Raw genomic sequence first — 72,089 nt, 5'->3', positions numbered from 1 at the left:
CTTTGATTATTCAAACAGATAAAAATGCCAGCATTTAGTATGCAGACAAGAAAAGTTACATTTGCTGTTCAGGCATTTGAAAGTTAATTGTTTCTTAAAATTTTTGAACAAGGCATTTTAAGTTGTTAGTTCTCCTTTATTGGGGTAGGTAGCAGAGCAGTACCATGAGAGGAGTAGAACAGGAAGAAGACAGAATTGAGAACTTTCAAAGTTTTGGCCAAAGCGAGGGGGGATGGGGGCATCATTTGAGCTCCCCGCCTCAGGTGCCAAAATGTTGTGGGCCGGCCCTGGTCCTCGCAGACAAATTTACAGATGATGTCTGAAACTTGGGGCCAAGTCGTGATTTGATGCCAAAGGAGAGCAGTGTAGAAAGTTCCATGATTTCTCCCTATGGATCTTATGATTGTAACAAAAACTGTCCCATTTGTACCCTGCTCTTCATTGCACAGGAAACAACCTCTTGAGGGCTACATAGAGACCAGACCACGAAGGACTGGTACAAAGGTAAAATGCCATTAAAATTTGAGTAAGAACCCCTTGAATAGGACCCTAGCTTTGTGGATCTCAAAAATGGTAAAACTGTTTGTTTTCTAGTATGAAGAAAATTTGGCTGAGAGATTTGTAAAAAGCCATGTCCTAAAGGTTCATCTACCATCTCACAAAATGGCACAGCAGATTTTGGGTGCCTAATGGGGGGTGTCTAATATGTAAATGAAGGGAATGAGTTGAACAGTACAGACTTCTAACAATTACAACTTGGCTTAACCTAGCCCGATGTAACTGAATTGCCAATGGCTCAGCACTTAAAGGGGTCAAGACATTTCTCTGCAGATATGATTAGGTGTTTTAACTCGAACAATTTTCAGCACACTGAAGTGGCTCTTTTAGCACACTAGAAATTCAGCCTGATCTTTGGATGTGCGTGGAGCCTTGTCTAAGATCAGGCTAAGGCATCCAGACTGGAACATTTGTGAATCTTATAGAAAGCCAGATTTTGTAAGGCACTCAGTTCTGTATTTCCTATTCTATCAGCCATACTCACGAGTTGAAATATCATTGAAAGACACTAAAAGAATCACTTGACAACGTGAGGGTGCCTTCCCCAAACTTGAACTTGGTGGAATAACAAGGTGCTAATTTTCAGACTATCAGATGGACTAGGTTTGCATGGAAACATGTATGAGCAATTGCATGACTACTTTTCATAAGCAGTCACTGAAACTGTGCAAACTATATATTGTGACAAAGTTCCTCCTCTATCTTGGTGGGTCCTGCGCTTATTGGCGGATTTTCTTGCCTCAGAGATTCACCATGTGGGTTGGGGAACAGCCCAGAGACCTTCCCCTCTGGAAGAACCCACAGTCCAGGTCAATTGGGAGGTTTGGGGGGAACCCGGGCCCGCCCTCTACTCCGGGTTCCAGCCCAGGGCCCTGTGGACTGCAGCTGTCTATACTGCCTCCTGTAACAGCTGCATGACAGCTACAACTCCCTGGGCTACTTCCCCATGGCCTCCTCCAAACACCTTCCTTATTCTCACCACAGGACCTTCCTCCTGGTGTCTGATAACGCTTGTGCTCCTCAGTCCTCCAGCAGCACACCCTCTCACTCTCAGCTCCTTGCGCCTCTTGCTCCCAGCTCCTCACACTCGCACCACCAACTGAAGTGAGCTCCTTTTAAAACCCAGGTGCCCTGATTAGCCTGCCTTAATTGATTCTAGCAGCTTCTTCTTAATTGGCTCCAGGTGTCCTAATTAGCCTGCCTGCCTTAACTGGTTCTAGCAGGTTCCTGATTACTCTAGTGCAGCCCCTGCTCTGGTCACTCAGGGAACAGAAAACTACTCATCCAGTGACCAGTAGGGACTGTAAGGTGGATAGAAAGCTGGCTAGATCATCGGGCTCAACGGGTAGTGATCAATGGCTCCATGTCTAGTTGGCAGCCAGTTTCAAGCGGAGTGCCCCAAGGGTCGGTCCTGGGGCCGGTTTTGTTTAATATCTTTATTAATGATCTGGAGGATGGTGTGGACTGCACTCTCAGCAAGTTTGCCGATGACACTAAACTAGGAGGCGTGGTAGATACACTAGAGGGTAGGGATCGGATACAGAGGGACCTAGACAAAGTAGAGGATTGGGCCAAAAGAAACCTGATGAGGTTCAACAAGGACAAGTGCAGAGTCCTGCACTTAGGACGGAAGAATCCCATGCACAGCTACAGACTAGGGACCGAATGGCTAGGTAGCAGTTCTGCAGAAAAGGACCTAGGGGTCACAGTGGATGAGAAGTTGGATATGAGTCAACAGTATGCTCTTGTTGCCAAGAAGGCTAACGGCATTTTGGGGTGTATAAGTAGGGGCATTGCCAGCAGATCGAGGGACGTGATCATTCCCCTTTATTCGACATTGGTGAGGCCTCATCTGGAGTACTGTGTCCAGTTTTGGGCCCCACACTACAAGAAGGATGTGGAAAAATTGGAAAGAGTCCAGCGGAGGGCAACAAAAATGATTAGGGGTCTGGAGCGCATGACTTATGAGGAGAGGCTGAGGGAACTGGGATTGTTTAGTCTCCAGAAGAGAAGAATGAGGGGGGATTTGATAGCAGCCTTCAACTACCTGAAGGGGGGTTCCAAAGAGGATGGAACTCGGCTGTTCTCAATGGTGGCAGATGACAGAACAAGGAGCAATTGTCTCAAGTTGCAGTGGGGGAGGTCTAGGTTGGATATTAGGAAACAATATTTCACTAGGAGGGTGGTGAAGCACTGGAATGCGTTACCTAGGGAGGTGGTGGAGTCTCCTTCCTTGGAGGTTTTTAAGGCCCGGCTTGACAAAGCCCTGGCTGGGATGATTTAGTTGGGAATTGGTCCTGCTTTGAGCAGGGGGTTGGACTAGATGACCTCCTGAGGTCCCTTCCAACCCTGATATTCTATGATTCTATTATTCTATATTTGCCCTCTACCAGACTCCTGTACCCCACTGGTCTGGGTCTGTCACAATATCTATGTACATGTATTTAGCCTCCAATTTACCACTGGAGCCCACACAATGCCCACCGGTCGCAGTTACTACTGCTCATAATATATAGGTATAAAGCCACACACCCCAGAAAAGCTCCAACAGGTCTGAAATACAGCAGCCCATCTGCTTAGCAACACACGTCACCACCAACCTGTCTCAAAGGTGTTCTGTTCTCGGCGTTGGTTCCCCAGTTCTAGATCTCTGTTCTGATGTGTAAAGCACTCCATAGGGGTGACCCTTGCTATTTGAGTTGTCATCTCTCCCCCCCCCCCCACACACACACACACAACCGCACCTCCCACAATAACTAAGATACAGTCCAACAAGGAACCATTGAACAGTGAGGGAAGCTTGTGAGTGCCTGAGACAGAATCTTCGGAGGAGCTGGACCTAGACTATGGAAGTCATGCTGGTCAGAAATGAGAATGACCATGGGCCTCACCACAGTCAGAACTAAATGCAAAACTCACTTCTTTGATTAAGCTTTCCCTCACTAATTTATTCACCCACAACACATCCACTCTCACACACAAACATAAACAAACTACGAAAACCCATACATTAATCTAGCTGTGTTTTTCCTACCAGCTGGAAAGCGAGACTGGGGAAAATTATTTTTTTCCTATTTTAAATACATGGGAAACACAGAGATGCTATGGAGTTGGGGTGCTATATAAGTACTGAAATAGACCTTATGTTGTTGGGGTGCTGTATAAGTACCTAAATCAGTGGTTCTCAAACTGGGGCCGCCGCTTGTTTAGGGAAAGCCCCTGGCAGGCCGGGCTGGTTTGTTTACCTGCCAGGTCCGCAGGTTCGGCCGATCGCAGCTCCCACTGGCCGCGGTTCGCCGCTCCAGGCCAATGGGGGCTGCAGGAAGCGGCGCGGGACAAGGGATTTGCTGGCCGCCGCTTCCTACAGCCCCCATTGGCTTGGAGCGGTGATCCACGGCCAGTGGGAGCCATGATTGGCCGAACCTGCGGACCCGGCAGGTAAACAAACCGGCCCGGCCCGGCCCGCCAGGGCCTTTCCCTGAACAAGCGGTGGCCCCAGTTTGAGAACCACTGACCTAAATGGATATTTGGAGGAAGGAGTTTACTGAAGACAGGGATATATGAACAAGAAACTCAGCTGCTTTACATGGGAGGAGCTGCTGGTTCAGTTCAATGGCTGCTGAAGTTGCAGATGACTCTCCCAGAGTCAGCAGTGATTTTCTTTCCTTAATTAATCAATTGCACAAGTAACTGAGGTCCATTAGGAAGGCAGATGACTGTCTACAGACAATGATTATTGGCCTTTGGATTGTCCAAAAAAATTTCAGCAGGATAAATAAATGTGAGGTTTAATGAGATCATTTAGCTTAACAAAAAACAAACAAAAAAGGGACCAGAAAAGGCATATAATAAACCACTACATCTGCATCATGAACTTGGAACAAACAACAGGCCCCAGTTTTAGATGTTGTCTGCACTTGGACAAATACATAGTGGAGCACTGATATCATCTACAAGTTAATACATTTAGCACCACAAGACTCATGCCTTAATAATAAAATAGCAGGACTGATGGCCTGAGACTGTGTTCAGGTTCAGTAACGCAGGCTGTCATCATTGTTGTTATTATTAATAATAAGTTACATTTCTATAGCACCCTTGACTCTAAGGAGTATCAAAATCTATTTAGAAATAATGTATGGTGTGTGTGAAGACATAACTAGCTCAAGGTCTTTATACGTATTTTACAAAAGACCTCAAGACCAGATTTTCAAGTGCTCAGCACACCCAATTGGGACTAGGTTTTCAAAAGATCTCAGCTTCCATTTAGGCACCTAACTAAGAGCCAGATTTTCAAAGCATTCTGCACAGAAGCTCTCATTACCATATTTATGGGCTGATTTTGTGAAGAGTTTTGTATATTAGTTGCTTAACTATTGAAAATCTGGCCATTGTTGTGAGTACTGAATATTTTCGACAACTGCCCATAGTGTGCTCTGTGCTGTACGTTTATGTATGTATGTCATTCATTCACTTTAGTGACAAGAAGAGGTGAAAACATTGATCTCATCTGAAAGATAGAATAATCCGTAGCAAATGACCTGCCCTCAGGTCCTTGTTACTATTGTACACTGATTTACATTTACAGATTTTCTTTTGTGTTTTCCCCCTGAATTTCTTTCCATTTTCAATGCTTGAAATGAAGGGTGCTTGATGTCCCCAACAAGGGGTGCAAGCAGTGACCCTTGGGTGTCTCCAATCTCCACCCTTTCCCTCCCCACCGCTCCCGACACACAAAGGTCTTTGCTGATTACTCTGATGACTTTTTAGATAGATGACGCTTGAAGACATGAAACGCATGCAAAACTGATTCTGAACACAAGTGACTCTATATAAGTAGTTCATAGCTGAAGCATGGGATTATATGAAGAAGACAAAGAGATCCCTCGTCTCCTGGGCCATAGCTTCTTTGAAGGCCTAACTACCAGAACAGAGCCATTTCATCAATATGGATTGCCCAGATTTAGGCCTAACTGCTTCCTGTTGTGAAGAACCCACGTCAGACATTCCAGAGGAAAATCTGCACAATCTGATGAAATTGGAGTGGAGAGTGGTGGAGTGTGACCCCATTCAACAAGCACAGGATCTGGGATAAAGTCAGTCCATGTCACAACCTGCAAAGTGTATTCATGCCACTCGTAATTACTGAAAGGTCTAGGATGAAATTCTTCCCCATGAAGTGGGTCAGCACAAGGCACAGGGACCACTTAAGTGCTACTTAAATCTTGCAAATTCTCACCAACATTGGCAATTCCTTCTTTAGTGAGATCATTCTACAGCCTGCCCTGAAATGTTCAACAGTCCAGACCATGCTCAAAAACCATCATTTGATGTTAACAATCTCACCAAGGAAAGCCCAGTCTCCAAATGCTCCTTCAGGAATATTTGACCTTTGTCAATATTTTAGAATTCCCTTCCAATCAGAGTTCATGCTCAAAACATTGCATGGAGGTGGTGCTGGTTGCAGTGACGGACAAAGCTTAGGTGTTCATGCTAATACTGCTTTGATGATTTGGGGAGAGGGGTTGCCTTTGATATAAAGACTATGTAGCTGACCCATCTATGAGACCTTGCAGATGTGGACAGAATTGTACTAACCTGGCCTTACTCATTCTTCTCTGATAGTCCCAAGAAAGTTCTTTCAAGGTGTTGCTCCTCTTTCCCAAGGACTCTTGCATCTAGAGTTTTTCTGGGCTCAATCCATCCTTCTCTCTTAATTCAACTTGTTTATGTAAAGCTGCAAGGTGGAGCTGATGTGGTGCTATAGTCTAGAATTCCATCAATAAGCCGATGGCACCCAAATCAACAACCTTTTTGTATCTAGTACAGAAGGTCATAGTATCTAAGGAAATTGTAACCTGGGTGGCTCAAGTCAACCCAGGATATGATGGAGGTAATATTAGTAGAAGGAGAAAAGCATTGGTAGGAGTTATGACCTCATCCTCTACGATGAGGATATCTACGAAGGATATCTGCCCGCTGGTTTTCATGGCATAATTCAGCCTCCAGGTCATGTTGAATGAGGAACCTACCCATGATGTTCCATGCTTTTGTCACCTCCTGGCTAGACTAATGCACTGTGTTCTACCCAGGGTAGGCCATGAAGGCCATGCAGCTGGTACATCATGAAGATACCTACCTCCTTCTAAGCATGACATGAAGAAAATACTTCTTCCCCATAGACCATCAGAGACTGCCTCTCCCACTATGGAGTGAGAATAGAGCTGTCGTAGATAGTGGAGGTGAAGTGTTCTCGGTGGAGGGCTCACATCTATGGAATTCCTTACCGCAGGAGGTCAGGATGAGCCTGATTCTTGTCACTTATAGTGCATTTTGCAAGATCTGTCTGCTTGCTTTGGACTTCCCCCCATTATGGAGGGCTAGCAACAGGGCCGGCTCCAGGCACCAGCTTCTCAAGCAGGTGCTTGGGGCGGCGGCTCCGGAGAGGGGCGGCACGTCCAGGTATTCTGCGGCAATTCGGCGGACGGTCCCTCACTCCGCCTGGGAGCGAAGGACCTCCTGTCGAATTGCCGCCGCAGATCGCGATCGCGGCTTTTTTTTTGTTTTGTTTTGTTTTGTTTTGGCTGCTTGGGGCGGCCAAAACCCTGGAGCCGGCCCTGGCTAGCAACATTCTCCTGATTGACAACCCAACAGGCAACCCTTCTGGTCTTTTTGGAGAGTCCAAGTCTTACTTGGATAGAACTGAACTGAATCTTCTTTCCATTCCCAGCATTTAAATAGAGAGAGGACAGATCAATGGCTAAACAAGTGGCCAGATGGACGATAGATGGACAAAGGGATGTATGTCGGTGACATGAGCATCAGTGACTTCTCCTGTAGCAAGGATGGAAAGAAAAATAGTGCCCAATATATTAGCCATTCTGTGGGACTCATCCTGTTCACTGCATTAATAATAACTCTACATTATCCTGTGGATACTTGTTTGTTTGCATTCTTACTAGAATAGTGTGTGCTCTGCAACTCTGCTCCAGTATGTCGAGTAATTTTTTTTTTTTTTGGCTATCTCAGTCTTTGAGCTCTGCAGAGGACCAGTTGAGGTGTTTCTCCCCCGCCCCTTCCTCTAAGGAAATTCATGCCATGCAGGGGTGAGATATGGAATATGCAGATAAAGTAGCCCAAAAGCTGGTATGAAGGCGGCTCAGTGAGAAGTGCAATTTGCATTGTAAAGGAGCCTCATAAATATGCAGCCTATTAATAACTGCCTTCATTGTGACAAATGTCACCAGGCTGATTTGAGTCACTTTGGAGGTGGAACGGATAACAATTATGTGGCACCTGAGAGGAAGACTCTCTCAACAAATGGATTCTCATTTTTGTTTCTGTAGTGCAATTTAAATATCCAAGTCCAGGTTGTCAAGTCTTTAGAACTAAAATTATTTCTGTGGGACATTTGCATCTCACCAGCCAACCAGCCCCATTACCGTTCGTGAAAGCAAAACTTGAAAGAACAGGGGCGTAAACAGCAATGGAGAAGATTAAAGCCCTTGGCATTTCAGGCACCTCTGAAGCTAGGCTCTGAGCTATGGCTGAGGGGCAGTTTGCCTAGATTGTCTGCCTGTGAATGAGTGACACTCGAATGAAAGTTACTGCATGTTACTTGATGTTAGTTGTGGAACAGGGAAATCACTCTTATTGTCAATGACCGCCTAATTTAGGAGATTTGCAAAGCCCTCCACTAAGCTCCATCCTTGCATGGGCTCAGAAGGCACAAGTCAAGGACCAGCAATGATTACAGTCATCAGTACTTCAACAAGGATTCTGGCAATTGTTCCACCCTGCAGACTCTGTGTACTCTATACGGCTAGTTGGCTACAGAAGTGTTCCTTTGGAAACAGCAGAAAGAGAAGAGTGATCCAAGAGAACCAGTCTCAGCTCCATAATTGTGGGGGGTGAAACTTTTACATACTTTGGGTGAAATCCTGACCTCACTGAAATCAATGGTCCAGCTCCCAACTACAGCCTGCAGGTCCAGGGACCAAGAGCACTGGTATACTGCACATAGGCCACCAGACAGTCAGTCCCTACAGGTGGCATAGAGGTGAATTGCTACACATCCCACTATGAGAGTATCAGGTCTTCACTGCTATCCAGTCCCTACAACCTCTTGAAAGGTTTAAGACAGTGTTTCCCAAACTTGGGACGCCGCTTGTGTAGGGAAAGCCCCTGGTGGGCCGGGCCGGTTTGTTTACCTGCCGCGTCCGCAGGTCCGGCCGATCGCGGCTCCCACTGGCTGCGGTTCGCTGCTCCAGGCCAATGGGAGCTGCTGGAAGCGGCGCGGGCCGAGGGACATACTGGCCGCTGCTTCCAGCAGCTCCCATTGGCCTGGAGCAGCGAACCGCAGCCAGTGGGAGCCACGATCGGCCGGACCTGCGGACGCGGCAGGTAAACAAACCGGCCCGGCCCACCAGGGGCTTTCCCTACACAAGCGGCGTCCCAAGTTTGGGAAACACTGGTTTAAGAGATGGCAACTGCAAAGTTATCAACACCTTCATATTTTTTGTTTTGGTACCGCCGATGCAAATAACAATTACACAATCTGACAAGGAGAAAATGGAATTGTGGCGTGTTAGCCTCAATCACTAAACTAAATACTTGCAGCCTGTCTTTTACTATAGTGTAATGATACCACCTGGCCAGATAGCAGTGAGGTAGGCCATTATGGGCTTTTCTGCACTTTCAATTTAAATTACAGTTGCTGTGATTTAAGATGCTATCTCCCTGAAAGGTCCATGCTTTCCTTGTGAGTAATAATTATTCTTGGCTAATAGCGTAAATTGCGAGGCTGGTAATTAGTAGTTTTATGACATTGTAATTTTGCTTCATATTATCTGAGACTTGGATATTTTGTTCACTGCTTAATAACCTTGATCAGGGATGAATCGTTGGTTTTAAAGGACAGCTAGTCTGTAAATCTCATCATCACGCCTCTCTCTGCTGTGTGCTTGAGCTTTCGTTCAAAGAGCGTGTTCTAGTCCAGGGATCAGCAACCTTTGGCACTCGGCTCGCCAGGGAAAGCCCCTGGTGGGCTGGGCTGATTTGTTTACTGCTGCATCCGCAGGTTCGGCCGAGCGCGGCTCCCACTGGCCAATGGTGGCTGCTGGAAGCGGCACGGGCCGAGGGATGTGCTGGCCGCCACTTTCCGCAGCCCCCATTGGCCTGGAACGGCGAACCGCGGCCAGTGGGAGCCACAATCAGCCGAACCTCCGGACCCTGCAGGTAAACAAACCGGCCCGGCCCACCAGCGGATTTCCCTGACGGGCTGCATGCCAAAGGTTGCCAATCCCTGAGGTAGACCAAGCATTATGATTATGTTTATACTCTCTATTGGTTTCTGCAGAGCTGACTGTGATGTCAAAAATTCCACACAATGATTTTACTCTGGGATCAAAGTAGAAGGACAATGAGAAGTTGTAGCTTCAAAAACGCTGTTTTGAACACCAGATATCATGGATTTACTGCAGTGAAGATTTCAAAAAGTACTTAGTCTGTACCCCTTTTGTCCTTGAATTCTTTCTCTGTGGAAACCCCAGCTACAAAGTTCATCCCAGGTAAATTTTCCCTCCACAGTAGATAACCGAAGGTTGCAATGACCTTGGCAATGATTCAGAGGTAAACTCCACTTCAGCATGAACTCTTCTTGATCAATTTCTCCGCTGTGTTAGACACAAAGGGGCTTTGATTTGCCATCAGGCAGGAATCTATTTTCTCACTTCATTTCTATTTATCTTGAACAAACGTTAAATTGACAGTAAAGGACCAAACCTGTATGAGCAGGTGGGCTAGACTAGATGACCTAATTAGATCTTTTCTATCTCTTTTTTCTATGATTTTTGAAACATTATTCTGCACAGGATAGTGGGCTTATGTCTAGGGGACTGAGTGGCTCAGAGAACTAGTAACAGAATATAGAAACTTTCCCTTAGTAATCATTGGATTGAATGTGGCTGAGATCAGTAGTGCTTGAAATCTGTTCCTATCTGAAGGCTGGTTGGTGACTTCAGCATGGTTCCTAGAGGACAGGTAGGCATTAAGTGGTCCAAGCTCAACAACTGGGCTCAACAGGGTCCCAGCACAACAATGCCACTCACTGACCGTCTCAGTAGAGATGGCACTGAAGAACCATAGAGCACCAGATGGTCGTCTTGAGTGGAGGTGACTGACACACATTGGTAGGGCAGTGCGGGGGAAGCTTGTGCTGCTTCTGCCAGGGCTACCTTTTGCTTTCGGGATGCGTAGATGGTGTTACACGTCGATATGTCAGAATGATGTTTCACACCAGAGGCCTTATCTCCTGGGAGTGTCTGGAGTTCTTGAGCAACTGTGAACATTCAGGGATGGAACCTGGGGACCCTCTCCACACCTGAATGGATCAAGATGGAGTATGTTGGGACCTGTAATGTCTGCAAGTCACATCACCATATTATTGAGCAGAGCGGGCGCTGAGACAGAGTGAGCAGGGGTAGTATGGGCTGATTAGAATGAGGCACTGAAGGGGAGCAGGCTTCTAAATTAGTCATTGAGGAGCCCAGGTAAAGAAAACCCAATAAATAAATAGCTGGAAAACTTTGAGCAGGCCCCTTGGCTATGGCTGAGGAGCAAGGAGACAGCTCAGGATGGCAGGGAGGTGTGCTGGGCTCACCTGTGCATCCCCAATCCTGGGTTGGCTGTATGCAAGGGATTACGTTTATTAGGCACTAGGAAACCTTTCAGGGGAAGGGATAAGCTGTCACCAAAGTGGAAGCAAACTGCTAGCACAGAGACTAGACAAGGTTTTGGTCAATTATTTACATGGTAGCCAGGAAGAAACCAACATGTGCCAAGGACACCTGCTGAGGATTTCGATTATACAGAGATGGCAAAAGATAGGACAGAAATTACAGCTGAACCGGAGGAAGGACAGGCTGAGATCAGAGGTAAATTCTAGAAAGGTAACAGGGTCAGACTAAAAGGCTAAATACAAACATGTAAAAAAAAAAACCCTATAAATGTCTGTCTATCTATTGTCAGTGTTTGCAGAGTGCCCAATATTGTAGTATCTATGCACTTTTATTATTATTATTATTTTATTATTTATTTGTATTCTAGCAATATGTGGAGGTGTCAACTGAAATGTATGCTAAACACTATACATGCACATAGCAAGAGAAAATCCATGCCCTAAGAGACAAGACAGGCAAAGAGAGCCTTATTATTTCCTTTTCATAGAAGGGAAACTGAGGCACGGATAAATTAAGTGACTCGTCTAAGGTTACACAGGGAGTCTGTGCCAGACAGGGAACTGCATTCAGATCTGTTTGTATATGGCCAAAATAAGCTTGCCAAAAGGTTGCCCTGTTTCTTGGTGATATATCGATATTTGTATAGACATAACCATGTCCTGTCCGTACATTGTTGGTTGTTGTGGAGCAGTTTATTGATAATGGGGTTGTGAGAGGGAAAGGTGCTGCTAGGAAGTTTTCAAAGGTTTTCTATTCCGTTTGTTGTGAACTTGGAATAAAAAGCATGAAAGTGCTAAATTCAGCACTTGAAGATTTTGAAAAGCCAAGTGCAAGATTCATTTCTCAGCGTGAAGCAGAAGATTTCAAAGTTAAGAAAGAGCTCCCTCTGGAGAAATATTATCAGCTCTTTCTGAATTCACACAGGCCCCTTTGAACCTGCTCCAGTAGCTGTCCTGCCTGAGGCGGTTTGTCATAGAGAACAGTTGACGCCTCATGAAAAATATTGGGCAATTTCATCCCTGGCATAACTCCCTTCACTTTACTGGAGTTATACTATGGAGGAATGTGGCCAATTCTGTTTGGATATTGTGTATTGACTGGATGTCTGCTTCACTCCTTTGTTGTGAAACAAAAATATTTCCAGGAAAACCCAGTCTTTTGAATCTCAAAAAGAGACAGTCAGTATAAAATTCATCTGTTGGCATCAGCACTTAAATACCCAGATGACAGGTACCTTATAGATAGACCGAGAGACAGAGTGGTTTAAAAATCTCCCTCCTTCTACTAGATTATTCAAACAAAGAATTTTTAAAACCAAATTTACTTTGCACCATGCATGCTGGTTATTTCCTCTTTGCATTTAACAGGGCTTTATCAGTAAAATTAGACTGGTTGGTTTCACTTTTGTTTCTAGTCCATTTCCCTTTATAGTCATTGCAGGAAGTAGCCTAATACCTTTGTTTGGGGTTGCAACAGTAGGGGAGGAGCTGTGGAAGGTGGGCCTGATCCAGAGCCAATTAAAGCTAATAGAAATATTTTTTTTATTTCAGTAGATGTAGGATTGGGCCCTGTTCGAATAAAAATCCTGCTTACATTGAAATTTGTTTTAAAGATAATGTCAAAGATTTCCATGTCAGTTGAGTTTCATTTTTTTAAAAAGACCATTTTTGTGACAAGATTTAAATATGGGGCCAAAAGTTAGTGAATGTTAAACCTGTAGCCATCACACTCATATAAGACAGGGGCTCTCAAACTTCATTGCACCGCCACTCGCTTCGGACAACAAAAATTACTACATGACCCCAGGAGGGGGAACCAAAGCCTAAGCCCTGCCACCCTGGGCTGGGGCAGGGGCAAAGCCCAGGGCTTCAGCCCCAGGCCTGGGGCCTGTAACCTGAGCCCCGCCACCCAGGGCTGATGCCTTCAGTCTTCAGCTTTGGTCCCGGGTGGTGGGGCTCGGGCTTTGGCCCCGGGCCCCAGCAAGTCTAACGCCAGTCCTGGCAACCCCATTAAAACAGGGTCACGACCCACTTTGGGGTCCCGACCCACAATTTGAGACCCGCTGTTCTAACGCATTGGTATGTGTGTTACAGCTCCTACTCTGGGCCCAGTCTGCAGGGTATATGTATCTGTTACAGCCTTTAGCTAGCAACGAGTGGCTCTTTAGCTCAAATTGGAGCAGCTTCTGTTTCTTGTTGGTTTGTGTTTTTAAAGCTCTGGAGGTCCCCACTTTAATCCCCGGTATGTTGGCCAAGACAGGGAAAGTCACAATAACAAGACTGTGTTGTCGCAGGCAGAAGATTAGGAGCAGCTCAGGTTACACGGGGTTGTGTGGTTGTGAAACTCCTGTTTTGTTGTTTTTTCATGTAACTCTCCTTTCTAAGGGGAGAGGAGAAATGCAGGTGGTAGATGAAAGGGTCATAGAAAAGCATTGTGTTTAGAAACAGCTCTATCTCTTTAAACCTCAGTCATAGTCAAGAACAATGATTGCGTGGCAGCTTCCTACTCAACATTGCTACTGACTTGACCCAAGGGAACTTAGAGCCATACTTGCTGAGCTGACAGAGCTGTGAAAGCACATTCAATTCTTGTGCCTCGCCCAAACAACCCATGGGGTTGTCTTTGCAAATGGAATTTGTTATTGTGTTTGGATTGTTGCTCAGAGTTGCAGATCAGCTTGCTGCATTTACAAGCTCAACTTTGATAGGGATCTCCAGTGGTTACTGAACCAATGGAGACACCTTGGCTGAAGAGGGAAAATTATGTGGGCACTGAAAGAAAAATCACCCCTCGAAAGCCAAAAATTCCTTAGGCAGATCCTGTGCCTCCCACAGGAAAACCTAGGAGAAGGCAAGATGGAGAAAGCTCTGTGAGATTCTCCTGTGGACTTCCCAGGAAATTCTTCCATCAGGGTAGAGGTGGGCCCAGCACGGAAGAAGCAGGATATTCACCTAATCAAATATCACTGATCCCTTGAGCTGTGGGTGGTTCTCAGGGTTCCTGACCAGGGTTATCTACTAGGAGTCCCTGAGCTTCTGAGCTGCTCCTGCCCAATGAGGTCTCTTCCCAGGTCCCAGTCACCATAGCTCCTGCAGCTGGGGGCAACATGGCTTACACAGTGGGGATTACCTCATGGAGCTCTCCCTTAAGGGGACGTTCAAAAGCATGGAGGAAATCTGCTCAGGAGTTAATACTGTCATTGGCAATTTCACCATGAGACCAAGGGCATGCCGGGGGTTCAGAGACAGGGCAAGCGGTATAGGGAGGATGAGATCCATAGGGCATGATCTGGCCTCCTGGGCTGCTGAGTCCTTCTGCTTCGGTTATGCCACTTAGTATGGCTGCAAGTCCCATTATTTCCCTCCCACAACCCACTTCTCTGTGCGCATGCACCCACCCACACATCCTTTGTGGCGGGTGGGAGAGTGTCACTCCTCCTGCCAAAATGAGTGTTTGAGGGTGAGTTACAAAGGAAAAATGGAACCAGAAGAGGAAAAGAGATGAACCAGTTAAAGAGAATAATCATAGAGAAATGGACAAAAATCCTCCTACTAGTTTCCTCTGCAAGTCCAGGAGGCAGCATAGGAACAGCAGCATTAACACCACCGGTAGGTTACCCTTCTCAGCCTGTTCCCTCCGAATTCCATCCTTCCACATTAAATGATATTGGCATATTTCTGACTTTTTCTTCTGTTTGTACAGTGCCTAGCACAATGAGTTCCTGTCCCATGACTAGAGGTCCTGGGAGCTACCACAATACATAGAAGAAGAAGACGACTTTTCTCTGGTTTCAGAGTAGCAGCCGTGTTAGTCTGTATCCGCAAAAATAACAGGAGTACTTGTGGCACCTTAGAGACTAACAAATTTATTATAGCATAAGATTTCGTGGGCTACAACCCACTTCTTCGGACTTTTCTCTGATCTTTGTTCGTAGGCCAGCAGAAGTCTATTTTGTGTGTATGTGCTGCCATCTAGTGGTAACAAAAAGACAAATTATTTCAGAGGCAAGATGGGGAAGAATTTGAGAGAAAATCAGCAGAGACAAAATGGAATTAAAGTCTGTTATAGTTTAGCCCAGGGGTCGGCAACGTTTGGCACGCGGCTCGCACCCTGGCGGGCCGGGCCAGTTTATTTACCTGCTGACGTGGTAGGTTCGGCCGATCGCGGCCCCCACTGGCCGCAGTTCGCCGTCCCGGGCCAATGGGGGCGGCGGGAAGCCGCGGCCAGCACATCCCTCGCCTGCGCCGCTTCCCGCCGCCCCCATCGGCCCCCATTGGCGAACCGCGGCGAGTGGGGACCGCGATCGGCCGAACCTGCCACGTCAGCAGGTAAATAAACTGGCCCGGCCCGCCAGGGTGCTTACCCTGGCGAGCCGCGTGCCAAACATTGCTGACCCCTGGTTTAGCCCATGTGTATATGTGTGTACAAATATATATGGCCTTTATTTACTATAACAGGCCAAGCAGGTGCTACAGAATAAACTGTTCTCCAGTTGAATTATAACTTTTGAGATGTAAGTAGTAGTTGGTTAATTTTTACACTGTGCTTTAAAAATGTAAACTGCTATATAAATATTATTATCATAATGTGCTGTAAATCCACTCAGTGGATTGAAGGTGGCAGAAAAAATGCTTCTGTTGCAAATCACTTGATCAGTTCTTCTGTGATAGACACCTGCTCACTAGGAACTGCACTGAGAAATACAAACTAATTCCCTATAGACCTCTGAACAGCCCTCACATGACAAGGATTTTTACTGCTACCAAATTGGGCTCAGTTTCAGCCAACAACTTCAAAATCAAGGACTCTGTCTCCTATTGCCAATTCTCTGAGCCAATCATTCTCCCTTTCCAGCTTTTTAAACAGAAAGAAACTCAAAATTGCAAAATTTGGAAGCTGGTCTCAACTTTGAAATTTCCATAGTAGAGGGGTGTTAAAATCCGAGGCCACTAATAAAAAAGGGACTGCTTCCCAATAATCTTGATCCAGATTTAGTTTCCAGTTTCAAACCACCTCACAGTTAAGGTATATGGTTTAGACCAGGGGTCGGCAACGTTTGGCACGCGGCTTGCCAGGGTAAGCACCCTAGGGGAAAATGCTCGCTTTGGTTCACCTCATAGAACTGCAGTCCACCGGGAGGCTGAGGCACCTGGGTAAGTCTCAGATTAGGAAAGTTGTCTTACCAATGGAGCCGGAGTGACCTCTTTGTTTCATTAATTCCAGTTTCAAGGTGTTATGTTTCTTTGTCCTTGAATGTTTCTCTGATTCGCTTTAGGTTGTTGCACCTGTTCTGTAGCTAAAGAACTTGAGCACTCAGTGTAGCATCTTTCAGCAACACTAAATTCATTAGCACCACATCAGAGATGGTTCAAAGTCAAACCCTGGATCCAAGCCCCTCTGAACTTCACTGAAGTCTATGTCCAGAACTGAACTTTGTGTGGCAGGCCTGGCACTCCATCCTATATAGTAGATATAGCTCAAATCTATGCTTGAGCCCCACTTATTTTTCAGACTTCCTGCTCTGATCTCCATGTGGATGATATCTCCATGCTGCCTTGTGCATAATCGTTGTCCCATGTAGCACATGTTCTTTTAATTCGATTGTAAGCTCCTTAGGGCAAGTACCTCTACAGTTATGGGGCTCTGTGATGAATAATAAATTTACATGGCTTCAGTGTTTGTGTACACATATATACTATGTGTTAGTCTGTCTACAACTCTGTGTCCTCCTGTATGTCAATCTGGCCTCCTTTTTTGCACAGAAAGCCATTAATTGAGTCTGAAAATGTCACTTAGATGTCTACATACCTGATTTGCAAGCACAGTTGAATATTTAGATATCTGCATGTCCTAAACCATGTCTACATATAATTACAGGTGGAAAATATGGATGACTCCATGGCAATATTGAGGTGTGTGTGTTAGCTTTGTTTTAGATCGGTGGTTGTGACGTTAGCTGATTAAAATATGACCATGTAGATCATTGTTGCTACCACTGTTATATAATTGCAATAAATCTTGTACAAAGTGGGTCAAGTAAGGTGTCAATTGAAAAGTTATGATTTGTTGAATATGATTATGCTATTTATATGCATGTATTGTTTTTATATTTGAAGTTATGAGTATTGGCTCTGTACCTGTATTTCAAATGTTTGCTCCTGGGTAGCACCCACAAGGTATTTAGCCTACACATCTTGAAGGTACTATTCAAGTTAAATGGCTCATCAAGGAACACTTAACTCGCAATGGACCATGGGATAGCTACACTTAATAAACTTTCCTGTGAACATTCCATCTGGAATATAGGTAATGTCTTCTGCTGTGACTAAGCGAAATCAGGCATGGACATGTGACTTGCCCATGTGACCCCAAACACCATCTTGCTACCTGTACTTTTCCACAGTGAGAACAATGGGTTTCCCTTCACCTGAGAGAAGCTATAAAAGGCCCTGAAAATATCTCCATTTTGCCTCTTTCCTGCTCAAACCTCTGGACTATGGACTTACACTAATAGGAGCATTCTAACCAAGGCACTGAGGACATTCCAGTGATTTGGAAGCAACCAGAGACTTGACTTAAGCCAGCAGTTTATTCCATCACTGCTACAAGCCTGATCCAAGAACTTTGCAACTGTGGTACATATCTGATTCCTTTAACCAATTTTAACTCTCATCATTCTTACTTTCTTTCTTTCTTTCTTTCTTTCTTGCTTTCTTTCTTTCTTTAAATAAACCTTTAGATTTTAGATACTAAAGGATTGGCAACAGTGTGATTATTGGGTAAGATCTGAGTTGTATATTGACCTGGGTATGTGGCTGGCTTATAAAGAGAAATGTTCATTTATGAGGTATTTTCTTACAAGAAAACACAATTTAGCTGTGTCTGGAGGTCATTGTTTTTGTTGGGTGCCCTCTCCATCGGTTGCTTTCAAAACGAGAGGTTTTCTGTACAGTACATTAGAAAGTATGAGGCCTGACAAAAGAGTGGTAGGAATGAGACTTAATCAAGTTGGGATTGGCAGGGAGGATACAGGTATCCTACATCAAATGAAGACCCTTATTTTTGAGGTGAAAGGTCAGCAGCTACAGCCCCAGTAGAAGAAGGCGAGCTATACATTGATGCATGGACACAGCAAGAATTGTTTTATTTCTTCCAGATTTTAATGTGACAGAACAAAAACAAAGTCCATTGCAATGACTCCATTTTCCAGTGACAGTCAGACACGGATCAAACCAAAAAAATTTAAAAAAGAAAGAAAAGAAACCAAGGAAATGGAATTGGCCATTTCACACATACAGAGTCAGCTGAGAGAACATCTACATGAAACATTCCATTAAATGTACCACACTGGATATTATTTACAGAGAAACACAAGTTTAGACAGCTCTAAACGGCCTGGGACGGCGAACTGCGGCCAGTGGGAGCTGCGATCAGCTGAACCTGCGGACACTGCAGGTTAACAAACTGGCCAGGGGCTTTCCCTGATGGGCCACGTGCCAAAGGTTGCCGATCCCTGCAGTAGGGTGAGGATAAAATCACTGGATGATTGGGTGCAGCTTTACAGGGAGCTAATTGGGCTGCAGGTGAACAAAAAACAGGATGTGTTGAGGGTGTATTTAGGGATTTGACAGATCTCTGTAATAAGAACAAGCTGGGCTTTATTCCCCCATGCTACAGTCTTTGTTATATCCCTAGCACTGTATCATCCCTTCTCAGACTATTGTGATATTAGCTATCAGATGCAGGGTGTGTCTAAGCTCTCACGTTAGAACTGGGCTGGTGAACTCCTCGTCCAAAGTTCACAGACAAGGACTGTACTATCCATCAAGATGCATCCTGTGCACCTCTGAGTGATTGATTCATAGACATTAGAGATGCAACCGGCATATTATATCAGCTAGCTCAGGGGTCGGCAACGTTCGGCACACGGCTTGCCAAGATAAGCACCCTGGCGGGCCGGGCCAGTTTTATTTACCTGCTGACGCGGCAGGTTCGGCCATCCCGGGCCAATGGGGGCGGCGAGAAGCGGCGCGGGCGACCGATGTGCTGGGCGCGGCTTCTCGCCGCCCCCATTGGCCCGGGACGGCGAACCGCGGCCAGTGGGGGCCACGATCGGCCGAACCTGCCGCGTCAGCAGGTAAATAAAACTGGCCCGGCCCGCCAGGGTGCTTACCCTGGCGAGCCGTGTGCCAAACGTTGCCGACCCCTGATCTAGCTGATGCCCCTGGCTATTGTAAGCCTGATACCCACTGTCTACTGCTTAGTACTTTGTCCCCACAAACCTCTGGAATCCAAACTTCCACCATGCAGACTCTGGGGAAGATTAATCCCCGGAAGAAGAAAGGCTTCTAAAGTTTCAGTGACCATCTCCTACTTCCCCTTTTCTAATAACTGAAGATCTCAGTTTCTGCCTCCTGAGAAGCGAATTGATGGGTTTTTCAACATAAACACCATGGCTACAGTCGTACAAAGTCAGTGCAGAACACAATCGGGTCAGGTTAGTACTTTTGAATGTCCCACCACTACACACTTATCTGACTAACAATGCTTAGTAAAATTAATAAAGATGACCTCTACATCACAGAGTCATGAAACACAATTGCCCAGAACATGAAACATTTTCCCCAAGTACACCGGGACAAATGGAGTGAGTCACCCTGATAGTGGTTTAATCACAAGAAAGTCTGTGATCTCTTCAGTGCTGAAGTACATATTTAAGGTCAGGCTTGACAAAGCCCTGTCTGGGATGATTTAGTTGGTGTTGGTCCTGCTTTGACCAGGGGGTTGGACTAGATGACCTCCTGAGGTCCCTTCCAATCCTGATATTCTATGATTCTATGATACCTCCAGCAGTGGGAAAGGATAGGATGTTTTTTAGGGAACACTGCTTTCTGGGACACAATCCTCAGCAGCAGCGAAGGGGTTAAGGAGGTGCCCGTGTACTATTGCCATATTTAAAAGGACATAGCAGCATTAGCTTCAGCCTTTCCGAGGGACCGTGTGATGTGCATAAAGAAAGCTGGACCTAGCCCTTTTGAAGACTAGTAGAGAAGGGTTCAAACTCAAAGCTATCCATAAATTGAAGACAGGAGGCATAAGAAGCCTAGAATTATTACAGCAGCTCATGATTTTGTCACTTTCATAAGCCTCAACCTAAATCTGAAAAATCCATAGCCAGTTGGAACCTGGGAGCTTCACAATTACTTATTGCAATTTCCTTGCTTGAGACGACCACAGAACAGTGAAACCCAATGGAGATTTAGTGTCGGGGCAAGGAGTCACAGAAACATTTGCTTCCAATCATTTACATATACTCTGTATACTTCTACTGTAGAAAATATACTCCTTACAGTGGTGCCATGAATGAATCCCGCAGCTATTAGGGAACAATATTAATGTGAGTTACTGCTTATATATAACTGCCTCTGTGCAGCGGAGGAGTTAGACTTTAAAGTCTTTAACCCCAGGTATAGGGGATTCAGAGTGGCATCTTTCCTATCCTTAAAGGCAGGGAACCCAGCGGGGGAGATCAATATGGCTTTTGAAGGTCATGAAAGAGGAGAGGGAGCACATGGACAGAGCAGTTCAACTCAGTGGGTGGATGAGGAAAAAAGGAAAAAGAAAGAGCAAGTGATCCACATAACTCCAGAATCCAACCAGCATGTGAGTTTCTAGTGATCTGTTAGCCAAATTAGTGATCATCCCTAGTAGTAAGATGCATTATTGCATGGTAACTGTGCCATTATAACTCATTTCACTGCTGCCTTGTTGTGTAAATGGGAAATCCCTGTGGATTTTGTCAAATTTCAGCTTGGATTCAAATGTGAACCAGTGATTTTTAAAAGCACATATGGGAACCATGGTTTTCCTTTGCACTGTACCACTTCTCCATCAAACCCAACAGTGGCAATAGTACCAAACAGCTTTTTATGTCACCAACTGTCATAGTGACACAAATTTCCCATCACTCATCAGTTCCCATTAGATGTCAGCCAGCCTCTGTGCCTGCTAATGGTCTGATTAGCATTATCTATATTGTCAAGAGCAGTGGAAGATTGTTTATTTTTTTGCCTTTCATTCTTGCTTCCAAAAAATATATCCAAAAATGCAACTGAACATGCATAGTAGAACCTCAGAGTTACGAACACCTCGGGAACGGACATTGTTCATAACTCTGAACACAACATTATGTTGTCCTTTCAAACGTTTACAACTGAATGTTGACTTAATACAGCTTTGAAACTTTACTATGCAGAATAAAAAATGCTGCTTTTAACCATCTTAATTTAAATGAAACACACCCTTACCTTGTCAAATCTCTTTTTTTAAACTTTCCCTTTTTTTTTAATAGTTTACGTTTAACAACAGTACTGTACTGTACAGTAGTTGCATTTTTTTTTTTGTCTCTGCTGTCTCATTGCTTACTTCCGGTTCCAAATGAGGTATGTGATTGACCAGTCAGTTTGTAACTCTGAGATTCTACTGTATCACTTTGTGTCTAGTTGTGTGGCAAAGCCAAAGTCATATCATGAGGAATATAGGAATTCCAAGAACGATCTTTACAGGATTTAAAACTTAATTATTCCACTTATCAGACAATTAAATGTACTGTACAATGAAAGTTTGCTAAGTGCATTCTCTAGACACCAGGTTACAAGGCTATAAATACAGTAATTGTGCTTACAGTGCTTCAATAAGACCCAAATCTATAGGAAACTCAAACATCATTTTCCTTAACTAATATGGCTAAAATGCTGGTAAATTCTAGTAGTTACCATACTCTAGACTTTAAACAAAAATTGTCCCCTATTTACACTGCATAATATATACACATTTGGTTTGCAGAATCCCCAACATCATGCCAATTTCTCTTAAACAGAACTAGGCAGAAAAAAATCCCTATTATAGACATATCCTAAAATCAACACCATTAAAGAACTGTTGACTGGACAAGAATGACATGTCTCTTCCTAGGGATTGCTCTGGATGTCTTGGATTAGTGGGACTTGGTTTTAGTTTTGTTTTAGTTTTAGATTCTTCTTGATGAGAACAATATAGAGATTTAAAATTAGAAATTGAAATAGGATATATATTTTTATTTAAAAAATATCCCAGATCAAGAACATAACTAGTGATTCTTGGTGCCCAACTAGAGATAATATAAAGGGGTCTGATTTTCAGACAGCACTGAGCACTTACCTTCTAAAAAATCAGGCCCCTGAAAGGTGTCTCAACTTGGGCCCCCCCAAATCAAGATATTCCATATCACTAGTCATTTTTGGAAATCTTGACCCCAAAGCTAGACCTAACCTCAGCAGAGTTGGTTTGTTAACTATCTTCCAGTTCTTTTGCAAGCCAGGACAGCTTGTGCTAATTGCCTGAAACAGCTCGGAAATGCAGATGTTTTCTTGCAACTCACCCAGGGCATATAAGGGTTTGAATCTGTTCTCCCCTTTGATGCCTGCACACACAATGCTGCTGTTAATATTTTGTGTCAGTTATGCCCATGCATACCCGGGAAGGACAGATCCTCAGTCTCTCCCCAGTGTGGGTTGGATCTAAAGCAAATGAGCAAAGTTCTGCAGTGTGTATGTACCCTGGTTGCAAAGAGCCAATCATGGATGGGAAGTGGTCTTAAATTAGGGGTTGTTTCCCCCCCCTCCCGATAGCTGAGGTATCAGCAGCAAAGGATAAATGGACATTTTGATTTTTCTAGACATGGCTCTTTTTTGTAGCTCTTCTTCATTTCCCTGCTGCCCAATTGCTCACATCAGGACCTGTTCTCGAGTCTCTGGTAGCCTCAGGGCTAGCAGGCCTCCCGCAACCAGCACAGAGGAGGCCAGAAGGATGGGAACCACTTTGGTTATCCCGACAAAGGAAGCAAAGATAGAGTTCCCCAGGATGGCACCAAACTTGCAGAGACCGTTGAGGATGCCAAAGGCTGTTGATCTGCAGGAGAGGAAGAGCAGAAAGTGATGATTAGGAGTCAGACAGGACTGCGGGTTATTTGGTTGGTTCCTCCATCGCTAAAGGAGAGTTGGGTCATTGCATGAGTCCTCTAATACTAGCAGCTCCTATTCTAATTATAGGATGACTGCCGGCATCCAGTGTGGTAATGGTTACGCTCTTAATGAAGCCTGATTTGAGCTATGGAAGTTCATGAAACCTCATGCATCAGAGCACATGCTGTTCGCCTGCAGTTGTCAAAGAATTTCCCCATCCCCACAAGTGCAGACTTGAACATTTGCTCAGGTGCATGTTGTGGAGTGTCCAATTTCCTTTGGAAAATCACATACTGGCCACTGCTGGCATCAGGATGGCAGGCTGAGTAGACCAACAGTCTGATCTGATATGCGGAGTCTATGCTCCCAGCAAGTACCTGGAGCCAGACTGAATGAATGCCCCTGAGCTTTCTGGGAGGGCAAAAGCAGGGTGTATTTGGCAGGCCTTATTTCTTTCCACACCACCATCGCTTGGACTTCATGGAGTGCTTAATTTGCACCCCACAATTTGTGCCGACACCTCTGGGCTTGGCAGTTCAGAGCCCCGACACCTCTGGGCCTGGCAGTTCAGAGCCCCGACACCTCTGGGCTTGCTGCATCACTTATGAAAGTAAAAAAGTTGCTTGAGTCCCGGCACCTAATTGCTTGAGTGCTGGCACCTCGTTCATTACAAATAAAGCACTGAGTTCACGTCATGGATAATGTTTTGTTGTGGACATAAAGCCATGAACACGGCTTCCTCTAGAGCTTGTCAAAGCCACTCCAAGTGGTGGTTAGAGTGGGTGGCGGCTGGAGAGTCACAGAGTGCTCCCCCACACCCTGATTCACCCAGCAGCTGAGCCCATTGCTGTCCCAGCGCAGTCCCATTACCTCCCTCACAGCTGTCATCAATAGATTGAAAAGGGCAGAAGAGACTTGTCACTATCCTCTTCTCTCAAAAACTCACTCCTGAAACCTGAATACGGTGCCTCATTTCCCACATCCACATCTTTATGGGTTGTCTGCAAGAACTGGAAGCTAAAATAATCAGGAGTGGTACACTGTGACAAGAGACTGGAGGACACATTTCCAAAGGGGCTTCAACCTGTCCTCTAATCACATGCATGCAATTGACAGAGTCTTCCTATACAAGTTCTGTCTGTGCGTAATTTACGCTTGCCTGGGCAAATTCATGTACACAAGTTATATTACATGTAGAATAGAGCTTGTGAATAGAGCTGGGCGAAGTTTTTCAGAAAACAGTTTATTGGATAGAAAATGCAGTTTGGGTCAACTGGAAAATATTTGTGAATTTGACACAAATCGTTTTGGCCATTCACAAAACGGCCAGAGGAAGAGGAGGTGGTGTTGCTACTACCACCCCCCTGATCTGCATCTGCACATCACCTTTAGCCCAGTGAATAGGGCACTTACCAGAGATGTAGGAGACCCACTTTCAACTCCTCCCTGCCTCCCCCAGAACAGACCCAAAATGGGCTTTTCTTTGATTCACTCCCAGTTCTGAATATCTTTAGATTCATTTAGACCCAAACTGTTTGGGGGTTTTCTGATTCTTTTTTCCCCCCAGAACTGCCACTGAACCAAAAAATCAGTTGTTTGCCCGCTTCTACTTCTGAATACCTGTGCAGATCAAAAGTCTCCACAGGAACAGTAGGACCCCTGAGATTTATTTAAAAAAAAAACCTTCCATCACATATGTTTTAACTCAGTCATGGGTTCTTAAGATGAGAGTGGCTGTGCCTGAAGTCAGAGAATAAAAATCAAAGAGAAGAATATTCTCAGCATAGTTACCTTTTACTGGTGGGATAGAGCTCCACGGTGATCACATCCAGGGCATTCCAGGCAGCAATGCTGGCCCCGCAGAACAGACACTGCAAGCCAATCATTGCAGACTCACTATTGCCAAAGAACAGAAAGAAGCAGCACACTGCAGAAATCAGCATTGAGCCACCTGCCGGGAAAGTAAGGAGAAAAAGCTTGGCATCATTCTCTTGGCATCTCCGGGCAGCCAAATCCACCATTAATAAGAAGAGTCTTCAGATGATGGATTTTCTCCCTAGAGATGAGTGATCTCCACAAGCTTCAACTCAGCATCCAAATGATTCTGTCTAGCTCGTTGGGGCCAGGAAACAGGCTGGAAATCTCCTGGTACTAGGCTGATGTCACCAATAGTCTCACCCTGCAGATACCATAAACGTGGGCTCTCTCGTGTGGTATTGCAGCTGGACCCAGGACGAGCAGAAGCAAGTAAACATGAACATCGATGAATGGGAAGAGTTGTCTGAAGGTTGCTGAAGCTGAAAAATGGTTTGAGTTTTGGGTGAGGCGTTAGGGCTGGTTATATTGCATTCAAATCACCTGGCTCATCCGTAGTCTCAGGATTAATTTGCAGTCTATAATTAAGGGATACCCCAAGTGCTTTATACAGTTAAGATGTTATTCGAGTGCCTGACACATTTTATGCACAAGCCCAAGGGAGAAAGTGAGAACATTCATGATTTATTAGCCTCAATTCAGGCTCACTGATATAGGGTCTACACTGTTAATATTTGGAAGAGCTAGCTGGGAATTTACCCTTGGGATGATTTTCCAATGTTTCTATTTCCTGTCAGGAAAACCAAAAGCAAGTATTTTGTTTTGGGTCAGTTTGACTGAATCAAAATATTTTGAACTGTTGAACTGACACTAAATGTTTCATTTTAGGTCAGTTCAACATAAAACTGAATTTCCTTATTGTGGCACGTTGCCTCATGGGAATCGTAGTTTGGGTCCCCTTTCTTTCCTATGGGCTGAGCCTGGCCAGACTACATCTCCCACAATGCAACACATTCCTCTGACTAAGTGACGTGGTGCATCATGAGAGTCGCATAACTTGGGGTATATCATAGGAGATGTTGGTCAGGGAGCATAGCCCATGGGGGATAATAGGGGCTTCAGGCAACCTGAACTAAAGCTCCCATGAAGCAATGTACCATTACAGGGAAATGCAGTTTAATGTTGAACTGATTGGAAATGAAGTATTTTGGATCAGTTCAACAAACCACAATGAAATATTTCAGCTTGGGCATATCAGAATGTTTTGTTTTGATCAAAAATGCCAAAACAAAATGTGGGTTTTTTTTTCCAAATTGAAATTTTTTCAGAACTTTTCATTCTGTGAAAAGTTTCAATAGTTTAACCTTTTGTCCCACTTTGGGATGAAAAGAAATGTTGAACAATCAGAATTTCCTGCAGTAAGGAAATTCTGATTTTTATTTAGCTCTAACATTTGCCAGCTATCCCAATTTTTCCATAGGACACTTTTGGTTTGGTTGGGCATGTCCCATGTCCATTACAAGAACTCTGAATTCACTTTGATGTTGATACAGTTTGGTGTCACCATCCCACCGTGCGGTGAAGCTATATTGGGACTAGATGAGTTACCTGGCCACTTTGTGAAACAACCTCAGAAAATCCTTGTATATGTGTCACAGTCACATAAAATGAGGATTTAGTCCCGCAAGACAAGAAGGTGACACCTTTATCAGCATGTAGCATAATCAGTAATCCAGCCCATGGATGCTTGATCCAGGCCAGGATTTAGGCACAATCTGAGTTTATTCAGTTTGGGAGCTTGAGGCCCTGAGCGAGAATTATAGGGTCCTCTCTGTGTCCAACAGCCATAGTAAAGAATCTCTTTTTATATCAATTACTAATTAGCTATGTCTCTTCTCTACCACAAAGGATGATACAGGCATCAGCATCACCATCAACACAACCGTGCCTAGAGGTCCCAACTAAGACCAGAGCCCTATTGTGCTAGGTATTGGACAAACCCAGAGTGAGAGACAACCCTTGCCATGAAGAGCTGACAGTCTAAATAAACAAAATACATAAAAGGTGGGAGTAGAGATGCATAGAGAGGGGGAGTGACTTGTGCATGTTATTACAGTGGATCAGTTGCAGAGCCATACATTTCTATGGCCTGTGTAACACAGGAGGTCCAACTAGATGATCACAATGGTCCCTTCTGGCCTTAGAATCTAGGAATCTATGAAATAGGACCCAGATGCCCTGAGTCCTCATCTAGTGGCCTACCCACTGAACCATCAACTCCTCTGCTTTATTTGGTATTGGAGTGACTCATCGCATGCTTAGCCGGACCATTTTTCATTTGTGCGCACAGAAACAGAGAGACCTTTGTATTCACAATATCCCTTTATTATGCCCTGGGTCATCCACGCACCCAGCTGTTGATGTGTCAGTTTACCATCACCTTCACTCACCAATCATCTTTATCCTTCCTATTTTGTCCATGAGCAGTGCTGAGATGATGTTGCCAGGCAACACGGACAAACTACCCAGGAAACTGACGAGATAAATTAGGAAGTCGTTTTCCTGCTCGAAGTCCAGGTGACATCCCTCCTTCTGGTCCAGGAAGGTGACGTTTATAAACCTGCACTCGATGAATTTGTCTTCATAAAGATCTGAGAAGGCAAGAGGCAAAGATTGGACCCTCCGTGTAGCAGCAACAGCAGCTGGGAATAAGGGTACATTCTCGGAGCTCAGTTTCGATGGAGGCACACCGGATTAGAAAGGTGTTCCCTGCCTGAGTGGAGGTAGCTGGAGGCATTATGCCTGAGTAGCCAGAAGCAGGCATACTATGTGAAAGGCCACTGTATGCAACACACATAGAACAGATATAAGCCTGTGCACCTTCTTGCATTAACTGATATGCAGGGAACGGGGTCGTGTACATACACCCAAACTGCCTCATCTGGCTTCTTCAGTGTCTATCATCTCCCTACCCTCCAGTGCCTGGGGAGTGCTGGCTACAGCATTATGCCTGCCTTCTGCACTAAAGGGAAGAGGAGCACCATTTTAATGCACCCATGCTGGAGTAGCCATAATTTGGCCCTAATTGCTTGGCATTTCAACCAATGATGAGCAATAGCCCAGGAGCTGGTGCTACAGGCTGCAATCTTCATCGTCCAGTGGTTTATTTTCAGTTAAAGGGGAAGTGAAAAGCTCTTTCAAAATTAATAAATGAATGAATTAAATTAGTTAAGCTGCTTGAGATCCCAAACCAGAAGCTGGATATGGGCTGAAAAAACGACTATTTTAAGCCAAAATTGTTGAATCAGTTCTTCTATTACTTTAACTTGCCAAGGTCTGAATTCATTTTTTCTGGGTTTCTGCTGCAACAGTCAATGACACCATAAGCAGTGCAATTACGGAAGGCTGGGAACACAGCTGTCTGGTCTGCCCTAAGTCCTCACCAAGTGTTACCTGAAACTAAAGATGAGACGGAAACTGCAGATGGGAGCAGTCTTAATCGCTGGCAAAATCCTGATCTCAGTGTAAATTTTGTGACTCAGACACATATGTGCATGGACTGGTAAGCTCAGGTCTGGAAAGATGGGAAAATTCTAGCTCACCTTACATTTTAAGGCAAGTGTAGTATGTAGACCTGGTTCTACAGAAGTTCACCATAGTCATAGAGCTAACACCACAATTGGTCTCTTGTTTGACTTCCCCCTTCTTATTCCCTGATCACTGTCACAGCACAACACACACATTTCTATAGCCCCACTACAAACCATTCACCACAAATCAGACATGCACATTGTTCCACAGCCTAGACCAGGGGCGGGCAAACTTTTTGGCCTGGGTGTGCATCGGGTTTTGGAAATTGTATGGAGGGCTGGTTAGGGGAGGAGGTCGTGGCCCGGCCCCCACCCCTTATCTGCCCCCCCTCGGGACTCCTGCCCCATCCAACCCCCCTGTTCCCTGACGGCCCCCCCAGGACCCCTGCCCCATCCAACCACCCCTTCTCCCTGTCCCCTGACTGCCTCCAGAACCCCTGCCCCTGACTGCCCCCCGCCACTCCATCCAACCCCTCCGCTCATTCCTGACGGCCCCCCCGGGACCCCTGCCCAATCCAACCACCCCTTCTCTCTGTCCCCTGACTGCCTCCAGAACCCCTGCCCCTGACTGCCCCCCGCCGCTCCATCCAACCCCTCCGCTCATTCCTGACTGCTCCCCCGGAACCCCTGCCCCCATTCAACACCCCTGTTCCCCGCCCTCTGACTGCCCTGACCCCTATCCACACCCCCGCCCCCTGGCCACCCCCCTGAACTCTCCTGCCCTCTATCCAACCCCCCAGCTCCCTGCTCCCTTACCACGCTGCCTGGAGCACTGGTGGCTGGCGGTGCTAAAGCCGCACCGCCCGGCTGGAGCCAGCCACACTGGCGCCACCGCGCAGCACAGAGCACCAGGTCAGGCTGGACTCTGCAGCTGCGCTACCCCAGGAGCTCGCAGCCCCGCCGCCCAGAGCATTGCGCTGGCAGCGCGGCAAGGTGAGGCTGCGGGGGAGGGGGAACAGCAGGGGAGGGGCCGGGAGTAGCCTCCCAGGCCAGGAGCTCGGAGGGCCGGGCAGGAGGGTCCTGCGGGCCAGATGTGGCCCGCGGGCTGTAGTTTGCCCACTTCTGGGCTAGACCAAGCCAGGAATCCCCTTACCAGTGTTATAGAAGACAGTGGCTAAAATGGTGCAGTTTTTGAAGACAGTCTCGGTAGATGTCACATCTTCAAAATAGCATTCCTCAAACAGCATGTCCTCAAAAGTCACATCTTTGAATTTCATCTTAGCAAACCTGCAGGGCAGGAAAAGAAGCCCCACCCAAGCAGCAGTGAGTAAGCACAAAGCGCTCAGTGACCATTCCAATAACCTCCTAACGTGTAAATGATGTGGTCGCACAGAGTGGCAATGGTGGATTCTGGGGTTCCTGAGGAAAGGTGTTGTGTGAATGCAAGAAAGGGGTTGTTTTAGTAGACACAGGTCATCTAGGATTCCCTGCACCTGCTTCGCTCCTCAGAGTCCTCACATCAAACCAATCCACCCTTTCAGCCAAGGAGGACTGGATACAGCTCCTGTCAGTATTGCTCCTGGATCAGCTGGAGAACGTATCACTCAACAGTAATGCATAGCACTCTCTCTGTCCCTGGGTAGAGCCTCTTGTCCCTATTCTTCCTCCCATCCCCTTGCCAAGGGTAAATAAAAAATATCCATTATCAGAAGCCATTGGATCTATTGGGCTAAGCATGAGGCCTCAGGGGCACAAACACCTAATTTCCAGTCCCATCTCTGCCACTGTTTCTCTCTGTGGCCTTGGATAACATCTCTGTGCCTTATTTTCACCATCTGTACAATATGATGGAGGGAATCACCAGATGGCGCTGTTACACATTGTTTCCAGAGTTCTTTTCCTTAGTGTTCGAGCACTGTACATTTCTGGAAGAAAAGTAGCATTGTTGTTAGTGTTGTGATGTAATTTCTTTCTGTGGCGCTGTTGCAAACAGCAATCAAGTTTTCTCCTTGCCTTGATTTCTCCAATTAGAGTCAATTCTTCAAGCAGAATTGCTTCCTGGGAATGAGGCGTTGGAGCTGGGCTTAGATTTTTGGAAGAAGAGATTCACCTGCATGTTGTTTGTGACTGCCTCTGTTCAAGGACTACTGTGTGTAGTGTAAATAAAACAATTTAAACTAAGAATATACTCAGGCTCCACATTGCTGATTTTCTCCTCGCATGGGAAGCCAACCTGCAAGGCCCTGACATCTGCTACCCACTTCTTAGATGGGTGACACTACCCTTACTTACCTACAGTATCTCACGGGGGCATTGTGGAAATGTATTCCTTAATACGTAGGAAGCGCTTTGAAGTTGTAAAAAAGTGTGTGTATGTAAGTGCAAGTGTTATTGTCCAGGCTAATGAGACCAGGGCAGGCACTAGATAAAAGGCTTTGAACAAAGATCCAGCACCTTAATTTAATTGAACTTTTGCAAGAGATCCTAGTTTGATGTTTTTACTCCACTAAATTAATGCTACACGCTTCTCAACAGAGGCCTCAAACAGACATTATTAATGCTCAAAAATTACATGAAGACTAATCAAGCCCTATGTTCCATAAAGAAGGTCTCGGAGGTTACAGCAAAACTGAGGCTGATTTGCATTTGCACAGTGTTAGCCTGAGAGGCATTTACTCTCCAAGGCCTTTAAAGAGCCCTCTCCCTGCAGTTTGATTTCTGAACATTCCTCTTTAAAGGAGTTATAAAGCAGTTGCATGGCCTCCAGGGAAGTTTTAACTCACTGCCAAGGGCTGATGGGAAAATGGAGCCATAAGTCATACCAGGATGCGATGCAGGCCGTGCTGAAACACAGTCAGAGCAGCTTCTGAGTGAGTTACTGCACTAGGAAAGAACCAAACAGGGACTGGGCTAACCGTTAATAACATGGCTGATGGCTCCTTTCACCCCAAAGAGATGAATGTCTGGTCACATCCCCACTCAGAGCTCAATCCTGCAAGGTGCCAAGTGCCCCTGATGCCCGCTGAAGTCAAGAGGCGCTGAGGACATTCAGCACCTCAGCTGAATAGTCAGCCCTTTGCACGATCAAGCTCCCAGTCCCTTCACCAAGACACTGTCCCAATCCTGCCATCCAGTGTCTGGCTGCTCCCCAGTGAGGAGATAATCGTTCGGAAGTGCTATCAAGGAATCGGATATTCCCAAGTGCTATCAAGGAATACCTGACTCTATTAACTGTGGCTGAAACTTGCCAGGTTACAGCAGATGGGAAATGAAGCTTATTTCCTTTCACAAACGCTGAAGAGCATCGCCCTGTACAGATGAAAAGCAGGACCAGGAATGCAAAACAACATGCAGGGAGGGCTGAAAGGGAAGAACATTTAATACCTGTACTCACACGCACGTACACGCACACACACACATTCATCCTTGGGCCATATCCTATATTAGAATTTTGCATTGAGAGTTCACATACAACAACGATGCCCACATAGTAGTTTACAAACAAAAAAGATTGTGGGATGGGGGGTATTTGGGGTGTAGTCTATTTACTTTCTTTGGCCAGATCCAAAAGACACTCTATTGTATTATAGTCTAAAGGAATTCTTTCTGCTACCGAACAGCCTTGGATCTGCCCAGGGTTTTGTCGTAAGTTCCCATGGACCAGACCGATAACCATTTTGATTCCTTCCAGGAGTGAAGTTCTGGAACAGCCTTCCAAAAAGAGTAGTGGGGGCAAAAAACCTAACTGGCTTCAAGACTGAGCTTGATAAGTTTGTGGAGGGGCTGGTATGGTGGGACTGCCTACAATGGCATGTAGCCAATCTGCGACTGCTAGTGGCAAATCTCTCCAATGGCTGGTGATGGGACACCAGATGGGGAGGGCTCTGAGTTATTACAGATAATTCTTTCCCAAGTTTCTGGCTGTTGGGTCTTGCCCACCTGCTCAGGTCTAACTGGTTGTCATATCTGAGGTCAGGAAGGAATTTCCCCCCAGATCAGATAGGAAGAGATCCGGGGGGGGGGGGGTTCATCTTCTTCTGCAGCATGGAGCACAGATCACTTGCAGGTTTAAACTAGTGTAAATGGTGGATTCTCTGTAACTTGAAGTCTTTAAATCATGATTTTTGGACTTCAGTAATTCAGCCAGAGGTTACGGGTCTTTTACAGGAGTGGGGTGGGTGAGGTTCTGTGGCCTGCAATGTGCAAGAGGTCAGACTAGATGATCATGATGGTCCCTTCTGGCCTTAAAGTCTATGAATCTATCACCTGGTCTTTCTGTAGCATTTTTCATCCGAAACACGTTACAGACATCCATTAACAAAGCTTCACAACAGCATCACTGCAGTGTCAGTCAACATTATCTCCAATTTAAATAGAGGGAAGCTGGAGGAGTTGGAAGGCAAAAGGGAATGAAGTGATTTATCCAAGGTCATGTAGTTACTCAGTGGCAGAGACCGGAGTCCTAGCACTTTAACCACTGAACACACTTCCGGTTAGGTTGGATTTTGGGGAGGGAAGAGGAGGGCTTGCATCCTATTGCAGTAGTGGTCTCACCCAGGATGATTGGGCATAAACAAAGAAGCAGCCATAAAAAGGCCACACTGATGTCAAGTTCCATTAGAAACACATGGACGTAACCCAAAACAATGTTTGACAAATGGAAACGGACAATAGCGATAGGGAATGCCATGTAGTTTTCAACTACTAAGAGTAAAATAAAATGTGATTGTAGGATGGTGACTCTGAGTCCATAATGTATTCCTCCCAGGAGGCGCATGTGCAGCTGAAATTTTAGAGAGTCTAAGTCTATTTGGAACTATGTGAGTAACACCTAGAAGGCGATGGGTGAATTTCCATTTAGACAGGGGACATGGTTCCTGTAACAGAGTGCTGAGGGCTAGCACTTGAGCCAGCACCCTGGTCATTGTTTGTGCTAATTAGGTTCCTCTAGAAAAGGCCTAATTGGACAGAGGTGTACCTGATTACCAGGCCAGATTGGAGCTAGTGAGTCAATGAGCCAATTAGCCATTAACAGGGAAGCTGTACAAAAGGGCACGGGAAGGAGTGCTTGTGGGAGGAAGAGAAAATGGGAGAGAGAAACCAACCAACCAGAAAGCTACAAGAGCCCGACAAAGGGGGTCCTCGAAGTAGAGTCACCTTATCTTCCCAGCCTTTGGAGAAGGAGTTAGAACGTTGAGATACAGCGTGGAAACATGTATGATGGAGGGATTAAAACACTGAAAATAAACTATACAGTGGCATTTACAAGCAAGAAGGTCTCAGAGCAGTCTGTGTTTGTGACAAAGGCAGGGGTGTGGCACACTGCCCCGTCACAGCCCCCCCATCATTTTCATTGTTTATATTGTGGTAGTGCCCAATACATTCTCCATGCTGTACAGATGCAGAAGAAGACACAGTCCCTAGCCCCAAAGAGCTTTCAAACCAGAAAGACCAAAAAGAAAAACTTGTCCCAGGGTAGGGAAAAGAGATACCACATACAAACTAATCACCATGATGATGGATACATGTCTTGACAGTTACATAGGGACAGATCCTCAGCTGGTGTAAGTCAGCATAGCTCCGTTGACTTCAAAGCATTAACTAAGGATCTGGCCAATATATTTTGTTTTGAGTTGGCAAGGATGGGTGTGGGAGAAGTTTGTGAGACAGATAGAAAGTCAATGGCAAAGCTCACATTGACTGTGATGGTGCAGAATGGTGGCCATGGTAAATAATAGCTTTAAGCGAGCACAGAAGTGTTTGCTTTCAGGAAGCAAAAGTGGAAAGTAGATTTAAAAAGAAAACAAATCTTTCTTGCCCAGGACCACTAGATGGCAGTGTGTCCTAAGGAAAGAGAAGAAAGCCACCTCTGGCTCCAAAGAGGCCCAGGAGAGCAATTCCACATGCTCTGATTCCACATGCACTGGTCCCAGATAAGAAGGTCCCATCATAAGGACATGTGAGCCTGTTAGAAGAAGAATTCTGGGAAAGGAATTCTTCAAACACACTTCTTTAGGACTGTAGGTGTGGATAAATGGGGTGGGGTGTAGAGAGAGCAGAGTAGAAAGAGCACATGATCTCTTGATGCTCCATGGGTTTGCACGTGGTGTTTCCCACAGAACGAGGGTTATGCCTAGCTGGGTGAATAATGCAAAAATGCAAAAAGATGGTTCCTACAAATATCCTTTCCACTCTTAATTTACATAATGTTGCATTGGCTGTGTGCATGGCTTTACTGGGGGCTTGGGGTTTATCTTTCTCAAATGACTAAGTTCAACTGGCAAAACATATATGCTGAAAACAGATGTCACAGGCATGAGGATTCATAGAAAGTGAGTTTCAAATCCACACACGTGTGTTTTCAGACCAGAAGTGCTTATGCACGTCCTTGTTGCTGCCAGCCTGATGGTAGAGAATTGAGATAGGATCATGGGCCCACCTCTTCCTCATCCCTCGCCATACCCTTTTTGGCACCGTGTCTCCCCAGGAGTGTATCCAAGGAATCAGACCATATGCACCACTGGCAGAAATACTATAAGCATGGCAATTACAGGCGGCATAAGTAGGACCTGACACAATCTATCTGAGGTACTTCTATGGCCCTCAAGGGCACCTCACAACCTTTTAATGGATTTATCTTCACATCATCCCAAGAGGTAGGGCAGTGCTATTGCTCCCATTGTACAGATAGGGAACTGAGACAGAGAGAGATTAAGTGACTCACCCCAGGTTATATGGGAAGTCTGTGGCAGAACAGGGAATTTAACTTGGGTCTCACAGGTCCCAGGATAGAACGTTAACTACTGGACTATCATTCCTCTCTCCCTGGCCCTAAATCTTCATTTAGACTGGCCCCAGCCTCAAGAGCAATTAGATTTCCTAGGAAGCTGGCAACATGACATGAAAGGGACCATATGACACACCTGATACTGAGGGCCCTATTTATACACTACCACTAAATGCTAGACTGCCTTGCTATGGAATGGCAACTTAATGGCCAAGATTTCAAACAAGTTAGGTATGTGTTTTGAGTAGAAATGCATGTCTAATTTCTGCATGCAGTTATTGTAACTGCATGCTTAAATCAGGTAACTGTGTGTACAAACAGTAAACATGCTTAACTGGCAACTTGCCCAGGTAAGTACCCAATTTGCACATGCAGTTGCAGCATTTGCTTGTCTACTTAGTTTGAAAAACTGGCTGTATTCTAAAACTTCAGAGAGTCATGAATGGTGATCACCGGCATTCCCAGACTGGTAATGATTTAGAACAGGGATCAGCAACCTTTGGCATGCAGCCCATCAGGGAAAGCCCCTGGTGGGCTGGGCCGGTTTGTTTACCTGCAGCGTCCACAGGTTCGGCTGATCGTGGCTCCCACTGGCTGCAGTTCGCCGCTCCAGGCCAATGGGGGCTGAGGGAAGGGCGGCCAGTACATCCCTTGGCCCGCGCCGCTTCCCGCAGCCCCCATTGGCCCGGAGCAGCGAACCACGGCCAGTGGGAGCAGCGATCGGCTGAACTTGCAGACACTGCAGGTAAACAAACCGGCCTAGCCCGCCACGGGTTTTCCCTGGTGGGCCACGGGCCAAAAGTTGCCGATCCCTGATCTAGAATGTCCAATCCACTGCTACCCCTTACTAGTATGAGGTAAAGCCTGGGGAGCATTCAAATGCTTGAAAATTTCAGCTCTTTCTCTAGAAATGATATGTGCCATGTTTTATTGAACCATATGCCCTCATCCCCCAGATATAAAGGAAATCAGGTCACGTTCACTTACTTAATATTGACAAATAGCCCATTCCTATGGATCTGGTTTTCCAGTGTGAAGTTTATGGTGAAGTGTGTTACATGTTCCCGATTGAAGATTTTGAGTCGGGAGTCATACTCCTCATTCTGGAGATATCGGATCATGTCAGGGAACCAGACAGTAAGGCCATAGTAACTGCAGCAAGGAAAGGAAAGGGGCATGTTCAGATAAAGTTTACACATATTTTGGTGTTGGCCCTGCACAATATCTGACTTGTAAGCAGCTCTAATTTTTGGTTCTCTGTCAATGCTTTTAGGTAAATTTAGTGCTGGGGAAAAGTATCAGATTGACAGACTGGAGAGCGAAGTCTTCCATTTATCCACAGCACAGGAATGTCATGGGCAATGGCAAAACCTGCCTTGGAGGGACCAACTGCCTTAAGTGACAAGCAGGTAGTTCAGTCTCTAGGGAATTCTCAGCCCTTGAATGATCAGTTGAGGTTGCCAATGAAGAAGGCACCATTGGTGCCAACCAGAGATGGGTAAATACAGTAAAAATATTCTATATACATTGAATTCCAATTTTGTTACCAAATTCACTTTTTCGTGTCTGTGGTTCTTTTGCGTTCACTTTCTGGAGCAAGTGCAATCAAGTTGCATTAGCATGGCTCCTTGTGGAAAGCAAAGGTTAACCACACATTCCCTAATTCGCTGTAAAAGAGATTGTAAATTCACTTCCCACGAGCATTCACACCAGAAGCCCGACCGTAAGTTACATTCATCTGCACAAGGATCAGAAACTAGACCATGTGCTGTATGTGACTAATTAAACAGCATAGTACATGCCACAGAGCTTAGGAAAATCATCTAACATTTTTTCTAATACTTTTGAATCATGGTTGTATTCAAGAAAGCCATGATCCATTCATAGATGTTCTATGAACAGAAAAGGACAAAGCATTTTTTGTTATAAACTATTTCAGGGGTCGGCAACCTTTGGCATGCGGCTCGCCAGGGTAAGTACCCTGGTGGGCCGGGCCGGTTTGTTTACCTGCTGTGTCCGCAGGTTCGGCCGATCGCGGCTCCCACTGGCTGCAGTTCGCCGCTCCAGACCAATGGGGGCTGCGAGAAGCCATGGCCAGCACATCCCTCAGCCCACGCTGCTTCCCGCAGCTCCCATTGGCCTGGAGCGGCGAACCGCGGCCAGTGGGAGCCGCGATCGGCCAAACCTGCAGACGCGGCAGGTAAACAAACCGGCCCGGCCTGCCAGGGTGCTTACCCTGGCGAGCCACGTGCCAAAGGTTGCCGACTCCTGAACTATTTGCTCATCTTTATCACCAGATCAGGGGGTGGTGTCCCTAGCGTGGACACTTATTTGTTCTTAAGTGGACTGAAATCCACCCACTTAGTTGACACAGACCAATGAATAGCCAGCCAGCTGGTAGCAATTACTTTTCGACACTACTAATATAGACAGGATTCAGACAAGGGACCTAGAAGTGAAAGGCTCCATATAAGACTACTGAGCCATGCAGTACCAACCCGCCTTCCCCAAGGCCTGGTTTGTTCAAGGTATACTAAACTCTCTGTTATGGGCAGTTGGATGACTGAGTAAAACATAGATACTTAGCAGACCATGGCCTAGTTTTTCACGGGCTCTGTCTCTTTAAAATAGGATCAAGGGGGCAAAATTTGATTTTCATAACAATTTATTTATATGCACAGTTAATCCCACAAAAACTCAGAGCACATTTCATTGTAGATGGACCCTGACTGCAACAACTAAGCCCTCAGATGGCTACTGTTTCTTGAGAAAGTTAGAGAAGTGACTTACCTAAAGGCCATTGAAAACCAAACCATAGCCAGAATCAGTGTATTCATCTTGTACTGGGCTGTCAAGCAATACAACAGGTTGTCCCAGATCTACAAATCCACAGGAAGGGGTCAGTCACAGAGAAATCCTAGCAGAGATCTTGAAAGATTCATTTCTGGGCAGGTCAGGAATTTAATATTAACAGTGAAGAGAGCTCATTTAGGGAAGATGGATGATCTGCTTAGATCCCAGTGTTTGTTCCAAACTATGTTTCATGAGATACATATGAGGACCTGAGGGGACAATGTTCATGAAGCTTTGCTCCAGTATCCTTCAGTATAAGCATATCTGTAATGAGCTGGCTAGTGTGTACGTGTGACACTGCCCTCCACTAAATGGATCTGGAGCTGCTTAATTGTGTCTCATAGAATCTAGACTGCTAACAACCAAGGGAGATTCTTCTTTACTTCAAGTGGCAGGAGCTTGTGCTTCTGGAGCCTAAGAATCTAGGTTTAACCCCACAGCTGCTGTGAATTTCTGGGCAGTTGTGGTGGGCAGTAGAACGGCAGGTGTGACATCCGTAGCTGGCCAAAATGTTTATATTATAATCCTGGAGACTCAGCCTTAGCAAGCAGCAACATTAAGCAGATAGAATTTTAATTCATTCACTGGGGATGGTATTCTCTGTTAGGTTTGGCCAGCAGAGCATCTCTGTTCGTGCAAGTGGAAGGGAAATCAGATACAGGGTGTGACGTTGTGCAGTCTACATGGTTTTATAAAAACATGATAATAAGTGAATATAATGTAACTGGGATAGTTTTATAAAAAATTTGATAATAAGTGACTATAATGCAAATGGGATATGCTTCGTGCAAAAGGTCTCTTGTAAGGTATCATTACAAAGCTCATAATCTACTGAGTGTGATCATCCTATTTGTAGAAATGTACCACTCTTGTATCTAAAACTAGAAATATAAAATGCAACTCTGAGGGCCTATTGTAATTATGTAAAGTGTGGGCCATTAATGATGGTTTGGAATCTTGATGACTCCCATTGTCTGCAGAGGGCTGTTTACCTGTGAGTCTCCCTGTATATGTGTGTGCTGGCAAGTGAGTAATGAAGTCTTGCAGTGACATGTGATCATGTCACCTGAACTGGAATCCATCTTTAACCTGGTGCTTTTCCAGTGGGGGGGGGGGGTGTGGAAACCCAGAGGGACAAAGGGTTCCCGCCTTATGCAAAAGATATATAAAGGGGTGGAAGAGAACAGAGAGAGAGAGGAGCCATCATGGAGAATCCCCTAGCTAACACCTAAGCTGGAACAAGAGCTGTACCAGGGGAAAGAATTGTGCCCAGGCCTGGAAGGTGTCCAGTCTGAGAAAAACTTACTGAAGCATCTCTGAGGGTGAGATTATCTGTATTTAGTTTGATTAGGCATAGATTTGCGCATTTTATTTTATTTTGCTTGTGACTTACTTTGTTCTGTCTGTTACTACTTGGAACCACTTAAATCCTACTGTCTGTATTTAATAAAATCACTTTTTATTTAGTAATTTACTCAGAGTGTGTATTAATACCTGAGGGAGCAAACAACTGCATAAGCTTTATGTAGGGTAAAACGGATTTATCTGGGTTTAGACCCCATTGGGAGTTGGGCATCTGAGTGCTAAAGACAAGCACACTCCTGTGAGCTGGTTTCAGGTAAACTTGCAGCTTTAGGACAATTGATTCAGACCCTTGGTCTGTGTTGGAGCCAGACAGGAGTGTCTGACTCAGCAAGACAGGGTGCTGGAGTCTTGAGCTGGCAGGGAAAACAGAAGCAGGGGTAGTCTTTGCACATTGGGTGGCAGCTCCCAAGGGGGTTTCTGTGATCCAACCCGTCACACAGGGCCGTAGCAACAAAGAAAGTGACCCCCTCCGAACATATGTCCGGGCGGGGCCCCTTACAATGCAGAAACTGGAATGCGGTATTTATTTTGCCACTTTTAGGGGTCCCCTTCCTTGCGGGGCCCCCTCCGGTCGGAGGGTACGGAGGGCGCTCACTACGCCTCTGATCAGATACTTGTATGCTGTGGTCTGACCCTGAGGTCTTCCTTTAGCTGTATACAGCATATCAGTTCAGGAACTCATTGGTGGCTTGGGTTAAGAAGAGACAGGGTGAGGATAGGGGGGTGGGGGAAGTATAGCAAATGCTACCAGAGCCCAGGCCCATTTATCCTACATAGTAACCCGAGGGATGTTGTGAATATGAATCAGAATCTCAATACATCGAAAGCTCTTGTGGGATGGTCCTCATGCTCCATACCTGTTTTAATGTGGTCGTGAATCTGACCAACCAGCGCTGGTACCATGCCCCTGTTGAGCTCTGGATTTCAATAAACTCATCTATTTGCTTTGGAGTTTTGATGTGGGCGACCTGAAAAACACAAACCAAAGTTGACCCTGGATGGATTCAACCATTTCTCTGTTTTCAGCACAATCCCTTCTCTGCCTCCTGCACAGCAATCTTCTCTGATGTTTGCCACAGAATTTTCACCTGCTATCTTTTCTTGACGTGTTGCCATTGGATACTGAGTTTTTCTCATGGGCTAAAAATCTCTCTCTCCGTGACACATTTCCAATTTTTCACATCAACCTCAAACCTTCACTTATTAGATTGATAATAAAATGTAATTCTAACACCCAACACGTTAAGCTAACACACATACACTATGTGATCTTGATGTCTTTAAGAATCTGCCCGGTAATTAGAGCTGATAATTACTGCTACAAAATGTCAGTGAATAGTTAATACAGTTTTAAACAAACTTGCTTCAACTGCTTTCATGTTCTCTTTTCTCAAATGCAACTGGCGAAAGCATTCTCTAACACAGTAAATTTTAAGTGCCAATGGAAGAACATTTGTGGAAAGTCAATTCTGAGTGCATAAATGTGTATGTTTGCATCAGAAAACTCATCCAATCAGGGAATAGAAACATACCATATGACTAATTTGTCCAGTCAAAATAGCCTGAATTTTGAATATTGAATACTTGTAAGTAAGTGCTCGTGAATGGGTTATAACCTAGGAATCAGTCACAGAAAGTATTTGGTGAATAATTTTGAGTAAAGAACATATTCAAGACAATCACAATCTGTTCACATGCAGAAAAAGAGGTGAAATTCACTGAATAATTCATTCAGTATGAATGATTCACCCAGCTCGATAAGATAGTGTCTATGTTCTCCTGACTGGAACTGTTTAAATGTCAGATCTGGGAATTGTCCCAGTAACAGCTGGTGCATGACTGACTGGCTCCTGCTGGCCAATTAGCAAAATACAACTTCACGTGGAAAGTACAAGGCGAGGAGAGCTCATTGTCTGTCTGTGCCAGGAGGTTTCAGTAAGTCTTGATTCAACAGCCAAACTCCAGATCTGAAGTACAATATTTCAAACCATTATGACACATGGCAAATAGGACATCATTAGCTGGAATAATAAGTGTTCATGAGTGCAGTATAGTTTGACAGACTGAGTCCTAACAGGAGCAGATGCCTTTAGGATCATCAGATGCAGGAGCAGGTACACGTGGATTTGACACAGGAGTGACAGACAATACATGGTTTTAATCCAGGAGCAGCATTGGCACAGAGGGCCCTAAATCCTCGAGGATGGTCAGTCTCACATTACAATATGAATGTGCCCGGCTTATCCCAGTGCAAGTAGGAGAGAAGCTGGTGTGGATTGAGGCTGCTGCTGTATATTAAAGGTGAGAGGTGGGGACAGCTCCTTAATAAGGGGCATGCAGCAGAGGGGAGAGCATCTGAAACATGCAGTTTGCCACAGCTTATAGATCTGCAGCATAACTGACCATCCCAGTTTTACAGGAGCAGACAACTTTCTTTCTTTCTTTCTTTTCACAGCAGTCAAATAGCTTGTGCCCTGGAAATAGCTCAGGCTCATTAAGCCCATTTTCTGACCTTGGAGTCTTAGCACACTTGGAGGTACAGTAAATTAATCTCTTGTATTATTGATGGGCTCATTCATTATGGACAGTGTTCTTCCATAACGCCTCTTTCCAGTTAATCGGGCTTTTTGCACCATAAAGCTGAATTCTGCAGCCACATTTTTCTTCCCTCCCTCCTTCCTTTAAGGGTATGTGCCTTCTCTGACATAACAACCTAATTCAAGGAGCATTCCGTAGCTGATGCACTCACTGTTTACAACACACTCACTGCGATTTACAATTAACCCCACCACACGCCTTCTCTAAACTCACTGAATTAGACTCTGCCCAGTTCAAATTTTTCACTCTGAGCATTGGCCCAGTGAGTAATAATCATTCACCTCACTTTCCTTCAGAGAGATTAAAGGCTGGCTACCAGGCAGATGGGGTTTGGGAAGCTCATTAGGAAGTACATGGAGCTTAATCAGAGTTTGATTAGAAGCTGGAATGGAGAAAGGAGTCGTCCAGATTTCCCAAACGAGTAATGTCCCTCTCGTTTACTTTGCTCCTAGAACAGAGCAATTAGATGTCTGAGTATAATTGGAAACCTGCTGGGCTATCCACTGTGCTTTATCCCCATGCATATACAACTCCCATCGTCTTTCCTGGGATTGAGCACCGCAGAACAAGGCTTGTGTATGACCTGAAGTGTGCAGTCCTTATCTTCTCCCATTCTCCCTCCTGGCTGCTGGAGGTCACATAGTGTGTGAGAAGCTGGACACCACAGGGGGAAGAATAAGGCAGCTCTGGTGCTTACTAAAGCAGATTCCAAACCAACACCTAGCATATGAAGACTCCCATGTGCCAGTGACCCCTTTACCACAGTATAACTAACTGCTTTCCAGAAGGAAACCACACTCACTGTAAACACCCTCTCCGGCTCCCCCTTGGCCCGCATGTTGGTATCATGAACTTGCTTGAGAATCATCCAGGCTTCATCATGTTTACCTATCTGGAAACACCAAGGGAAGAACATCTCAAGTCAGCCATTAAATACTATGGTCTCCAGTCATGTGGTTTTAAAATTGACACAGGGAACCAGCTCTGGAGGCCCAGGTGTAATGGAGCAGTGCTGTGCCGCATCGTGTGTTGAGGAGGGAGAAGCAGAGGGCAGAAGGCTGAACCATCAAGGTTTATATTTGCTGACTGTGCAGTAGTTTTGTGGTAGAAGAAGGAAACCACTCTGTAATTATTATTTGGGAGGTGGGAGTTAGGCAAAGTGTTGTCTCCAAGCTAAGCAGAGGGTACGTCAGGAGACATGGTTCTCTGCCCAGCTCTGCTAATGACTTGCTGTGTAACCTTGGGCAAGTTGATGTGCCTCAGTTGTTCCATCTATAAAATGGGAATAAATAATACTTACATACATCGCGGTGGGGTCTGAGGTTTAATCCGTGTATGTCAGCTGCTTTGAGAGCCTCAGGTGAACGGTACTATGTACAATAAGTGCAAGGTGATAACAATAAATGATTATATGCTGTCCCTTCAGCTGTGTGAGTAGTGCACTTCCCCTGCTGGGTCTGAGATCCAACTCCCCACGTATTTTATCCTGCTCCTGTTTCTTGCCCTTCACTCCTCTTCCTGCCCAGCTCTACTATTTACATTCCCAAAGGGTACGTGCTTGTGTTTTAATCAGGTACGCAAACCCTTTGATGGGTTTATGAATCCCAGGGGTCTGCATTTTGCTTGTTGTTCAATGCAGATGTCAACATTAAAAAGTGATACGATGAAAGTATGTGATTAGCACCTTAATACAGGGAGTCTCTAAGTTTTAAATGAAACTGGCAAGCCAACATGTGGGTGTGTGGCCAGGGAGCTGGGGAGAGGGCAGTGAAGAGACAGCCAGAAACACGCGAGGACCAGGCCTCCTTTGTTAATTGATATTGGAGTACAGTTTTCAGATGAGTCATCTTACCTCTAGCAAAAAACGTGGACTTTCCGGCATGAATTTAAGTGCCACCAATGAAGAGATACAGGGCAGAACACAGACGATTACAAATACCCTCCAGCTGTGGAAGTGGTACTTGGTTCCCATGCTGAAACCCCAGCCTATGAACAACAAAAGCCAGGGTGAAAATTCTGTCCACCTAGTCAGATTTCTCTCTCAGATACCCACAGGACCGTATGGGCTCTGTGCAAGATGGTGATAGGCTGACAGAGTCCCATCTGATGAAAGATTTATTATGCCTGGTAATGAATTCCTTTGTGGACTCCATCAGACAGTCAGATGGATAACAGCCTATGGGTTTGTGCTCAGCACAGACAATGGAATCGGTTATTAGTAAGTTCCTGCCTTTTTAAAATCTTCCTTTATCTTTAAATTTAGAAATCAGGCTGGAAGTGAGCTATGCAATAAAACTAAGGATACTGTGGCACGGGTCACATGGGATCCACTGATATATTTTATTACACTTCTGTGGCCTCCTTACATAACATTACAGAGAATTTCTAATACGTAGCCCTTTTCTGATTTCCAGAGCAATTACGAGACAGCCTGACAACATATCTGTAAGGGAAGTGTTAGTCCCCATTTTACAGAGAAGGAAGCAGGGGCAGGCAAGCTACATAGTCACCAAACAAGGGGCATGAGGGAGTCTGAGAGCAGCACAGACACTTTAAAACTCAAATGGCAGCTTGACCAAAGCAGGTTTTTGGGAGGGTGCAATCAATCAAACTTTAATCAAAGACACACCAAAAAGATCATGAATCAAAATTCTTTCTTTCTCAGTTTGTCTTCCCACAGTCAGATCTCAGGGAGGATGTTTATTTCAAATGTTTCTTTATAATATACTCTTGCTCATAATATTGAAAAAAAAAACAAGTTACAGCTTTTGCAGTGATGAGAACTGTATCAACTACAATGCTACACATGTTCAATTGAGTTCCAAGACAATATTGAACAAAGGGATACTGGAAAGGAAAAACTGTACAGCATGGGGCTCAGATGCTCCAACATGCGACCTAGACAATGTTGACCATCTGCAAAATTTAAATATTACCCTTTAAAGGATTGGGTTTTAAAACCATGTTTGCAAATAATGTATGTGCGTTAGCCTGACACCATTTCACTCTAGTTTACATATCTGTTCCAACAGCCTGTTTCTGGCCAAAACTTGAAGGTTTCTAAATACGGAGGGTAGTTTTAGCTTGTAAGATGGGTGGATGGATAGATATTATAGTCCCTCTTCATGATCTTTTTGGACTGTCCTACTTTTCTCAAACAAGATTTTGCAAACAGCTGGCAATACTGGATACTAGGGGAATTAATCTTTCTCAATAGATACTGAAGTCTGATGTTTTCCTAGATGATGCAAATGAATTACCAGGAAAACCATGTGACATGCAGGTTTTTGTTCCTCATAGTAGTATTGTACATTTCCGAGTCCTTTCTCTCTACCATATTCAACACCATGGGAAAATCAGTAGAAATCAGATGTGATCCCAGCAAATTTAGGTTTTAGGGAGACATATTCACACACAAAAATTACCCCAAATACACTGGTATCGGCTAAGACATGGTGGGATGTGCTGACCTTGATAATGTGCTGCTTAGCCCCCCGTCCCAATGTTATTGTTCAGCAGAGTTACAATTTATTGATAATTGCTTAGCTCAGCTCTGCAGTCAACATGGACATGAGCCATGAAGTTACCTGAGTCAAACTATCCCCAAATTCAGGGATGTGTGGATTTGTGGTCCTGGGTTTGACTGTTCATAAAGAGAGGCCAGCATTTATAATCTGCAATACCAAACGTGTGATGTATTAGAGGCTTTTATCACAAAGGAGCCATCACCCATCATCCTGCCTAAGTATCAATCAATCAATTTCTCTCTATCATTGGTATGTATAGGGCCCCAATCACAATAGCGTCTTCAATGCTAGAGCTAGACCAGTGGTTCTCAAACTGGGGCCACCGCTTGTTCAGGGAAAGCCCCTGTCGGGCTGGGCTGGTTTGTTTACCTGCCCCGTCCGCAGGTCCGGCCGATCGCGGCTCCCACTGGCCGTGGTTCGCAGCTGCAGGCCAATGGGAGCTGCTGGAAGCGTCAGCCAGTGCGTCCCTCAGCCCGCGCCGCTTCCAGCAGCTCCCATTGTCCTGCAGCGACGAACCGCGGCCAGTGGGAGCCGCGATCAGCCGGACCTGCGGACGGGGCAGGTAAACAAACCAGCCCAGCCCGCCAGGGGTTTTCTCTACACAAGCAACGGCCCCAGTTTGAGAACCACTGGGCTAGACAATCCTTCCTGTCCTTCTGGGGATGTCCTGACTTGCTGGATGAATTCCACTGATTGTCTTTGAGTTCCTGTAAAAAGGCAGGTGGGATTTGAAAGTTCCAGGATGGCGGGGGTGAGTTTGGTTGCAGTTGGTACAAGCATGTCGGACTCTGGTTTTACACACCACAGAAGCTGCAGGGCTAACTTGCAACAGATCATGTTAAGAATAGATAGCCCACCAGATGGGGGAGGGGGATGTTGTTAATGAGTGAGGGCTAGTCTATACGAACAGTTAGTGTGCAGCAAGCTGGGGTGTAATTTGACAACGTACTAGCCTGCCAAGCACTAACTGGCCATGTGGACCCTGCTACCATGCACTAAGATTTCCATAGTGCACTTTAATCTATGCCAATTTGAAACGGGAGTAGGTCGAAGTGCATTATGGAATTTTTAGTGCATAATGGCAGAGTCCAAGCAGCCAGTTAGTTTGCAACAGGCTAGTGCACTGTAGATGTACAGTCCAGCTTGCCATGCACTAACTGTAAGTCCTTATATCTGTGTGCGCAGGGGTGGTGTGAATGTGGTGTTATCTGTAACCAAAAGCACAAAGCAGTTACCATAGTGTGGAATGATGCTCCAAGCCATTGCAGAGGCATAAATGCCACCGATCATCCAGAACATGCAGAGCCAGCTCAGGTGTTCCCCCCTCTTCTCACGAGATAGGAATTCAGAGAAATAAGCAAAGACGATGGGGAGGGATCCCCCGATGCTGAGAAGAGAAAACACCACATGGGAAGAATAAAGGACTTTGCCAAACAGGTGTCACCAGCACATCGGGAGCCTCATAGGATTGGATTCATTTACAGTAAAGGTCTCTAGAGTTACAGCCCCGCAGGGGGAGGGCAGCTTTTCTTTCTGGAACTCACTGGAATTCTAGGCGATTCTCACAGACTCTCTACTCAGGGAGTCATGAGAGAAGAATATCAAGCTCCCCATACCGGGTTGTTCTTAAACATGAAGGATGCACAGGAAGCTTGTCACAAGCAGAAAGTTGATTTTACTTTCCCGTTTTAACAAAGTGAATTAACCTGGCCTCGAGGGGACATGGATATGCTCGGCAGAGCATTTGTGATTTGGATGCTTGTGCCCTAGGAAACTGGAGAACTGCACAGGAGAGCGCAAACTCATTTCACTGGGGCAGCAAACAGCCAGGCAATAACAGCCTTTGGTTGCTAGTGACTCCAGCCAAATTTGACCCAGTCCACCCAAGGAAGGACCCATTCTGCAATACCCCTTCCACATCCCCTCCACCATCTTGTCAGAGTAGCTCAGTTGCCTCATGACTCAGAGATGGGAGGAGCCAAGGAGTGCTGGGATTGCACGAACTTTTGGAAATATTTCTGAAGTTCTACGAAACATTTTGGAATTAACCATTTTAAAATGGGCCAATGTTTTCAAACGAGTTGGGGTGGCTCCATTTTGGGGTGTCCAAACGGAGACACCATAAACGGCCTGAGTTTCACAAATTCAGTGTTCAGTTCTTTCTGAAAATCAGTCCCCCTCAATGTGTTTTGACCCAGGCATTGAAAATCACTGGGCACTTTTGAAAATCTTGGCCATGGGCCCAAATTCACTTATCACATGCACCAGTGTAACCTTACTGACATCAGTGGGGTCATTCCTGGCTTAATTAGCATAAGGGGGGAATGAAATCTGCAGCCTCTTGTTAAAGGTTTAAAACAAGTTCTCTCTCCTGAACAAAAGCTTACCTTTTACAAGGCAAAGTTCCAAATGACTATAAATGAGAGGGTATGGGCCCTCCCCTCTCTCCTTATTAATAACATGGAATTTATAAAGAGTGAGCTCTGGAATTCTGCCTTTGCCCAAAGTGACTTCCTGATGCTTTGTATAAGCCAAGCCATATCATTGTATCAGCAATTTGGGAGACTGTATGGCTTGGGAGAGCTACAGATCCTTTCACCTCTAAATCACCTATTCAGATTCAGAGCAGGTCAGTCGTGACTGAAAGTTACCAACTTAATGTTGTTCCATGCCTATGAAATGGGTAGAGATCTCAGTACAGGGCCTAGTATAGACAAGCATCTACATTGCAGTCGACATCAATCAGCACCCGTGTTCACAGTTTCATCAGGGAGATTGACAGTCAGATAGTCTGAGGTCTTAGCCAGAAAACAGGTGCATAAAAGGAAGCAACAGCATCTGTTCACCACTTCAGGATAAGACACCTCAAAGTTGACCTAAGAGAACTCTGTCACTGAAATCTCAATTTTCCAAGCATTAAATTGTTTTGTTTAAGGAAAAACAAACTATATAATTCCCCTTGTCTAGTGCCTTCTCCCTGGCTGGTTCTAGATCGGTGTGGCCAACCTGTGGCTCCGGAGCCACATGCGGCTCTTCAGAAGTTAATATGCGGCTCCTTGTATAGGCACCGACTCCAGGGCTGGAGCTACAGGCGCCAACTTTCCAATGTGCCAGGGGGTGCTCACTGCTCAACCCCTGGCTCTGCCACAGGCCGTGTCCCCACTCCACCCCCTCCTCTGAGCCTGCCATGCCCTCACTCCTCGCTCCTCTCTCCTCCCCCCAAAGCCTCCTGCATGCCACAGCTGATCGGGAGGTGCGGGGAGGGAGGGGAGGCGCTGATTGGCGTGGCTGCTGGTGGGCAGGAGGCGCTGGGAGCCGAGAGGGGGGAGCTGATGCGGAGGGCTGCTGAGGTGTTACTGTGGCTCTTTGGCAATGTACATTGGTAAATTCTGGCTCCTTCTCAGGCTCAGGTTGGCCACCCCTGCTCTAGGTCCTTCCAGGGTGATGTGAACATTTTATTTAGAACACACACATGCTGTGTAGAACCTGTCCAGTCAGTCCTTCCATTTCCTCAGCTGGCAATCCCAAATCATTGTGCAGTCTCATCTAGCACAAAGGGTTCTCCCACCTTAAACCTCAGCCTGGAGCTGAGGGACTAAAGCGAGTGTTACCCACCCGAGGCCGGAGATAAGGCGGCAGAAGAGGAAGAATCCATATCCCTGGACGAAGGAGGAGAGGAATGCAAAGGCAGCGTTGATTGCGAGTGATATGATGAGGCATTTCTTCCTTCCCAGTTTATCTGCCAGGCCACCCCAAATGACAGCTCCCACCATCATTCCCAGGTAGACTATCAGCCCTAGAGAAAAGAAAGACAGGGAGCTGAGTGACATCCTCTCACATGTGCAATACAGGGCAATTAGGTCGATGTTGCACAGATATCCAATGTTTGGAGCACTTCCTCACAAATCCCAGCCAGCCACCAACCAAGGCCCTGTTAGCAAATATTGAAATATTTCACCAGCCTGAATGCCTGTCAGTGTCTGACACATTCACTTTCTACTTGAGCGAAACAGCACCCTTTGCCAGATACCAGTCAGGCCAAAGTTGCTTCACCAAGTGCTAGTGATGAGCTCATACATACTCATCTAAGAATCAAATTTCTAGGCACTGTAAAGTCAGTCATCAGCTTTCAGGTGGAGTACGCCCTCTGGTGACATCCAAAATGGTACCTCAGGCTACTTCAGAGGGAGTCATCTTATGTCGCTTTTTCAACCCTTGGACTTTCAAAGCCCCATGAGTCTGGAGGAACCTGCAATCATATTTGTCTAGAAAGTTCCTGGCACATAGTGGGTGCTGTCAGGATACAAAATGATCATTATGAATAATAATATTTTACAAACAGGGTAGGCCCAGCTCTCAAACATAAACCCCTCAGGCAACTGGCTGTTTATTATTTCCAGGAGCTACTTCTAGGGAATCAGTGTGGCTGAGTGGTCTGAGCATGAAGCTAGAGGCCAGGAATGCCTGAATTCTACTCCTGTTTCTGCCACCAATTCATCGTGTGTCCTTGAGTTTGTTGCTCCCAGCCTCAGTGTGCCCATCTGTACAACGGTGATAATGATGCCTGCCTACCAGGGCTGTTATTAGGACTGAGTAATATTATTTTTCTCAGACCCTCCTCTGACTCAATTCCAGGTAACAACAAACACCCGATTTGCTCAGTGAGATCTCATTCCCCCCCCCCCCCCCCCCGACAAAACGCCTCAGGAGCTGTCTCATTTGACCAGGCCCGCAGCCTCTCTTCCCTAGCACGTCCCAGGCACATCAGCCAGAGCCAGGTTTAAGCAGCTTAGAATGCACGTGTCCCTGCTGTATGCCACTAACTGCACAACGGGAGTCTGACGTCTTATATCTGCTAACCCCTCTCAGTGCAACTGGTGCTGAGGGAGCACAGGGACGGGTGCTGTGTGGTGGTTGATGATAACTCAGGCAACCGGGAGAGGGCAGAAGGAGAGCTAAAGGAATGGAAAATTTCTTTGCAGGTTACATATTTCATTCGAGTGCCCCTTTAAGTATATCACCTCCTTTCCTCTCTGTATTTCGTAGACACATAGACTTCTGAGACTAGAAGGGACCATTAGATCATTTAGTCTGACCTCCTGAATAACAGACCATAGAATTTCAGCTAGTTACTACTGTATTGATCCCAATGGCGTGTTTGACTAAGGCATATCTGCCTTGATCTGAAGACTTCGAGAGATGGAGAATCCACCACTTCCCTTGGCAGCTTGCTCCAAGGGTTAATTATCCTGGCTGTTAAAAAAGTGTGCCTTATTTCTAACTTGAATTTGTCTGACTTCAGCTTCCAAACATTGGTTCTTTGAAAAGAAAGTTTTAGTGCTGGCTGAAAGTGCTGGATTGAGAAGAAAGAATTGATTCACCCCTGAAACAGGTATTCTGTGCAGTAGCATCCTCACATCCTAGGCACCATGTTCCTCTCAACTCTGACCTGGAAAGAAGGGCAATTCAGCCTCCAAGACCCATTCAGTCCTTGGCCACTCTGCTGATACTACCAACAAAGGGGCCAAATGAGGAGCTAAGTTTTTTATGAGGACACCAGACCAAGTCCCACCAACTCATCCATGTTCCAACCCCACCTCATTTTTTTAAGATCCACTGATTTCAGCGAGGAAATAGAATATTCAGATTAAGGGCCCCATCCCGAAGTCTTTTGCTGGCAAAATGCCCACTCAGGCCAGCAGGCATTTTGCTCATGTAAGGACAGCAGGATCAGATGATAAGCATTTAAATCTGATTACATACAGTGCCTATCAGTGCCTGAGAGGTTGGAAAAATTTATCAGGTAGAGTTAGATGATTTGTTTAGCTATAAGGAGAGAACATTTGGTGATAAGTCAGTCCAGCAGCAGGCAAGCAATGGAAAGAGTCTGGGAATGCAACAAGTCATGGCTTGGTCTGGTTTCCAGCTTTCGGATCTTTGATTTAACTTTCTCTGTTAGCAAATTCCCTATATTAATTCTCTTAATCAATGGAAGATGCAATACAGGAGATGATCGGCCAGGAACAGTTGCCCGAGTGTCTCTTTCAGTCATCCCAGAGGTGGTGTGGACATGCCTAGACGCTTGGGTCAGGTAGTCATCTGATATCAATCAGTGTTATTCCACTGAAATCAATGTCATTCCACTGACTTACACCAGCTGAGGATGTGGCCCTTCAAGTAGTCCATTTGCTGCTGTGTAACGGTGCTGCTGCTACCCCAACATCCAGGAGAGAAATGTCTGGCGACCAAGTAGATCTTCATCATATGTTCTGCTGGACCTGTAAGCATGCTGAGTCTATGGTGTCCAGGCAGCACCTCCATGAAGAACATTACAGCATCAGCAGCTACATGGCTAATAAATTGGGCATGAGGCCCAAAGCTTCCCCCCAGTGGGTTGTCATCTTCAAGTTATTGAGTCACAGAATAGTTTAGGAGTATCAGGAATGGTATGTTTTATTGGCAGTTTCATGTGAGAACCCATGGGCCATGGGAGAAAATGGATTTGCAAAGTTACCAAACTGTTTATCTTCCTCTTTTTAATTTTCTCCAAGGAGTGCGAGGCAGAAAACCCAGGGCCAAGTGAAGGGAGGTGAACTGGCACAACAGCCTTTCATCCTGCTGACAGATTGGTGATAGAAAACCCAACCAATCAACCAGGACTAAAAAATCAGCCCCAAAACAGAGGTTACTGATTGGACACTGTAAATAACTCAGCAAGCAATGAGCATCCTCAATTCCAGCAGGCATTCTTTTTGGTTCCCAGAGCACTCTACCTACCTCTGGTGTGCTTTGATCAGCCACTGCAGTAACAGTCCCACCTGTCAATCTTGGAATGGCCCTGATTTTGCAGTTTGCCGTCTCTCTATCTATAAAATTGTCCAGATTACATCAGCCAGTAACATTTTAAAACAGAAAAGGCAAACTAAGCTCCCTTAATTGTGATGCAACACTGCTATCACTGAGTCACTGGTGAAACAGCTAGAGGGAAACCCAGCCCAACCCGTCTTGCACCAAGAGTGATGTGCAAACAGATTGGCACTGAGATGCTCATAAGATAAACATGTGGATGGTATCCCAGATGAAGCTCCATGAGACAAGCCTCTTGATTCCCTGGGACCTCTGTGAGCTGGCACCCAAAATCAGACACTCCACTGGGCAAGGGGCAAGCACCCACAACTCCTGCTGGAGACAAAGAGATGAAGGTGCTCAGAACCCCCCAACAACCAGCCCGCTCCCATTTAGGTGCCTATATATGGTTCAGGAGTCTGATACTAAGAGATTCTGTTATTCTGGGATGTGTTAGGAGTGGCATGTGTAAGATAGGAGGTAATTGTCCCAGCTACTTAGACTGGTGGGGCATCAGCTGGAGTACTGTGTCTAGTTTTGAGCACCACACTTTAAGAAGGATGTCAACAAATTGGAGAGAGTCCAGAGGAGAGCAACAAAAAATGAGAAGTTGTTTGGGAAACATGTGCTATGTTAGTCTAGAGAAGAGAAGGCTGAGGGGGGACATAATAGTCTGCAAATGTCTAAAAGGTTCTCATAAAGAGGACAATGATTAATTGTTCTCCATGTCCACCAAGGGTAGGATTAGAAGCAATCGGCTTTGTTTGCAGCAAGAGAGATTTAGATTGGCTATTAGGAAAAAGTTTGTAACTGGAAGAATAGCTAAGCACTTGAACAGGTTACCAAGGGAGGATGTGGAATCCCTATCATTGCTGTTTTTTTAAGAACAGGTTAGACAAACACCTGTCAGAGATGGTCTAGATCTACCTAATCCTGCCTCAGCACAGGGGGCTGGACTGCATGACCTCTTGAGGTCCCTTCCAGCCCAACATTTCTATGGTTTACAGCCCTGTTTCTAGACCAACGAGGTTCTGGTAAAAGTGTCCTTTCATAGGCCGAGCTAAAGAAAAATTCTGACCCTATAGGGGTTCAGCCCTCACCGTGAGTCAAAGCTTGTCTTCACTGAGAATTACCAGTGCTTCTCAGGAACTGGTCCTATGATGTGTAAAACCTCCTGTCAAAAAAACCTTGTCAGTGGGAGACCAGGGAACAGTAATGAACATTCTTGCAATACATAAATGACTTGACTTAAGCTGATGACTGCAGGCACCATTCAACCATTGAGCAGAGGATTGATGGAGGGCAGCATCTGGCACAGTCAACTCCAATATTCTTCTGGATTGTAAATCAGCCTATTTTTGTGTGTGGCATATGTTAATCAGATCTTGGGAAAGTACATACGACTAAAAACACTGTCATCCCCTAACTAGAGCTGCGGGATTAACTCATAGTGAATTATTTAGTTTTCTTTCTCTGTTCACAGACTTTCCATGACCTAATCATAATTTCCTTTTGTGTATTCATTGTATGAATTTGTTCAACATTTTTTTTCCCAATTATTCTTTTTCATTCTGTGGCTTGATCACAAACAGTTCTCTGAGCATATTTGCTATTCAAAATTCCATCCATGTTGATTGGTTAGACAAGTAATAGCGTAAGTAGTTAACACTTATTCTAACAGGCCACTTCACTTTGACTGGTCCCTTAGTATGTGCTAACTACTTATGCTAAACTATCTGTTGGACCTTGTATGTAGCTGTGACACTCTTAGTACCAGACCCGAAGCAAAGCTCTGTGTAGCTCGAAAGCATGTCTCTCTCACCAACAGAAGTTGGTCCAATAAAATATATTGATATGACCTCACCCATCTTGGCTACAGATATACAGACAGCATGGCAGCCAGAAAAAGTGCACGCACATGGCATGGGAACTCTGGGCCTCTCTCTCCACAAACACAGGCCTCTGCCATGTTCACTAAAAGTAGAGATTTGGAAGACATGGCAGCAATACATACAATACCCAAAATCATAATGAAGGCGAATCTCCAGGGGCTGCCATGTGGGTTAGGACTTTTACACTAGCTCCTGGGAGACACTCTAATCCCACAAACTGGAGCAGCTCTGATTCCATCCAGGAGAGGGAAGTGGCAACGCATGCTGGGCACGTTGGTTGGTGTGTCACAGTCACCTATCCGGCTGATAAGCCTGGCCAACAGAATAAGCGATGTTCATGCAGCACCACTAAGCCCACGTTCCTGCACCCAGATTAAAAATGAATGATCAGGCAGGGTTAATTGTTTTCTGCAGAGAAAATCCAGGTTGGCAGCTGTTCATCCAAAGCTTCTTAAAAACAACAACAACAAAAATGAATCTGCTCAGGAAGCGGTTACTGCATTCTAACCTCCAAGACTCCTTTCTTGTAGCCAGTGATCTATTATTATTATAACTGGATATCCCGACTGAGGGCGTGAGAGCCAGGTGCCCAGCCCTGGGGGGGGGTATTTGTTATTCAGCAGCAGCCGCCGCCCAGCTCAGAGTGAATAAGCAACTGCTCCAATACTCTGGATATTTTATGGACGTCCCCATTGGTTATAAAATGTCTGACTCAGCCATTTGGACTGAAGCAAATGCTGCTTCCTCTCTTTCTGCAAACAAGAGACCCGGTGGACTTCAGGGCTTTGTTAGAGGAGTGATAATATTGAGGGAGATCCACAGTTCTGCAAAAGCACCAGGACTCTAGTATCTTGCCCCAATGCTCTCATTTCCTTCTTTTATTTAACAAAGGAGCTGATCCCGTATTAGCCTGTGTGACGCAGAAGCAGATATTGAGGTGGTTTGTGCACCACAGCTGGTGCAGGTGCAAACTTGTCAGTCTGCGACAATGTCTGCATCTTGCATGCGCTCTTTATTGGCATCCTTTGCTCCCCAAGGGCTGAACTGAGGCTCATCTCCCTAGTGCCTCAGGATGTCATCTAAGGGAGTAGAGAGGCTACTGTGCAGGCAAGAGTGGAGGAGACTTGTCGTCAGGCCTCCTTGGGGCCAAATCCTGGTTTCCGAACTCAAGTGCACAGATGTCAATTTAGGCAACAGCAGTTGCTCCGACCAAGTTGAAGGTACTCAGCTCCAGGAAGGAGAGAAGGGCAAACATTTGTTCACAGGTGTATCTTTGCTTGGTTTGGGGCCAGAGCAGGATTTGGCCGATAGTGTTATTTCTAATCAATGATAGGATTTGAATTAATTGCACTGCTGGTGTCAGGGAGACAGTTGATGCAGAGAGTGTAGTGCTCTGAGTTTAAAGTCACTGCAGACTGGCAGCTTTATGGGGGGGGTGTTAAAGGGGCAACAACTGCACATGAAGAAGCAGCCCAAGAAAGAGCCTGAAGCTGCTATTGTAGATGAAGAACAGTTCAGATTCTGAGCTCAGGAACCCAAGCTAAAGGTGAGCCTCAAGATTATGTCTCTGTGATACAGCATTTGTTAAGATGAGTTCTATGTAAGGTGCATTAAAGCTATTGATTAGTGTTGCAAAACATAACTCAGTGGAAGTGGCTTCTATTTAGTTTCAGACATTTTTTTACTGAGTCTTGTAAAGCAGTGGCAATGGGCAAGCCAGCCCCTAAAACCTTCAAACAATCAAGATCTGCAGCCATCACTTCAGTGACTATCAGAGGCGAACCACTTCACCGGTTTCTGAGGCACTGGTGATCAGTTACAGTAGAACCCACTCCACAGCTGAAATGAAATCAAGGGAATGACTTATTATGATGGACAGTTGGTGGGGGGGTCCTTTTGTGAAGACCACACGTCCCAGCCAACATCATAAAACCTTCATTTGGGCAACTGCACTAAAACACGCCACCAGTAAGTGCCAGAACAAGTACAGGAAAGAAAATTTGCTAATAGCAATTTTCCTGGATGGATATCCTACAATAATGAATGATATTCATCATTTACTATTCTTTTCCAAAATGTGCTCCATGTTTTTTCTTCTGGGGGAGTTGTGCAGGAGGCCAGTTACAGAAAGGGATACATGATTTGGATGAGGCTACGGAAAGAAGATCACCAGTTTTGTAAAAGATACAAAACGGAAGGAAAAGCAAGTAAGGATCAGAGCAGCCAGAATCCAAAGGAATCACAGCTACTTAGGTGACTGAGCAAATGAGGATCAGCCTCAACAAAGGTACAGTCATTAATTAGTCTGTGCAGAAGAAACCAACCTGCGGAATGATAGCCTAGTGGGACTGTCATCCAGAGTGCTGTGCACAAAAGGGATTCGGGGATTACTGATCATTGAAATCATGGACCCAGTGCATATACACTGCAGCCAAAAAGGCAAATTAGATACTGATGCAGGGGATATGAAAGAGGTAATACTGTTACTTTCTAAAACCATTGTGTGTTAAATCCCTTCTGGAATATTGTGAGCACGGTCCCACAGCAACAATTCTATTACCACCAAAAGGAAACAAGCATGATATTAGGTCAGAGGTCGGCAACCTTTGGCACGTGGCTCGCCAGGGTCAGTACCCTGGCGAGCCGGCCAGTTTGTTTACCTGCCGCGTCCGCAGGTTTGCTGCTCCAGGCCAATGGGGGCCGTGGGAAACGGCGCGGGCCGAGGAATGTGCTGGGCGCGGCTTCCCGCGGCCCCCATTGGCCTGGAGCGGCAAACCGCGGCCAGTGGGAGCCGCGATCGGCCGAACCTGCGGACGCGGCAGGTACACAAACCGACCTGGCCCGCCAGGGTGCTTACCCTGGCGAACCGCGTGCCAAAGGTTGCCGACCCCTGTATTAGGTATTGGAAATCTAAATAATAAGCAGTACTGGACAAAATAATTTGATCAGATTTTGAATCTAAATTCCTTCTGCTGTGTTCTTCCTGGTTTTTGTCTTCATAGAATATTCTAGGGAACAAATTTACTGTCAGGAATGTCCAATGAAATAGCAAATGTTATGAAAATATAAAAGGATATTCATTGGAAACAAATTTTGAATTTGGAAACATGAGAGTTCACACCAGAAACCTAATTCCAAAAGTTATGGTCATCCAGCCAGGGACAGAAGTATACAGTGTGACCTAAGCAAAACTAACCAAAGAAGCACAGATGTTGGGTATTAAATATAACAGCTGTCAAGCAATTTAGAGAACAATCATTATTTGCAGCCATTATTCTGTGACTAATATAAAATAATGAATACATGCGAGAAAAATGCAATCTGCTCAGAAAATATTTGTCCAAAAAAAAAGAGGTGAAATTCAAAGAATAAACTCTTGGTTATGAATAATTCAACCAGCTGTAGCTATGCAGAAAATGTAAAGGCATTGGGTTTGTTCCCATTGAAAAAGAAGAAAACTTTGAGGTGCCATCATCAAAGTTTCCAAATTAAGAAATTCTTTTGGCTTCTGTTGAAATTCCATCACCTGTGTTATGCAGGAGGTCAGACTAGATGATCACAATGGTCCCTTCTGGCCTTAAACTCTATGAATAAGAAAGGATGGATACAATACTATGCTATGCTAAGTGCTTATTAATGTATTATTACTATTATTATAATATTCCAACAAAGTTGTTAAAGACAAACTGTCCTAGTTTCAGAAACCAAAAGACATAAGGTAAAATTTTCAAAATTGCCAAAGTGCCTTAGGTTCCTAAGGGCCAAAATCACTTTTGAAAATGGGACTTTGGCTTCTAAGTCTCGTTGGAAGTCAATGGGATGTAGGCTCTTCAGTCAAGTAGGGGCTTTTGAAAATTTTACCTATGGTCCTAAGGACCTGGGAATAAATGGGGAACTCAGGCAGAATGATTGCACGCAACGGAGTAACATTCCCTGGAGTAGATTTGGTCTTACAGAAGATTGGGGGTGGGGGGCGGCAGGGTACATTGAACATCTGGAAGATGTGAATAAAATAGCCGAACAAAAGGCAGGTATGTTGGGTCGGATGGCCTTTTCGCTTCCTGATATTTCCTATGTGCTTTTGCTTGTAGGACAGTTGCTGCTTTATCTATAGATCTCACTGCCCTGGCAAATGGCAATCAAATGATACAGAAAGAAAATTCCCATTGGTTCATATAGCATTTGCTTTGTTGAATAAACAGAAGTGGAGATAGCTCACCTACCATTTAAAATGACTTACCCTACAAGTTAAAAAATGAGTCACCACACCTAAAATAATAACAATGGGATTTTCCTATTCAAAGGGGGGGCGGGACACATATATAAACTAGCTGTGAGTGATCTATGGCTGCTGGAAATTCTGCAAAGTCAAAGCAAAAGTGGATTTAGGAACCCACAGAATCTTCGAACGTGGCATTGAAAATGCGCGCTGAATATTTCACCGGGTGCTGCCAGCACAGAAAGTGGGTGGGTGTTTGCGCTCAGTGTCTTTCAAAGTACCCCCACGGGTCTTGTCCATCAATTTAAACTTCATAGCACCATCTGGTTCCCCCCCTTCTCCCTCACACCTAGTCCCTCTGCTAAACTGAAGTCTTCAATAGAGGAAGCCAAATTAATCCTTTGCCATTAAATGAAAAGCTGTTCATTTTGGCTCACGTCAGATAAAATTACTGCTGTGTTTACAAATGAGGAGACAATCACACTGCACCAAGCTCTACCTTTGCAGCTAGATAGAGCACCAGAGGTGCAAATACTGCAAAGAAGATATTGGCCAACACTGACTGGAATATTGGCTGTGTTTGTGCCTCTTTCGTGCCTGCCGATTCTAATGAACTTGCAGGCAGAAATGTTGCAGAAAATCTTAAGAAAAATGTTACAGAATATTCATGAGCAGCAGATTTGGGTCAAAAGCATGAACAGCGGCACCAAAAAACTGGTTCTAAGTGTCCAGCTACACAACAAGCTTAACCACAGCAGTACAAAGTTTTCTGGCTTGGTTAAGAGCATCTGTGATCTAATGTGGTTGTTTGCAGCATTGTCGGGACTTACGGAGATACGTTCATAAATCATGTGACGGCCTAAGTCATATGCTGCCATGGTTAGTTTTGTAGGCCCAAGGCACAGAAGAGGGTGGGCCATCAGTAGGGCCCTACCAAATTCACAGCCATGAAAAATGTGTCACGGACCGTGAAATCTGGTCTTTCGTGTGCTTTTACCCTATACTATACAGATTTCATGGGGAGAGACCAGCGTTTCTCAAATTGGGGGTCCTGACCCAAAAGGGAATTGCAGGGGGTCACAAGGTTATTTTAGAGGGTCACAGTATTGCCACCCTTACTTCTGTGCTGACATCAGAGCTGGGCGGCATACTATACCATACTACCCTTACTTCTGCTCTGCTCCTGCTGCCTTCAGAGCTGGGTTTCCGGCCAGCAGCGGCCACTCTCCAGCTGCTCAGCTCTGAAGGCAGCACCACCACCAGCTGCAGCGCAGAAGTAAGAGTAGCAGTACCACAACCCCCCCTGCAATAACCTTGCAATCTCCCCAGAACTCCTTCTTGGGACAGGACCCCTACAATTACAACTCCATGAAATTTCAGATTTATATAGCTGAAATCGTGAAATTTACCATTTTTAAAATCCTATGACCGTGAAATTGACCAAAATGGACCGTGAATTTGGTAGGGCCCTAGCCCTCAGGGAACCATTCATGGGTTTACATATGTTTATCCAGAAAAAATGTGAGTGGTAAGAAGATACTGAATTCTCTCGAGATGATAATTAGGATTCATTGAAACAACAGGTAAATAATGACAGAGACAAAGCTGCTGGGCCAGTATATGTTTCAAAGGGATAATAAACCCTGATATTCACCAAAGCAAAGGCCAGTGTATTGTTACATAATCCATTTTAAACCAACTCACACAGCTAGGCTTGAATTCCTATCTACCTGCATAAACTACCAGCAGACTTTTTAATTTTGGCTCTAAAATTAGAGGAGATCGGAGTAAAAGTCCAGAGGATAGTATTATATTTAAATTATTACTATTAATTTGTAGAAAGAAAGGGCAGCTTTGTACCTAAAAGCTCTGAAGTCTGTTCTCAGCACTGATGTGGACTCTTTTGCAGCCTTGTACAAATCACTCAGTTTCTCCTTGTCTCAGTTTCCTCTTCTGTAAAGTGATGACAATAAGCCTACTTCACTGGTGATATGCAAAGCTTAAACTATTTGAGCTCCTCATAGGAAAGGTGCTAACTGTGTAAGTGAAAGATATTATTATGCATCTTTTATAGTATTTATACACTTACTGCCCTGTGTGAATAACTGATAATATTAACCCCCTGAGATGCTAGTAATAGCAATAATGAATGCAGGGCTGGCTCTAGGCACCAGCGCCCCAAGCCTTTTCAAGGTGTGGCATTCGAGCGCGTGGGGTGGTACTCCGTCGGGTTTTTTTTGCTTCGGCAGCGGCACTCCGGCTTTTTTTTTTTTTTGCTTGGGGCAGCAAATAACCCAGAGCCGGCCCTGAACGAATGCACATAGTACCGCCAATCATTATGTATGCATTGAAGGTACAATCTGATTGGTTGATATTCCTCCAGATGCCAGTATTGCTCACTTCTCAAGTGAATAGAAACTTACTGACTCACCACAGACCTGTTTTCAGCCAATCACAAGGCAGGAATTTTCTCGTCTGTTGCAGTGGATTTAATACATTTAATTTATTTATTATTATTATTATTATTTTATATATTACAGCATCAGACTCAGCTAAAGCAGAAATGTCTGGTGAATAAGTGGAAATAACCTGGTGAGAAATTAGCAAACTTCTCAGCCCACAAAATTTTAAAAATAAATACCATCAATGTGCTAAAATATTCACTGCTGTGGGGGTGGGGTTTTAATTTCCCCAGCACTTATCTTTGAAATAACATTTCACATCAAGGGAAAACCCAAATACTTGTTCTTTACCATTAGGAATAACGGGTTAAAACAGCTGTTAATTTGCATCTGAAGTAGAACTGTTTATTTTCAGCACAAAATTGAAATGTTTTATGAAATCTCAGAGGTGTCACATGGATTTCTCACATTTCAAGAAACTCTATGGGCATTTGTTTGTTTGCAGTTTTTACTCAAGCTGACTGTAATTTTGGTAAATTTTCCACTTTTTCTGAAGGGGGAAAAACATGCAAAACACCAGGGGTGCTGGAACAATTTTTATAGTGCAGGTTCTGACAGCCATTGAACCAAACTGTAAACCCTGTATATAATGGAAACCACTTCAAGCCAGGAGGTGCAGCAGCATCCCCAGCACCCCCAGTTCCAGCACCTATGGGCAGGTCTTCACTACGGGGGGGGTCGATTTAAGATACGCAAATTCAGCTACGCGAATAGCGTAGCTGAATTCGACGTATCGGAGCCGACTTACCCCGCTGTAAGGACGGTGGCAAAATCGACCTCCGCGGCTCCCCGTCGACGGCGCTTACTCCCACCTCCGCTGGTGGAGTAAGAGCGTCGATTTGGGGATCGATTGTCGCATCCCGACGAGACGCGATAATTCGATCCCCGAGAGATCGATTTCTACCCGCCGATTCAGGCGGGTAGTGTAGACCTAGCCTATGCAAAACACTGGGACTTAAAGGCAAAACATCCTTTCGGCAAAAGCCAAAGTTCACCAATTTAGGCAGCGCCACTTTTAGCTCTTGCTTTGTCTTTCTTCTTTTCTTAAATGGTTTGATTATTTCTCCTATTCATTTTCCATTCGCCCACTCCCCTCCACCCATGACCAAGAGAGCGAGAGTCACTTTCATATGTGCAAACATTAGCAGCTGCCTGGAAGCAACCTTAGCTCTGTCTGGAATGACCTAATCATGTTTCCTTATCCAAAATACGACTAGAACAGTCACCAGAGAATAAATATGAACGCTTGTGCTGATTCTATTTGTATGTAGAAAAGGTAAGGGATAGTAACTCATGCGTATATAATGACCCAGGGGCCATGGTAATTTGAGTGAAAGCCCTGCCCACACTAATAAAACCTCTGCTCATTTCACAGAGACACACTCTGGCAGATTATCACTGCACATTAGGCACAAATTGAGCCAAAAGAGCTCTTTGATTGCTACCGTTATTCTGACAAGTCAGTCTATAAGTATCATTGAACCCTGAGCGTTAACAAGACTAATTTGCCAGAGTACAACCCCTAGAACATCAAAGAATTAGAATACCCAGAAGGAAATGAGCATGTGGCAGAAGCTCTGGGCATCATGAATAGGTTTGACTACTGCTTCCTTTTTTGAGTAGTTGGTGTGTGGCCAGAGAAATTGAGCCAGGAAAGGTTCTGAGGAAGCTTATTTTTTTGTATCCATCATAGCACCTTTAGGCCTGGTCCACACTAACCCCCCACTTCGAACTAAGGTTCGCAAATTCAGCTACGTTAATAACGTAGCTGAATTCGAAGTACCTTAGTTCGAACTTACCGCGGGTCTAGACGCGGCAGGCAGGCTCCCCCGTCGATGCCGCGTACCCCTCTCGCCGAGCTGGAGTACCGGCGTCGACGGCGGGCACTTCCGGGATCGATCCGGGATCGATTTATCGCGTCTAGACAAGACGCGATAAATCGATCCCAGAAGATCGATTGCTTACCGCCGGACCCGGAAGTAAGTGTAGACCTACCCTTATAGTTCTCCTCTTCAGGTGCTAAGCTCCAGTTGTACCTGCTCTAACACCCCATACCCTCCTGGGTGCTGAGAAGAGGAGAAATCCTACACCAAGGACACAGAACCCTCCAGAGCCAGAGAGTATTTGTGTCATTGAGTATTCATTATTCATACTCCTGCACATCTCTGCAGGCTAAGTGTTTGCTAAGCCATTCTTAGCACAATTCCTTTTCACACCGATTTATCTCAGAGCCCTAGAATCCAAGCCGACTCCTCCTACATGCATTAAGCCTGCTGCAGGAGGGAAACCGCCGACAGTTGAGACGATATAAGCCAAACCTTTTTTATTTAAAAAAAAAATGTACTGGATCTGATTACCTCTTCCTGTCCCACATCAACCAGTAGCAGTAGGGAAATACCCCATTGGTGTAGTCCACTTTCCTCTGCACCTCCCCTATCTGGCTCTTCATTGAGCTGCACCAGCCTCAAGTTCTGAAAACAAGCTCCAAAATCTGACTCCCCAAACAACTAGGAAAGGGGTGTGGGAAAACTGCAAAACCAAGTTCTAAAAAGGCCCCTTTTAACCTTAAAGAGAACTCCCAGTGAGAAGGAACTAGGAGGAAAATGCCATCCCCCTTCATTAAAAATTGCAGGCAGATGAACCTGACCTGGTCTATAAGCGGTAATTGGATAAACGTGCAAAAAGTTTGCTTGCCTATCCAAAGCTCACTCTGTGAACATTGAGTGAGGTAAGTATTGGGTTGGGAAAAACAGAAGAACAAGCTTCCTCGTGAGACTTCTGGTACTCTCTAGCTCTGGATGGGCCAGTAATGCTTCAAAGATATTTGTGGGGGCGGGGAAACATATTAGTGCTTCTGACTCTGGTGCATGTTAGACTGAGCTCCACCAAGATAGACATTTCTAGGGTCAGATTTTTAAAATAAAGGGCCCGTTGTTCAAAGGTTCTCACCACCCAACATGCTGAAAATCTGGCCAGAAGCCTCCCAATGGGAGCTGCTGAAAATCTGACCCTGAACTCTTTTGACATTTTGGCCCTAGAAAATTGAATAAGCTTTCGGAGCGTGGGGGGAGACTAATTAGCTAAATAAATAAATGCCCAGCCCCCAAGTCCAGCTGATGTACAATTAGTGCAGGACTTGGGAGTGGGACTGGAGAGAGAAAGGTGGCTCTGAGCTAAGTTACACCAGCCAGAGAGGTCCTTATAAGGGCAGCTGTCTGTTCCCTTTGTACTGCTAAAGTGGCATATGGGGGATGGATCTGACTCAAGCTTTGAAGTTAATTTCAGTTGGGGTAAACTGGCTGGGATCACAGGCCAGGATATAAGCTACAAGCCCGGGAGATTTCTCCACCACCACTATGGATGCACACACTACCCAACCATCCCAATTCAGATCAAGCCTGGATTCCTAGGGGCCTGGGAAAGTCTATATCTTATTTGAGTTTTCAGGAAAAAGTTATTTTATCCAAACTATTCCACTCAACTTCAACCTCAGTTAAAATAAATAAACCTTTGTTTAATGCCCAAGGGGACAGGTCAGGAGTGAAACCAAGTGCATATTGTTACAGGTTGACTCTTTGATCTCATGTGGGACATTAAATTCATTCCCCAGATTTAGGAGGAATCCTCCATAGGCTACTTTTGACCCAGTACACATTAGCAAACAGCTTCAGCTGAGAATCCGGTGTCCAAAGGGAAATGACTGCACAGTTTCTCTGCTAATTAGGACTTTGGGCAAAGAGACATGGAGTCTGGACACAGAGAAGAACATTAGTGAGAAGGGCAGCATCAGGGGAGACAATGTGGCAGCTTGCAAATTGCTGTGGAGGCCTAAGATCAGCAGCTGGGGAACACTGAGGCGTGGGGGGAAGGTACATGATAAGAAAAGAGACCTACACAGGCACCAAGAATAGAACTGAGCTGCAGCCACCTCTGCCTCTGGATGGAGAAAATAAAAAGCCAGTCGATGCATAAAGTTTCCTGGTTTTATGAGTGTTAAACCAGATAGAGCTAAATCCTGTACTTCTTACGCAGATGAAATTCCCATTGATTTTGGTGGGCATTTTACCTGAGTAAGGAGTGCAGAACCGAGCCCTTATAGATCAGCATGTTGTTATTTCAGATAGGCCTTTCAGTCCACTTGCACCATACCAACCACTGAGGAAGCAGAATCCTATTAGTCAAGGAGCTTTCAATTCAAAGAGACGCACAATACAATGCAGGTTCATACTGAGCCGACTGGACAAAAGTTGGACTTCCTACCAAACCATGCAGTTTGAGGGTTGATTAATATTGACTAGACTTCATGGGAAAATGAGGTTTTTAGGAGAGACTTAAAAGAGGAGAAAAGATAGGGATGGAGTTGCAGGCAAAAGGGGTAGCACAGAGGAAGGGATACCTGTGAAAACCTGAAGCTGTATCACCAGATGGAAAGGAAATGCACCAACTAGATGCTCCATTGTTCAGTAGCACCAAGGTGACAGAGAGAGAGAGACGACTCAAAACTGTTACAAATGCCTCCAATTTATACTAATGCTGATTCCAGCTGGTAACTCTATAAAGCTCACTGAGACTTTGCAGAATTTCGGCTATCATCACACTGGGAATGTATTCGCAGTGGAGAGGAAAGAAAGATGCAAGGAATCAGAGACATTCCATTGTGATTAGACTGTCCTTTAGGGTGTTTAAATCAAACTCTTTCCATTTCCCTACCCTAATCTAGCACTGGTCCCCTCATTACCCTTCGGAACGCTCTGCGACTGTCAGTGTGATAGCCGTCGTTTCTGCAGATCCTGCTATCTGAAGGAACCTTTCTGTGTCTCTCCACAAAAAATAACATTTAGTCAAAAACTGAATTTTCCATCCAAAAAATGTTGCAGCAAGCCCTGCCCAAGAGTGCTCTTCTCTGCAGAGAAGCCCTGTGTCTCTTGTCTTCCTTCCTAGGTCTCTCCTCATTCTCATCTATCCATTCCTCTTCAAGCCTGATCAGAAAGTTTCTCTTTCCCCCTCATTTCTACACCACTCAGATACCACAGTGAAGGGCATTAGATTAGATTTGATTAGATAGGAGACACCCGTACATAAGAAAATATGTCTAAGGGAAGCTCACCCTCCTGTGAATGGAAATGAACTGGGATGGAGGCAGATACACAGAAATGATCCTCTGGGACATAGGTTCTGCTCACCCACTTAACAGTTTAATATACAGTTAAACTGACTCATCTACATTAGGCTCCATCAGACCTGTTTTGTGAACTTCTCATTACAGTTGAGCTACTAAAAGGGTTGAAATCTAGTTCCCTGGGTGCTCGGTTTGGGAATGTCTCCATGCATGTTTGTCCTTTACATAAGTCTAATATTTTTGTATAAATAAACCTGCTCTCTGGAAACTGCAGACTAGGCTGCCTGGCAGAGGAGGTAATTCAAGTTGAGGTGCCAGGTTTGTCCTGGGCTGTGAGTACAGGAGCTGTGAGCACATTTGGCAGCTGATGGGCATGATTCCATTATATTGCTCTTGAGAAGCCCCGTTCTCATCAGCACATGGAAGGGCATGGACAGGGTCTGGAATCAGCTCCATCTAGCCATCCTCAGCCCCACGAGAGTGAATCAGCATGGGGAAAATGGGGAGGATCCTGAATGAACCCACCCTATGGAATAAGCTATGTTTGAATCCATCCCGGCTGCATAATGTCTGAAGGAAGGCTGTTCAGTGGTACTTACCTAGCATCCCTTTGTTTGAGCTGGACAAGCACATATCCTTCTCAGCACTGGGCAGAACAAAGCCAACCACAAACACCTCCACCCCATCCGCCATCAGTGCCAAGCCTAAAACAAAGAAGAGCATCCACTGGAAGCGCCCGTGGCCACACTCCTCGATGATGTTCTCATACTGGTGGGCAAGCTGTTCCTCATCCTCCATCCGCTCGGCTATGAGCTCAGCCTTGTCTCTAAACTCATCGGCCATGGCAGGGGCTTTCTTCTTCTGTTTGCCCTTAATGTCATCTGGGTGAGGGATGCCCTGGTACTCTCCTTCGTAGACCTCATCTTCCTCATCATGGCCTTCCGTGGCATCGCTCTGGGCATCCTCTTCTTGGGTCCCATCATGGTAATAGCCATCTGAAGGTGCATAGTTGCCGTCCTGATACCGGTAGTCATCTGACACCTGGTTCACCTCTCTAGCTATGTCCTTAGCCCCTTGATACAGATTTGCGTTGTTTCTATACCGATCATCCATTCTGAGTATATACTTCTACACACAGTATAGCGCGGTGTGTATAATCTTGAATATAGTTGCGTGTTTATTTATTTGTGCAATCTCTGCGACTAGCTACACAAACATAACTTCCCTCGGATCTGGAATCTGATGCACAGTGCACTGAGCTGGCTGTCAAATTTCAGGGGGGAGTTTCTTACAGGGTTTTTGGTAACGTTTCAGGTTTGAGCTAGAGACTTTGTTGACTTGCTTCTTTCAGTAGGAGGGAAGGTGTAGTTGGGACTGTTGACTGGAGATATGTGAGGGATCAGGAACTTTGTACAACCAGGAGCTAGGAAGACTTGGCAGGTTGCTCTTTTTTCTGATCCATTGTGCTGATGAAGGTCATGCCCTGAGAAAGAAAGAGAAACAGCGATGAGACAATATTGAATTGAGAGGAGAAAGGCAGTGAGTGAAATAGACAACATTGCTAACACACTCTTTTCTATCTGAAGGGTGAAAAAAGGAGATGGAACATTCAGAGACTGTTATTGCACCTTCTAACGGGAGGCATGTAAAGGCTATCAAATGGGTTGGAGACCATGATTACTCTACTGATGTCCCAACTTGTGGCTGACACTGTCTTGAATCAGAGTATGTCATTCCTAGAAGGCCGCAGCATTTGTTTCCATAGAGGACACCATGGTAATGAGTGGTGCTGATTGATCAATGCCTTTAAGTCACTAGAGCAGTGTTTCCCAAACTTGGGATGCCGCTTGTGTAGGGAAAGCCCCTGGTGGGCCGGGCCGGTTTGTTTACCTGCCCCGTCCGCAGGTCCGGCAGATCGCGGCTCCCACTGGCTGCAGTTCACTGCTCCAGGCCAATGGGAGCTGCTGGAAGCGGCGCAGGCTGAGGGACGCACTGGCTGCCGCTTCCAGCAGCTCCCATTGGCCTGCAGCGGCGAATTGCGGCCAGTGGGAGCCACGATCGGCCGGACCTGCGGACGCGGCAGGTAAACAAACCGGCCCGGCCCGCCAGGGGCTTTCCCTACACAAGCGGCGTCCCAAGTTTGGGAAACACTGCACTAGAGGAATGTCTGTCTGCCAACTTGGAGCCCAGCCTTCATGATATTTAGGCACTCGTCGTCATCTTAATGAAAGAAAAACGGAGCTTTGCTTTTTCTTTTTAAGCCAGATCGCAGATGTCATTTTATTATATGGATTTTTTTTTAAATGTATCCCCATCTGGACAAAAAGACCTGACAGATGCAGTGCATGCAGAGAGAAATTCTCCCACCCACCCAGGCCCCATTTATTCCATTTTGAGCAACCACTGTAGGAGACATTTTCTCAGTTAGCAACAAATGAAGTTAAGCTGGAATCATGACCCTCTTCGGAGAAAACGGAGTGAAGCCAAATCCTTTATAAACAACCTCAGATTTTGGACACCTGTACTCAATTATTTTTCAAGTGGATTTCAGCCAGTTGGCTCTCTTGTGCCTTTTCCTATTATTACACAGAGCTGAAAACAAGCTTTCTGAAAGAAGGCGTCAGTAAATAAATATACAGTACAATCATGCAATAAGAGCTACTATAGGTCAGATGTGGTATAAGATTGGTTTTCATTTGAAGCTTTCAGGTAGTAACCTAAATATGTAAAATATAAATGAACCATTAATTGACATATCTATATAATATGTAACCTGTGAGCACTATTATTTTGTGTGTGTATATGTATATATACACTTATGCACACTTTGTATTTGTGTGTGTACACATGCACACACATACATGTGTATGGCATGCAAAGGTGATAATCAACATAACAATGCAAACTCTGCACTTCAGAATATTACTCTCATCATGTGGGCACTGTGCAAATGCCATACAGCTGAAATTATGTACACACAATTCTGATAGGAAATGCAGTAAAACCAACATTGTCAAATGCTCTGAAGGGAGCCACTCATGTCACACGCTAGGAAAAGGCATTACGGTCAAAGTAGCATCAAAAATATCATTTGGATTAAAACAGAGTCTGCCTGTAGAGAAAGGTCTTTCTATACTATATTGAAAAGAATTCCCTTGAGCATGAATGGGGATCCTCCAAGCAGTTCCATGTGTTTATGCAAAGCCCTGTTTTGTTATGTTTACAACCGAATCAGGAGTTTCATGCAGAGTAAAACAGCTTTTGCTCCTTTTGCTCTGGTGTCCTGTAACAGATCTGCTTTCTAGCTCATCTAGAGGGCCACTCTTCAAACCTGCTTATGGAACCTACTAACTGTGGGAGGCACCAGCTTGCTGGTCATGCACACATAATCGGAAAGAGGCAGGTCCCAATATACAGTACTACAGTTACTACTGTTTCCAACAGAATTGCCATATTTGTGGTATGCCAAGCAAGATCTCCATTCAAACTACATTAACTTTGATCTATGATTCCCCTATAAGTGGCATCACAAGCCTTCCCGGCAGCAGGTAATAACCTCGTGGCACAGTAGATGTGCCAATAAGCCCCCTGTAACCGAGTCTCCACAAGTGCATAGGTATGTTTATACCCACTGGTCCCTGCTGACGCAAGAATCATCTCACCTCAGCCAGTCACTGTTGAACTAGTGGTTTGACTGTTGTGTCTTGCAACAAACCAGCTGCTCTGTATTAAGTGCTGTCATAACTATAAAGGGAAGGGTAACAGCTCTCCTGTGTACAGTACTATAAAATCCCTCCTGGCCAGAGACTCCAAAATCCTTTTACCTGTAAAGGGTTAAGAAGCTCGGGTAACCTGGCTGACACCTGACCCAAAGGACCAATAAGGGGACAAGATACTTTCAAATCTTGGGGGGGGGAAGGCTTTGGTGTGCTCTTTGTTTAAGGGGTTGTTCACTCTTGGGACTGAGAGGGACCAGACATCAATCCAGGTTCTCCCCATCTTTCTAAACAAGTCTCTCATATTTCAAACTTGTAAGTAAAAAGCCAGGCAAGGCGTCTTAGTTTTACTTTGTTTTCTCAACTTGTAAATGTACCTTTTACTAGAGTGTTTATCTTTGTTTGCTGTACTTTGAACCTAAGACAGAGGGGGGTCCTCTGAGCTCTTTAAGTTTGATTACCCTGTAAAGTTATTTTCCATACTGATTTTACAGAGATGATTTTTACCTTTTTCTTTAATTAAAAGCCTTCTTTTTAAGAACCTGATTGATTTTTCCTTGTTTTTAGATCCAAGGAGTTTGGATCTGTATTCACCAGGAGTTGGTGAAAGGAAGGAGGGGGGAAGGGTCAATTTCTCCTTGTTTTAAGATCCAAGGAGTTTGGATCTGTATTCACCAGGGAATTGGTGAAAAGTTTCTCAAAGCTTCCCAGGGAAGGGAATGGTGGCAGCGGACCAGAACTAAGCTGGTAATTAAGCTTAGAAGTCCTCATGCAGGCCCCCACACTTGTACCCTAAAGTTCAAAGTGGGGATACAGCCTTGACAAGTGCTGATAAAAGCTTGTCCCCACATTTAGTGCTGGAGAGTACGCTGTGGTGGATCATCCAGCAGGGTTATAAATTACCTGACCTACTAGTTTGCAAGCAGCCTTCATTTCTAGGATCCAGTGCTGTTTAAGGGATTGCGCTAGCATGGGGATAGAAGGGAAGGAGGGAGGGATGGGGGGCTGCCTACCCCAATCCACTCCGGGGGGAGGCAGAGCACACAGAATGCTCCCTGCTAGTACCTTCAAGGGTGTACACTGCTCCAAAGGGAGGAGGGAAGGAGGTGTGAGCATGGGCTTGCACACCTTCTTCATCAGCCAAGCTGGGGATGAACATGCTTCATTATCCTCAGGTACAAAACTCCCCATGGCACAGTTCTTCTGGGAGCTGCCTTAGGTGCAACCAGCTCTGCACTACTCCTGGTCAGGCACAATCCAGCCATTTATAGGGGCCACTGGCAGTGCAAGGAATAGAGAAAATAAGGATCTTTCGGCATGAAAGAGGCCAGGATGCTGAGCTCGGTCTTTCTGCTCCTTCTAACCAATGTGTGCAGTCTGCAGCATGTGTTTCGTTAAATGTATGGCATACACATAGGCCGCTTTCTCATTATGGGGCGGCGGGGTCAGTCTCTCTCCGTGGGCACTTTCAGAGCATCTATCTTTCCTTTAGCTCCCATGACATTTGTCGCTGCAGTAAGCACATTTCCTTTCTTTTGCTGAGTCACCCCATACATTTTCCATTAGGTTAAAAAGGCAGCCGGGGCATTTTCCAGGACTGTGAAAAAACAATCAATAAAAAAAAAAAAAAAAAAAGAGGCAAGCCAATCAAGTCAGAAAGATGAAGCAACTCTAGAGAACGGTGCAGTAAAGAGAAGCCTTTGCATTCACTCTGGATGTGTTTATATGCAAAGAAGTTAATACACTGACAGCCAGCGGAGGCATTTCACAGGTTTTACATCTTGCGTTTCATTGCTAAAGGGCCTCCAGCGTGGGTTAAAAAAAAACCCAGACTCCTTTGGAGTCTTAAAAAACCATCTCGCTTTTGAAATAACCTTTTCCATTATACAAAGGTTCACTCCAAGGGTGGATATTATTCTCTTCGAGGCAGTGAGAATTTAGCTCCATTGAGAATATTTTCTTCCAGAAAGAAGGGGGAAGGGTTTTTAAACGGGAACACTCTGTTCTGGTACAAAGAATCAGGAAGAACATTAGACCCTGCTGTTGAATTGTTCAAGTGGC

At 45.2% G+C, this 72,089-nt stretch overlaps 1 protein-coding gene across 2 annotated transcripts; it reads right to left on the bottom strand.

Annotated features, from left to right (window-relative positions):
* Positions 1 to 23,062: 23,062 nt before the first annotated feature.
* SV2B (synaptic vesicle glycoprotein 2B) lies at positions 23,063 to 67,425 on the bottom strand. Of its 2 annotated transcripts, XM_065412160.1 has the most exons (12): positions 66,912 to 67,425; positions 49,390 to 49,570; positions 47,010 to 47,161; positions 44,100 to 44,233; positions 43,050 to 43,139; positions 40,507 to 40,617; positions 38,222 to 38,310; positions 36,419 to 36,583; positions 29,798 to 29,931; positions 27,565 to 27,765; positions 25,091 to 25,250; positions 23,063 to 23,246 (listed from the first exon to the last, which is right to left on the bottom strand). In XM_065412160.1, the coding sequence occupies exons 1-12, from the start codon at positions 67,423 to 67,425 to the stop codon at positions 23,063 to 23,065; spliced, it is 2,115 nt and encodes a 704-aa protein (XP_065268232.1). The 2 variants fall into 2 exon arrangements, with proteins under 2 accessions (XP_065268232.1, XP_065268233.1); XM_065412161.1 differs by lacking the exon at positions 27,565 to 27,765.
* Positions 67,426 to 72,089: the final 4,664 nt, after the last annotated feature.

This window comes from Emys orbicularis, chromosome 10 (assembly GCF_028017835.1).
Source record: "Emys orbicularis isolate rEmyOrb1 chromosome 10, rEmyOrb1.hap1, whole genome shotgun sequence".
In the NCBI taxonomy this organism is placed as follows: Eukaryota; Metazoa; Chordata; order Testudines; family Emydidae; genus Emys; species Emys orbicularis.
This window is presented reverse-complemented; position numbering and strand designations above follow the sequence as displayed.

Bases quoted from the DNA above. Each gene is read 5' to 3' on its own strand.
- SV2B (XM_065412160.1), bottom strand. From the start codon at position 67,425: ATGGATGATCGGTATAGAAACAACGCAAATCTGTATCAAGGGGCTAAG. The intron at 47,162-49,389 runs GTGGGTAACACT...TTCTCTTCTCAG, and splicing joins CGCCTTATCTCCGGCCTCGG to CATCGGGGGATCCCTCCCCA. The intron at 40,618-43,049 runs GTGAGTGTGGTT...TGTGTTTTTCAG, and splicing joins AGCCGGAGAGGGTGTTTACA to GTCGCCCACATCAAAACTCC.